General features: G+C 40.9%; 1 protein-coding gene across 5 annotated transcripts; it reads right to left on the bottom strand.

Annotated features, from left to right (window-relative positions):
* Positions 1-11,834: 11,834 nt before the first annotated feature.
* PCDH10 (protocadherin 10) lies at positions 11,835-45,749 on the bottom strand. Of its 5 annotated transcripts, none has more exons than XM_075751159.1 (7): positions 42,082-45,749; positions 40,397-40,455; positions 39,717-39,823; positions 30,963-31,292; positions 17,771-17,860; positions 15,768-15,842; positions 11,835-13,432 (listed from the first exon to the last, which is right to left on the bottom strand). In XM_075751159.1, exons 1-6 carry the CDS (start codon positions 44,683-44,685, stop codon positions 15,808-15,810), a joined length of 3,225 nt encoding a protein of 1,074 aa, XP_075607274.1. In that variant the 5' UTR covers positions 44,686-45,749; the 3' UTR covers positions 11,835-13,432; positions 15,768-15,807. The 5 variants fall into 5 exon arrangements, with proteins under 5 accessions (XP_075607274.1, XP_075607276.1, XP_075607275.1 ...); XM_075751161.1 differs by having other exon boundaries at positions 30,963-31,268; XM_075751160.1 differs by lacking the exon at positions 15,768-15,842.
* Between the last annotated feature and the right edge of the window lie 26,194 nt (positions 45,750-71,943).

The raw sequence follows: 71,943 nt of genomic DNA, 5'->3' as shown, positions 1-71,943 counted from the left end.
TCTGAAGAGGACTCTCTGCCTTGGGACTTAAGAAGATGGAGCTCCTAAGATTCAGTTTATTGTATTGAAGTTTGGACCCTTAAATGAAGCGTCAAAATTTGGAGTGTAGTCATCTTCAGCTCCCTCTTGGCCAGGGGAGCAGCACCAGCAGTTGTTTCAGTGCTGCTTCAATTTCAACTTCCCCTGATACTCTTCTCTCTTTCACCTTACTGCTATATCCTAATGAGGTCACCTAATGTCAATGTCTAAACTTGGACAGAATGGATCTGGGCTATGACATGCAACCACAGTTCAAACTTGTCCATTTCCAAAAGGTTATCCACACCTTAACTTCAGCATTTTGTCTTCATTAGCTCTGAAGGCTGTGAGTCTCCAGACAGATCTTTGGTCTTACACAAGTACTGAAAATCCAGGATAATATTTCTGTGGAGAAAAGCTCTAATCTTCAATATTTCTCACCTCTGCTCATGCTCTGCCAGCAGGCCATCTTTCCTACACATCTTTTGTGAAGTGCCACTGAATTTCAGTACTGTGTAGATTAGGTTCCCACTTCTCTTTGTTGGGTATATTTTCCCTAGTGGTCCTCTGTTTGTTTGTCTAAATCCTGGTGTAGACTTTAATAATAATAATAATAATCTGTAAGATCCCTGTGGTGAGGGCAACTTTTATTAGTGTGTTTGTGCATTCACTAGTGCAAGCAGCTCCACCTACGAATGGGTCTCCTATGTGCTATTGTTTTACCAATACGATAAATAAACATCTGATGTTCGCACCCAGGTATGAGTAAGAAGGTATTTTGTCCGTGTACCGATACATCGCATGCATTTCAGTAATCAGCAAATCACATACAATACGAAGCAGATTTTTTATGATACATACGAGTAACTTTTTTAGACATAATACAGAATGTCAAGTATATTTGCATGGGGGCATTGGATGGTGTCAATTTGTAACACCTGCTAAAACTAAAATGTAAAAATTCAAGACTCTGCTGCAGGTATTTTACATATAATAAAATTCTGGGTCTTAGATTTTTCTTTTACACTGATAGCAGTGGGATATCCGAGCCCTGGGCTTGTCTACGATCAATTCAGTTGTCACAGTGAGTGGTTAAAAAACCAGCGCCAAAGAGTGCAAGCCATCTGATGAATAGTTACTGAGCTGGGAGAAGAACAAAGATTTTTTAAAAAGTAAAAACTTTAGTTTTCTGAGAGTGAGGTAAACACATTTGCTGACAAGTTTATGCAAAACACGTAGAAGGAGCAAAATAATTTCTAGAGATGTTACAAAATCTAAAGAATAGATGAAAGCATTTTGTCGATGATGTGTTTATTAAAGATTGTGAATTCTGGAGAAGTGATCCATCTAACAAAGAGAAAGCAGTGCTGTGCAGAGATTAGGAACAAAAGGGAAGGATCTTTCCTGAAGAGTGACAGGCCATCAAGGAAAGACACTTTCCAGTGAAGTGCTAACAGATGTAGCAGGTGAGACTCAATCAGTTGAAAGGTACCCAATCTACAAACAAGAGGAATTCAACACTGTTTCATGCATAAGTTCCTAACTGCAAAACAGTGCTCAGCATGCATTGCATAAATATGCAGCTAGGGGAGGAAGAAAAATTCACAGTACCTTCCCAGCAGACATTTGTAAATGTATCTTGTGTTTGTTGAACAAAGAAAGCTTAACGCTGAAGTAAAGATGATGGAAATGCTGCATCCATAATTGTGGGAGAGAGGAAGGCGGACTCTTTTTTAATGTACTAACTTACTTTTGAAAAACATTGAGTATACCTGGCACCTTTCGACCTAAGAAGCTCTGGTTGCTCAGAAATTTTTAAAATCAGACATGATTTGGAGACACGAAATATTTTTAGATAAAAAATACATTTGACAACTAATTTCGGTTGTGAGGTGTGAAGGAACCTCTCTTCAGCCTGAGTACGGACCAAGTGATGGTCCATGGGAATGGCCTGCTCCCCAGTTCATTCAAAGAAAGGTGACCCAAAAGTGGCTCCATGGTGGCATTCCAGTGAAGTGACCTCACCGATGGTGTTATCCCCCAAATATGAGAGTTAGCAGTAACCTTCTGAAACTCCAAACTTTTACCTATTGTAGTAACTATTGTACGACATAAGCACAGGTAAACAATCCTAACAAAAATGCCAGACATTTAAAAGCATTCTCCACTCACTGTTTGAGAGGCAACGCACAACAGAAATTCAGAGAGAAGTACTGAGATATGTAAATGATACTTAGAAAGCACTTGCCCCGTATTTCTTTTACAACACTGAGTTACTCATTCACCGCCTGTATTGTCTACACCACTCCATTTCTATTTCGTTTTCCCTTCTTCCCTGAAGGAATCAAGCCCTCGTTTTTGCTTGTGTATGTTTATCCCCTCCAACACTGACTCCCGCTCTTTCTGACCGTGACAGCTGCTGGTGATTTAATGTACAAATGGCAGCCAGAAATCAGCAGGCCACGGAGTGTCATTTGTTATGCCGTTTTGTCTTTGACTCCGCACACTCTAAGGGCAATAAAGAGAAGGATGGTACTGATATAATTCAAGGTGATGAACAGATTCTTCTAACTTGAATGGGCTTCTTGTGATCTTCCATATTATTTAAGGGTTCAAAGCCTTCTGAGATTTTGATCTTTTAAGCAAGCCATTTTCTCCCAATTTAGCTTCTGTATGTTGAGTAAAAGTGCAGGGGGGATACAATGGGATGTTAAAATACAAGATCAATCCAGAGAGGTGTTCTCACCAGCAGCAAGACAGAGCAGTCTCTGTTGCCCTCTTCTTTCTTCTTCAAAAGCCCTAGGGGAACACAAATCCTGGGAATAGGATGGGAGCAGGGAGAGATCTTCACTTCTAGCAATATAGTCTGGATGGCTGCTGAAAAAATGACAGGCTTATGGTATAATCAGCTTATATCAAGAGTGCGGAGTGATTAATTCAGATACCCTTTTATATTCTCTCATTTTTTCTTCTCTAAGTTGTGAGTTCTGTGCTGTGACTTTGAGAGGGACAACCCCACATCTCACTTTTTAATTCAGTTTGCATTTATTGATTATTTATGTATATTCACTCAGCTATAAAATTGTAGTGCTACATAGGTGTTTGGTATTTTGATTAATGGGTCAGGTTGCCTTCTTCGCAATGGACCCGGCAGGGCAACGTGTTCACCTGTAGCAGACTGGAATTACAGAAGTGCACACTAGGCTAAGAACCTACCTTTATTCTCCTTGGTTTATTTAGACTAGACTGGAATTGAAGTAGGATTTTACCTGCGCACCATCAAGTGTACAAAATTCTTCAAATTAATTTATTTTCATATGTCTCCTACAGTTTCTCTAATTATCTTACTTGTTCAAAATCCTGTCGGGCCAATTTAAGTGTCTTGGAGGGGGAGGGCATTGGGGAAAGAGGGAGAGACAGAAGTGTTAGAGGTGCAAGGTTTTTCTTTGTAATAGCGAACCAAGACCAAGAAGGTAACACATGGACCTTGAGTAACATTAGTGACAACATATGCACAGGAAATGTTTTTGTTTGATTTATTTGAAACAGCTATTATTCTGCAATCTAAATACTCTAGCATTTTACAATTACATAATAGCAAGGCAATAAAATTATCAAAACAAAACTCCATCTCAAAATGAAATATTCATTTCTCCATGCTCTTTGGAATCTCTCTTTTACAACAGAGGCATGTTGTGCCTGGCATTAGTACAGTCTGTAGGAAGTCACAGGTTAGGCAGACGTGTATTGGTAACGGCATTCAAAGTGCTGATCCTGCAGCAAGGCAGGAGAATCGGGAACGATGACCTCCCTGTGTCGGGGTGCTGAGGGGCTCCCTCGGGACTGGGGGCCCGTCCCACCAGCCCAACCAGGAGCAGAGCAGGCTGAGAGCGGCCAGGAACAGCCCCAGCCCTGGGCATCGAGCACCTCCCTGGGGACAGGGCTGGAACACTGGCCCACGGCAGAGGTCAGAATCAGGCCTGGTGAGGGGAACCAGGGGGAGACGCAGCCCCAGGATGTCTGAGGCCATTGAAGTAGTCCAAGGGAGCCAGAGGGGTAGGCAAATCCTTTTTTTATACCAGCAATTCTGTAAGCCACATTCTTTTTTTTTTTTTTCTGTGTCTTTCCAGTTTATAATACCAGTGTTTCCCAACTTAACTGGTACAGTAATTCTGTTGTCATCAATAGGATAACTTAGGAAAGACTTACCTTCTGGAAATTTATCCAATTGTCTAGAATCTCTGAACTTTTGAACATCTGCCAGGTAAATACCAGGTAAATCCTTCCCAGCAATGCATTCTGTTAGTGTCAGATCTTTAGACTGCCCTTGCCACCGTTATGTCCAAGTATTTTCTGATAATACATTCATCTATGTGACTAAGGTGTCAGGTGTGGTTTGCTCTCTCGATCTCTCTTTGGCAAGAGGACAAGCTCTCTAATGGTTCTGTAATACGCCCAGTGTCACTCTGTGTGTCATCTATAAAAACCCACTGAGCAAAAATTTTTTATACAATAGTGACTACTCACTGGAGAGCAAGCAAATGAGGCTAGATTTAAGCAGTGATTCACTGTGAAGGTGGCACATGTGTCTAGTTCCTGCACCAAGAGATGTTTAAGTGCTTTTGTAGACTGGAACAGCAAAACAGGAGATAATCCTCCAACTTGCTGTTCAGAAACTCTTCTAAGCTGGATACGGATGCAGAAAATATCTGAGGTGGAGAGAACTGAATACAGATTTCTCACATCCTGAAAAAATATTCCAGAAGTCATACCATCTGCTCTGGAAATCTTAGGTACGTAGTCTTTAACATTTTCACAAACATCTTAACAAAACAGGATCCTATTTTTAGGTGTTCTAGGAAGACATGTATTGAAGAAAACTACCAGAGAAAGAAATGCCGATAGAGGCCCTTGGTATACCAGGCTGATCATAGCATTTGCTCATGACGTCGGCTGCTGAGAACAAATGCTTCTTTTATATGATGGGATCTAGACCCAATTTTCTTTTCCCAACACTCCCTAATCATCAAATCCAAAAGGATTTAGGCTCTGAGTAGAAAGATGAAGAGCTCTTCATTTTTCTCTTTGAAGCTGTCCCATTTTACAAAGAATAATTATATATCCTTTTGACAGAGAGACCGAGGGCACCAAATTACGTATTGCTCTCTAGACTACTTGTTAGCTCATTAACCTGCATGTGGGGAGATCTCAGTATTGTAGCACCCATGTGGTTTTACATTATTTTATATTATAATCACTGTTGTTGTGGCTTTTTTCTTATTATTTTGATTTAGGAACTAGGTTTTATTCCCACCTCTGCAATAAACTGCATTATGAAATTTCTCAATTACGCTTCACTAAAATAAGCATAGTGATACAGGCATCTGTCGTAACACTGGAGTGTATTTTGCCTGCTAATAAAGGATCTAAAGTGCACAGAACAGCAGTCAATAGAAATCTAACTTTGAAATAAATGTTTTTTCAGTTTCCAGCTATGCATAGATTTTTTTCCAGTGCTCAAGGTTATTTTTTGGATGAGAACAGTAAGACAGATTTTTGGTTTTGTTTTTTCCTGAAGCTTAGATCTGTGAATATTAGCAGCGTGTTCAGTGAAAGTTGTAGTTTTCACTCTGCAAATGAAGAATTAAACACCTGACAAGTTTGCATGCAAATGGTGGTTTCCAGTTTACTCCAGATAGAGTGGAAACAGCAAAAAATTTTCCCCAGTCCAGCAAAACACTGTGCAGACTTCAACTGTTTTCTGTTACTGCATTTCATGTCCTTATTCCTGAACAGTGGAGGTCTAGAAATGATTTATATAAAAAAGAAAAAAGGATAAACTACCTACAGTTGCCTGGAATTTTTTCTGGATACGTGGTACTTCTTGGATCAGATTTACTAAATAAACCAAAATTTTATTTCATTAGTAATAAAATGAAAATAATTCCTCTGTTGTCACACAGGAAGTGACAACAGGAATTAAAGTAGCAAAATTAAACCTTAATATTAGTTTCTACGTGATAAGGGCTACTTGAACTCCACCTGTAATTATAAAGGTGTAATTTGAAGGTTAGGCTGGTAGGTCTATTACTTAAGTATACATAATGCCAGGAACCCCCCAAAACCAGCTGACATAAATGGTGAAAAGCACAATGAAGTAAGATCCATTAAAAAGCAGTATTTGAAGCAGATTATAATAATATATCTGGGAAGGAAGTTTGTAAATTGTTTCCACAATAAGGTGAGGAGCACTCCTGGGGGTTTGACTTTGCAGGCTCGGGGCTGGCTCAGCACCAGCGCAGCCAATGCTGGCCCCATCCTCCCCAGCCAGGCTGTGGGGAGAAGGTCCCCGAGATGCCGTGGGGTGGCCACGGCCGGGGCCCACCCCAGCCCAGCTGTCCCAAGGCCGTGTCTGACCCAGGGTCCCGGCACTGGCCCTGATCCTCACCCCCACCCGTGGGCCAGCAGCCCATTCCTGTCCCCAGGGAGGTGCTGGATGCCGGGGCCGTCCGCCACTGTCCCTTGGAAATAGGTGTAAGAAAGAATAGGATACTTCACATGCCATTATTCGTCAACTCCGCTGTAAGTGATCTAATTTAAATGTGTACTTGGAGTGTCAAGGAGCAGATTTATTTTTTATTTTGGGGGGTTTGTTTGTTTAATTTTTAACATCGTTTCCAGAAGCTCAGTGAGATTTAATGATATCATTACAAGGTATATTGCATTTTCTCCCTAGATTATATTCATTAACTATCTTTTACTTCCCCCACTCTGTCTCTCTCCTCTTTCTTTGTTGACAGTCAGACTATAAATCGAACCAAGCCTCTTACAAAAACTGAACGGCCGTGAGCTCCAAGGGCACCATTTAGCCTCATCTGCAGGGGGTTGAGCAGAAGAATGTTTGCTTGCAGTCACCATTTTTTTTTTGCAGATAGCATAAGCCACAACAAATATATTGGTCTCGTGGTGAAATCTTTCTCTTTCGTGATTCTTATGTTCGTGAACAAAGCACTATTTAAGTACCAGTTAATGTCATTTGTGAGACTAGGAAAAGCAGAGAACGTTCTCTTTCTTTCTCTCTCCTCTCTCTTTTCTTCTTCACAGAGGAACGGTGCCGCACCACTGCTCTTCTGTCAGCATCCCATAAAGTCTCTGCCCTAAATTATTCTGATACCTGTCTAGAAAAGCTGTAGTGATGGGGATGGAATTACTCGGTAATTTTGACATCAGACTTCATCTAGGTCTTTTTTCTGGTTTATTCTCATCAACTGGGAATACCTCCCCCACACTGAGGTGAACATGCAAACCCTTCAGAGGACTGCTTTCATACTCCAAGCAGAAGTTAGACCAGAAAAGATGATAGGAAACATCTTTCAGCCTAGGTCTGAAAGGAGATAATGTGCTTAGGATCAGTTTGTTACCTTCCAAAGCAAAACTTTCCAAAACATTCATTGCTGAGGTTGGTATTTTCTTTGCTTGCTTTGCTCACATTTTCAATCAACAGCTATGGCAGTGTGCGAATACTCTGCTCCAATGAATTTTTAATCCTCTGCCCTTCTGCATAGCAAAAACATGAATCTGTCTTTTCAGGACTGCATTTCTGGTTTTGTTGTCTTAGAAATTCTCAACAGTGCTATCATTTAACTTGCTGTGTTATTTTTGCTTTGAGATAAAATTATTAGAAACACGTTTTAAACTGACATGTAGCCACGTCCAAATTTCCAAACTTGACTGCGCAGCTTGTTAAAAGCAGAGCTGGTGAAGTTTCCCTTTTTCTGGTGTCAAATAATGTTACTGTAGGCTGCTCTCACTTAAAAATGCATGTGCATAAAGAAAGAAATGAAAACTTCCTTTTGCTCTCCTTCAAATCACTGTGGCTTGGGCCATTGCCTTTAATGGAATTAGGCTCTGATGCATATAAAATACAGTTCAGTTTTGCAACCTGAATGTTTGGATCCCAGACTTCTAAAGCTTAAGGTTGGTTTGGTTACATTCCCTTTATCATGTTGTCGTAAGGCTTTGTTAGGCAATACATTGCTCTTCACTGTTAGTGCAATTCAAAGACCCAAAATATGCTTTTCAGTTGAGCATCAGATGAACTTTAATCTTTGAAGTGCGTGTATTTGGAAGCATACTGTTTCATTAATTGTTTGGCTTAACTGAATTTTCCATATTGTATAACATACATACATATTTTAGTATGATTCACCTATTGTCTTTGACTCTCTTCAGAAAGAATGGTAAATTTTCTGAATCCTGTTTGCCATTTTCGATATCTTCAGATTGGCTGAAGTGGTCACCATCCAGAGGACACTAACCAGTGCTGACACAGTGAACCAGAAAGCTTTAGCACAGTATGTTTCATCTTGACTCAGCAAGTTTTCCAGCACTCACATTTATACATTTTTGACAGGGTGCTTCCTAAATGAAGCATTTGCCTTCTGGAGAACTACACCCACATAGATTTCATTTTTCCTGATGTCTGTCAATATCATGAACTTTATTAACAAATTCAAATTCAAAAACAATTTCAATTCAAGAAAGCTGTCCAAGTTAGTTCTTGCTCATTTCTTACATATGAGGATATCTACAAAAACACAGATGCTCAACAATGGGGTTTAAGGGATGTGTGTATTTGTTTATATATATGTATCCATTTCATACCAAGACAGATTAGCAGATTAGAGACAAAATAAAATGAAGGACCTCTTTAAGAGGAATTTGAGCTCTGATTGTAGGGATCAGTGCAATGGATTTAACTCACAGTTTCAGAATTTCTCATAGCATATTAGAATAAAATCTTACTGGCTGGCTTTTACATTACTGCAAATAGAATAAACAACTTCTTATTCTTTATAGACATCTGATGCCAATGTTTTGCAGTCAAATTGCAATAACTAAATGTATATCACAGATGCTTATTTTGGCCCCTACACCTTTGTATAGATTTTAATTCACATAGTCCCAATGCCATAGAACTCGAGACTTGAACATGGAACAACGGCAGGATATGATCAGCTTTCTCCATACAAGACATACAAATATTTAACAGCCTTGCAAAATTGCAACGACAATTTATCAGCCTAGGAAGACTATCTATTTATCCACCCTTTACCCTGAGGAATGATTGTACTTAAAAAAAAGAAAAGAAAAAAAAAGCCTACTATAAGCAGGGAAAAATTTGAAAGTCAAATACTGAAATGTGTGCTTGGTTGTGGGTATAATGCATGAAGAAGGGGCTGAATTCAAATCTCGAATGCAAAACTCCATTCTACACTAAGGAACAAGTCTAACTTGGTAGTATCATAAATGCATTTCTACCCTTCTGTTTGCATTTACTGATAGGAGCTGTAAGAAGAAAATCCAGTGGCAACTTACCAGATTTTGAACTATAATTATACACACACACACCTATCTCCCCCCACACATATATAGTGACTATAATGCAGGAAGCATCATCTTTACAAATTGTATTTATCTGTGCATTGTCATTCCACTTTGCAACAATACTGATGTAAAATTACTACACCTTGTTCAAATCAGCTTAGAACATATTAATGGAAACACCTCTTTTTTTTTTTCTTTCTCTCAATAGGCAGCTTAGTAAAAACTTGCATTAAATCATTGAAATTTTATTTCAAGTAATGAAATGTTTCAGTATTTCTAAGTTTTGGAAGAATCCATCTGGAAGAAAGTGAAGTCTGGTTTTGAAGAAACTGAACAGGCAAGCTGCTTAGAAATCCATTGTTACCTATCTAAATCAGGAATTGGCGGGGGGGGGGGGAAGATTTACAGATCTCATTCCGTTTTGCTATCTTTTATAAGATCCTGTCTTCTGTGCTGGAACTCTAATTTACTCCAAAGACAGTTCTTGACACAGACAGCTTGTTCTCTTATGCTCATAAATTGTAAATTTAAACATTAAATATTGCTTCTGATACCTAATTGAAAGATAGAACATTCTTATCCCTACAGCTGTGTACAGACCACATCCTCCAAAGCTTAGCATGCCCTACTAGGAACACTACAGAACAACAGGACTGAGAGGCTAGTCCACGCTTTTTCTCTGAGGCAAGTTTAAGTACACTTATATCATCCCTGACAGGTATTTTTTGAACTATTTTTGAAAGCCTTTAAAGAAGGAGATTTCAGAACCTGCCTTATCCCAGCTTTCATGTATAGATACTTCCCCTTAATTTCCAATCTAAACATTTTCTGACTACTTCAGTTTGAGTCCAATATACAAGTCAGAGTCCTTAGACATTTGCATCACATAGGCTTAAAGGAAGAGGCAAATACAAAAGCTAATGTTTCAAGGCATTTACATACCTATCACTGCAGATAGGCACCTAGAAGCGTGATGAAATATATAGGAGATGCTGAACAAGCCAATTTCAACGGGAGTTGGCTGGACGCAACAGGTATCTTCCCCACTAAAACAAAGAAACGGGAGAAATTGAGCCTCTGTACTGCTCAATATCTTTCTCAGCACTTCTCTTGGGACACAGCAGCTATGTACTGGTTCTTAATGTGCCCTAAAGCTTGTGTGGTCGAATGTTACCCTACTGACATTCACAGTGAGCTAGGGAAATCAGCAAAAGCTACGTCTTTAAATTTCTTGGGAGCCCGGGCTGTAGTACCTAAAAACCTTTTCCTCAACAGTTCTGCATCCCATCGTGATTCCCTCTGGGACTCTCCCAATGAACTCAGAAGGTTTTCTTGTGCATACATGGACTGATGTCTACATAATTTAACTTTTTTTTTTTTTTTTTTTTTTTAAAAAAGGGCAGTATATCATATAGACTGTTCACAGAAATGAATGACAGGGTATGATATGGTTTAGTTTTTCAGAAAAAATGGCATGCAAAATTTGGAGGAGTTTCATTAAATAAAAACACTTCAACTGCCCATGAAATAGAAAGGAAAAAGATTTCCTTTTCCTCCCAAAGACTGAAAAACCCCTTAATTTACACTATGTCTAATATTAAAGAGATACTTGGAAATAAAGAAAAACCAGTTCTAAGAAGGGCAAGGATGTTCTTGCTTTAAAAGCGGAAACAAAATTTTACCAAACTCCTTTAGAAGAAATATTTGTCACAAATTTCATTGCTTTTCTTCATCAAATTGACAAAGCCCATAGGTGACTAGAAGTCCTACTACCTGCAGCTAGAGAAACATTTCACTGTTGTGTTTGCTCAAATCGATAGCTATTGGTGCTTTTTTTTTTTGATTGTGTTTTGTATAATATACGCATTTTAAAAAGGATGCCACAAAATGTTTTGCAGTTATACAAATGTGCTAGACGTACACATTAAAAGTGTTTAACAAGCATATTTTTTTTGTTTGGAGTGTTAAATTAACAACTTCAGGGCTCGGTCCAGTAGCTGTTTGTACAAAGAGCTCTTGCAAATTGATCAGGAGTCTTGTTTGGATCCATAGCAGGATGGTTTCCATACAGATGATTTCTATACTTCTATCTAACACAAAGTGTCATTATAAACGAACAAACAACCAAAATAACAAAAGGAAGAAACCCAAACTCTATTACGACTCATCAGTGGCTAAATTCAGCTTCTCACACGTTCATCCTGTGGCAGAGGTGGTAGGAATATCAGAATTTCTATAGAACAGCATGATCCAAATTCCACTGCAATCAATGAGAGGTTTTCTCGTGTCTCACTTAATACTGACTCATCGCTAGGAATTTCTTCAAATTTGGCTAGACATTGGTTGATAACACAGTGTTCTCTCATTTGTTTTCAATATTTGCCATATTAAGATACAGTGGGGAAAAAAACACAATACAAAAAGAAAAAAAAAAGAAAAAAACATTTTACTAGATTTGTACATTTAGTAAACGGTACTTAAACTTGATGGACATGAAAGTAATTTTAACCTTTACCTTTGAAAGTTTACCTTTTTCAATATTTCATAGAAAAGAAACGCTCTAAGATACCGCTTCAGACCACAGAATTATTACAGAACATAAAGATTATATGCAAGGCCTTAATCCTTTTCCTAACAAAGATGGTAGCCAACCCATTTTTAACTCCAGCGGGAGAAGGGTCAGCTGAGAATGTGCCATGTTTCTAATTTCAAATCTCCTTTGTGATAAAAGAGTCAATAGTTTGGCATATACTTTGCCTTGGAAATTTGAATTCTATCAACAACTATTCCTAGCCACAAGAGAAATATTTTTAGGCAATATATTTGTATAGTTTCACAAAACTATGTCAAAGAGAGATGTGTGTGTGTTCGTGTGTGTGTATGTACGTATGCGTACTTATGAGTTTGGGATGATTTTCTTAAAATACTTAACTTCACTTACATTATATCTTACATTGCAAAATGTACAGACACCCAGTGTTCTTTTTAACAACATATACAGGTGAGTTTATAGAGCCTTATAAAAGATTTTGTGATTCCAAATTAAAAACCATAGAAATATAATCAAAATAATGGAGAGTGATTTATACCTCTGATAGTACATAGCGCTCATTCTGGTAATATTGACAGCTGCATCTTTGGCATTGAAGATTCATTACAACTTTTAGACAAAATGTTGTTGCTTACAGCTTTTGTTTTTGTTTTTAAACAAGAAAAACAGGATTGACCAAAATACGAATATTGGGGAAGTACTATTAAAGGTTTATTTTATTTTTGTTTTTAGCAAGGATAGCTTAGGAACCCTGAATTACCTTCTCACTTTAGTGTGTGGTGTAGACTGTATGAATCCATTTAAAAATCAACTAAGTTGTACCACGTTTTTCGGAAAATTATATATAATATAATATATATATATTTTATATTTATTTAGAAGCTTTGAAATAGTACAGTAAACACTTTGCAACACGGTGTATAAACTACAGAATGTCTTTGATAATTTTGTGGGTCTTCAGATTAACAACATTTTTATGACCCACAGGTGAAAAGAACATGATCACAATCTCTCTTGTAAAGTTGGAATAGTTTGGGGAACACTTGATCACACAAAAATAATATAAAACAGTCAAGTTTAAAACAGTGATATTGCATTTATAATGCACATTTCTTTTATCTGTACGATTGGCTTCTTGTGGTGAATATAAACATCTAAAGGGCTCAGTGACATTTTGGAGAGAGAAAGATATATAGTGCTGTAAACAGGCACACACTGATCAGAGAGGCAAGATCAGTTGCCTCTGAAGTTTCTACAGTTCTACACATTTCAACTCATTTCTCAGGCCTGCTGAGAGCAATTAGGTCCTATTGTTGGCCATGATGTCTCCAACAGCACACAAATCCTTCAGTTACACAGAACTGGATGGCCAAGATAATGAAGTTGAAAGTTGATGCTTTTTGTTGGTCGACTTTTGTGCAAATCATGCTGCTTCAGGTAAGTCCTGTAGAAGTGACTAGCATATCCTTTTCCGTGCTGCAGGAGAGAAAGAAAGACACTTCTGAGAGAAAAAAAAAATCAGTCTCCAACAGTTCTTAGGTTTAGTATTTCTTAGAGTGTAGAGAAACAAGCAAAACTTGTCACAAACTGTCGCTTAAAATCCCCATTGTAGCAAACAGTTTAATGTTGATTCACTTTTCAGAGAAAAGTCTTTTTGAGGCTTGATAGCCTGAAAACCAAACTTCACATGCTGTTTTATTATGCTGTCTAACATGTCATGGCAAGTATTCCAATGTGCCTATACAGAATCAGTATAAGAACAAGGTAAACAGTCAGACTTGCAGGTTCGATATTACTGGAATTTCCAAGCCTATTTTTAACTTGTTCATTGTGTAATTTGAAGCAAGCTCTAGAATCCCCCAAAGATTGAGGAGCCGGTTTTCCTTCTCTTTCAAAGTGAACCATTATCCTCATCACCCTTTAGTCTGGTTTGACAGAGACGAAAAAATGGTGCATTAGTGCTACAATTCAAACTTCAGCATTTACTGTCAGGCTGCAAATTAACTCGTGTTACACAGACGAAGAAGGTCAATGCATTAGCAAACCCAAATCCTAATCCACCAGCTGTGGTAGCGGTATTACCTCAGGACACTGGCTGTTTTAACTGTAATTGGGAGCAAAGGTAAAAATGATTTGTACTAGCATTCAGGAAGACCCTGGGTTAAATTCTGATCTCAGTCACACATGAAGTTGAGACAAGGAACTAAATCACTTGCTGAAGTAGTATTATTATTATTATTATTATCATTATCGTCATCAGCGTTGTCCTTATTGTTTAGTAAAGCTTATAATGATAAAATCAGGTTTTACCTTAGCTCCAAATCAACTAAATCCCTACCTGAAATTCAGTGTATTTCTGTGCATGAAGTGTTACAACTAAACCAAAAAGGAATCTTAACTTCAGAATGAATCTTTGAATCAAGCCATCCATATATACATGTTGATGCTTGCATGCTGACACACAAACACATCCAGTCTCCGTTCCATTTAACATAAATATATACATTAGCCATACTTATTCACTATATATATTCACTAATAAACATATGAAATGTATCTACTGTATCGCAGTAGGGAAGTTAGGTTACTTACAGGAAAATGTTAACATGGGCGTTGTATGTTTGTCTAATCTAGCCTGCCTATGCCATAGGATGCACGCGGAAAAATGTGAAAAACATTCATTTATAAGCTATCTGTTCAACATACAGACAATTGCCAGACGTGTTACTAACATTAAAATCAAAACATCTAATATATTATGTTTTGGATGTTTCACTTCTGTAGTAAATTAGTAGCAGAATTAGAGAGGATTTTTAAAAGCATCCACAAGATTTTTTTCTACATTGTAGTCAAGATTAATGAGATCAGAATCTTCATGATGTTTTGAGGCAGTATAGGACCAGACCAATCAAGTTTCTACACATCTTTTAAAATATCTTTTTAAGTGTTACAACAAACAATCATGCCAATAATAGTAATAGCAATAACAAGACTGATATTTGATCTTCAACACTTTTTTCCAAAAGTTCACTAATAATTTTGGTTCTCTTGTAAATACGTCTAGATTGCTGTCTGATTGAGGAACTCGTGCTGCAGTACAGACACAGTAGGACTTTCATGGGAGAAAACTCTACAGCTATGCAGCCGGGGCAGCTGCTGCTTTCCTGCGGCACTCCTGTCCTACTCCTGGCTGACACAGTGCATTGGCTGGTGGTGTTGATGTGACACTTGAGGTGCACAGCAAAATCTGTTCACGATATTCTTTCACATAATACAGAGATTGAGTTAATGGCTGTGTCCAGTTTTTTGCCACATAAATTAGTGCACTTTTTAATTTTTAAACTTCAGTTAATAAGCTTATATTACAAAACAAAGGGGCCATTTTCTAGAAATAACGAAATATTACACATTAGGGTGCAGAACACCTGCATCTCTCCCCACCTACAAAAATCTTTGTCCCAAATCCTAAAATATCCTCTGCCAACACATAAACTGCATTGGGTTTTCAAAGGCAGCTTTTGTCCTCCATGGATTTTTTTTTCTCTATTTGCACAGAAATTTATGTGCGAGCAAATCTCTCTGTATCTATACCAGTTTCCGTCTTTTTACAGATGGGGAATATAAATCAGAGAGGTTAAATGGAAAGGAGGATGGACTTAGCTTAAAACAGAGGGCAATGAAAGTCCTGACATCTGTTTCTGGCTCTGTGTGTGTGCATGCATGTGTGTTCATAAATAAACTTTAAAAAGAAACACTAAGCCTCTCTGTATCACAACTTCTCCATCTGTAAAATGGGAATAATATTGCTTACCTATCTCCTAGAGGTGCAGGAAGGTTTAAATCACTATTCTTTATAATCCACTTTGAGATCCAGAGATGGCAAGTGCTATAGAAATGGAAGTATCAGAGTCAGTGTAAGAGCTGGAACAAGAACACCATAATTTCTGGTGCCTAATATCTCCTCTGAGATCACAGCTCTCTCTTTCATCCCTATTTTATCTCCTGTTCCGAACTCTCAAACTAGTGCATAGGGAAGCTTCAAGTCTGTGTGAGTACAGGTACTAGTTAGAAAGAGTGTTTTAAGAATAAGCAGTTTCATAATCCTCTTAATGTAATTATACTATTTGTACATATATTCTAATAGTGTTTGAGGTGAACAGGATGATTAAAGAATCACAAGTATTCCAATTAAAATTCTTAGGGTACATGATTTATGCTGTATTGACTATCGATCCTTCCCCAAAGACCTTAACAAAGATTTTGAGTGTTACAGAAAGAGCATTTAATGCATAAAATTTATATGGAATTGCAGTAAAAACTGGAAATAAAAACCAGAAAAAATACATTAAGATTCATTTGTTCCTTGGTACACATTAGTAAGCCTCCCATTCACAGTGAGCTAGTTCTGTGTAGACTGACGAGAGAAGGCGTGTAAAGACATCAGTGGGAGATGAACAGAAAAAGAAATGAAAACCACTAACATCAGAAACAGAAAGGAGAAAATAAAGTATGCAATGATTATTCCTAGCTTATGAATCAGAAATGAACAGGAAATACTGTAAAGCCCTAGTCTCTTTAATAAATCTTCCTTTCACCCTGCTGTGAATCATCCTATTGCATCCAAACTTGATGTCACACTACTACTTTACAGCGTGAATACAGTCATATACATCTCCTCTTTTGGCAAACCCTGGAAGGGATTGCCTGTACTTGGAAGACCTTCAAACTCTCTGAATAAAAATTTTCTCCTGCTTAGTACTGCCAGCTAATCTAACCAGGACAGAGAGAAGGGCCACTGCTTCCCTCCACAGCAGCAAAACCCCACATCCTACATCTTTTACTACTACTGTCGCTTTCACTCTAGACTATATTTAAGAGTTCCATCAACTCCCACAGCATTATATTGGCTGTAACAGGGTGACTGCTGAGTTCCCCCAAGTGCCAGCAGTCTAAAGATCCAAATGAACCCCTACATAATAAAATCTCCAAAGAATATCCAATGCCAGGCATGCTGCTGCTGTTACAGAAGTATTGCTGAGACCCCTTCACTCAGGAGAAAGAAGACAGCTGAACTTAAAAAACTCTTTTTAAATCAAAGCAGGAGAACAGGGGGAAAAGCCAGTACGTAAACTGTCATCTTGCTATTTCAGATCCAAATTCTGTAAGTTAGCACAATTTCCAAGTAATATTTGTCTTCATATGGGTTTTCAGATATGGGCTTCTATGCAAGCACTCAATGCATTATGTTTTTTTCTTGTGGGTCCCCTATAAAAAATGTGTGCCTCCCCATGCCACCCAACACTGCAACCGATACAGAGATTACGAGAGGCTGTAATCTCCTGCATTCCACTCAGGAATAGCCCAGCTATTCCGGCGTTACAGTGAATACTTTTTGCTTGTAGTGAACAATAATTTAAAAAGGAATTAATTACCTCATATATGTTATGGCAATGTTGGTTTTAAATTTGCATTATTAATTTTAACTCTCTTTATATTTGTATGGTTTGCTTTATGGTCTATACATTAACTGTAGCAGATTAAATATTGCCCTTCACTAAGTCCCATTAGCTTTGACAGAGCCAGGAATGGATAATTCTAGTGACAACCAACAGACTGCAAATTCAGCATTCTTGTTTTAACTTGGCCCAATTGAATAGAGACCAGGATTTAAGCAGTGGTAGAAGGTATTCTATATGAAATAACCTGGCTGTTTCAGTTCACCTGGAGCTCTAGTTCAGTTATCAGCAACTATATTTTTGGAAAGAGGTCAACAAATGAATGGGAACGCAGAGTAAACTACCATAGCTCCCTCACCCTTTGTAGTGGTGCATCCAGGTAAAGGGTGAGACACACAGCTGGGGCTGGGGGATGTAGGATGGGGATTACTCTGCTGCCACCCATGTTCTGTGGATAAAAAAGTATTCCAGTTATTGCAGGTGTCAAGTCAGTATCTTTTGCAGTCCTTTTTTTTTTTGAGGGGGGAGCTATTACTTAAAGAAGTTTTTTAAAGCATCACTAATAATTTTTTTATGAAAATCCCACTAATGGCATTATAAATAGATTGTTTTATCCAGTCCAATAAACTTTGGTATGCAAATATGAAAATAATATTTTTCTCCTATATCTTTTCCTCATGAATTAGTTTAAAGGGAACTTATTTTCCTTTTCTTTCAAGGCTTTAGTTAAGAAATCTATGTAGAGCACACTTGGACAAAATTGTTTGCATTCCAGATTCCCATGTTACATTTTACAAAATTAATGTGGTTTTGTTAACTCTGTATTAATCAAATGGTTGAAAAAATGAAGATGGAACATACTTACTTTTGTACTTTAAAAAAATTAAAAGGGCAAACTCTCCCCTAACGTCAGCGAGTCAGTTGGCTCTGGTGGCCATTGTTTATGTGCTTATGTGTATGTCTGAAGACTCCTGAAGGCCACCAAGGGAGGTAGGTAAGAATGGGACCACATTCTGCCTGCCCGTTTCTGACACCTGACAAGACAGGGAAGGCAGGAGAAGCTCCTGCATGTGAACATCTAAGTTGCACCAAGGCAGAATTTGTCCCTAATAAAGACGTGGAATTCAGCATGACTGAAATGTTCTTTCTGGGATCTACAAACCCCAAAATATAAATATTGTTTCTAAAATAAACCAACAGCATTTGGACTGATGGGTGCAATTACCCAGATTTCATGTGAAATGAAAAAGAAATTTGAGCATTAGGTCTTCAGGCTGTGAACAAATAAAGTAGGCCAAAATGCAAAAGTTTGCAATTGTTGCACTGAATCTTATGTGGAAATAGACTTGCTTTCAGCTAAATAACACACACACCCCCCACACCACCCCCCCAGACCATTAAAATCTTTCCTTCCTTTGAGAAAACACTTTACTTCTGGAACAAATATGATTATGCCAAAAAGCTATCTTTTGTATAAAACAAACAATGTACCCACATATATTGTTTTTTCCTTTCGTCTTGCGTTAAGTGCATACATTTCCATGTCTATATTCATTTAAATCAATTCAAGAAACAGTGATTCCCAGCCAAGCCAAAATTTGACAAGTGATGGACACTGTACTGACCATAATCTAGTGAACAAGAAAAAAATAGTGTTACCTATTCCATGAAAAGGGGGAAAGAGGTTCGTCCTTTGCGCTTAAGTACAAAAGTGCCACTTTTCAACTTTGAATGTAGTGTTGAATTCGATATCAACAACTTTTAAACAGATTATCATTCTTTTTTGAAATAAGTTTATTGACCAAATTTCTGACTGACACATATCACCACTTCATTTCGAGATTGGAAAATGCATACTTAAAAGAGATTTTTAATGTTTGGAACGTGTCTTGGTAAATATGTTCATATCGCAAGTGGAATATCTGATACAAATGTTGACTCATCATGACAGTCACTGAAATTATGTTTCTCTGGTGCTATTGAGTGCTCTGAGTTTTATATTCTACCTGGACTTAGCTGATCCTTGGGGGGGGGGGGGGGGGGGGGGGGGGGGGGGGGGGGGGGGATTAAAAAAAAATCATTTCAGTTCTTAAGAATAAGTATCCAAGTCCTAGCTCATGTAAGCACCAGATAATTTTTTCTGTGTTTAGGACTATCCGCAAGCATAGGCTTAAGTTTAAGCACTGACCTTAATCAACATGTGCTTTACATTAAATGTATTAAGAAGGATTTTCTTTTGAATCGAGTCCTGGATTTTGTCATAAATGTTCTGTGGCACATAAGACACTTTTATGTGTATTTTATTTTCTGTTCTAAATGCTGACAATTTTTTTTCACTGCCAGCAACAGCCCAGTGGCATAGTACATGTCGGATTTGATTTATCTCTGGTTGCCATTATTTACTGCAGAAACAATGCTTTTTAGTTACTACAGTTCAGCACAGAAAGTGCTAAGCTATATTCTATAATGTACCATAAAAATACCAAAGACCATTTTCCCACAAGATACAGTACGCAGAAGAAAGCATTTTCATCTTTCTGTACTATTATAACCATATTATCTACTTGAAAACACTAAAGATAATACATGGCATCACCATTATATTCAGAGAATCATGGAATATTTAGTTTTGCAAGAGTTCTTATAGTTATGTACTGTATTAAGACCAATTAAGTAACTCCTAAATTATTCCTGATGTATGTCAAACTAAGCACAGAGCACATTCTCTAAGAATATTTCCAAATTCTCCATCAGCACCTTATTGTAATTGCATAAATGATCGAGTAGCAAATTCACATTCTTCCCAATTCACTGTAAGCTAATAATTTTGGTACTATCCTTAGTAATATCAGTATTTCATTCCTTTTTTCATAAAAAAATGCTTATGTATTCATAAGCAACAATAATTTCTTCTCCTCCTTCTTTTCTTCTTCCTCAATATTTTTTTTCCCCAAAATTCACCGTTTTATTGCACCCTTCTGCAATCTACAATATACATCTCTTTAAGCTGACAAGCCTGAAAATGAACATGTCAGTCTGAGAGTTAACCAATGCAGAATACACTAACGGCTGGCTACAATGTGACTTAAAATTTTCAGTGCCCTGGGGAGAAGAGGAGGGATATGAAGCATTCCTCCTAAATTGCTCTTAAGTGCCTAGGTTCCCTAGAGATTCAAGAGAGAAGCAGACATGTATAAGTCACCATTTCGTGGCCTTCAGAGGTGCCTAAATTAATCATGCTGGATTTGGCCTGAAATAATTAATTTCACTTGTTCTTACATGAGGTAACATGCATTACAGTATTACATCAGCATCACACTGTGTAGTCCTATCCAGTTTATCTTTGCCGTGATGTTTTTTCAACCAGTCCTCTCTCCTGGCAGGGATTAGGTGGCATTAGGATCTGGCAGGTATGTCCCCTCTCATATTGTGAGTGTTTTATTTTCCATTTCTAAAGCACTTAACATTGTTTTTCATGAGCAGCGTACACTCAGATTTCAGAGAGTCTGTCCCAGTTTACCAAGACAATGCACTTAAGTGTATCACATAAACTTCTCACATTCCTTTCAAAACTTCTCTTACTCAAAAAGACACACTGGCTCAGTTTCGATCCATGAATAAATTTGCCCATGACCATTCTTTGTCACTTAAGACTAAGAGAATGGAATGATTTATATCCACATTATTAAAATTTCTCAGCCATATCGAGCAATATATGGGGGCCATATAGTGGGCTCTTATTCAATCTGCTTTCAGGAATGGTGCCTGGCCCGTGTTCTGACCCCTGCGCCATGTCCAGGACTTGTTAGGGCAGCAAGCTAGTTGACACAGGCTAAAGGCACGCCAGAGAGTGTGAGAGCACAGACCGTAACATTCCAGTGCTGGGAAGGATACTGTTTAATTAATTAGAAGCAGTGTAGCCATATTGAACATAAAGAATATTGCAAGTACAAAGCACACAGCATTTTATCTCAAGTACAGCACAAAAAAGGTATTACTGCATCTCATTTGTAAGCAAGAACTTTCTTAGATCTCGATTCCTATCAATACCCACGGCTGTGTGCAGCTACATTCCATTGTCATCTAAATTCCAATCAAGAACAGACGAGTGTCAAATTAAAGCACAAATAGGCAACTAAAAAAGTCACAAAGTGACAGAATTTCACTCTGACATAAGATGAATCCACAATATCAGCATCTATAAAATTCCTTATGAATAAAGAAAGGTTGCATTCAAGCAGTTTCATAAAGAATCCTTCTCCAGTGCTGAATGCAGCCATGATGCTGGAGGTGAAAAGATAAAGTCAGAGGACTCAGGTCACTTGCTAAAACAGGAGTCTGTCATCCCCGTAACTTCTTTGGTGAATCTACTCTGCATCCATTTTTTTTCTTTCTAATCCACATTACTCCTGATAACCTGTGGAAATGCCATGTAAAATAACACCATTTACACATATGAAATAGATTCATGTGTATGCAAGAAATGCAGATTTACTCTTGCAACTCATACATGCACATAATTTTCAGGCAAAATTTAGGAAGCAAGTTCTGAAGATTTGCTTCCCCATGTCCACAGTATTTTCTTCAACCAATAAAGACCATTGTCCTACCAAAGAAAGAAATCACATTACCTTAGGAGAGTTTGGAGTTCTAGTGAATCCACATTGACTACTATCATCATGTTTAGTTCTTTCAACAATTTTATTAAATTGAAGTTAAAAATTATATTCTATCTATCTCCTACTTCCTGTCTTACAAGAAGGTGCCAAATACATCGTTTTTCCCTCTTCTGACTTCACCATACTATGTTTCTGAAACAAATTAAATATATTGACAGCTACTTCCCAGCAGCAGTCATCCTACTGCTAGCATGAAACTGTGGAGTCTCGGTGGCTAGTGTACAAATAGAGCTATTTACAGGCTTGCCAGATAAATAGCAACACCGATCCCTATAGTGTGCTTGTCCAAACACGATAAATAGATGCAGCTCCTTCTCTTACTGGCTGTTACATTCTTTAAATGGCTTTCCCTATTTTTCCTCCTTTGGTCAAGAAAAAAAGGAAAAAAAAAAGAAAAAAAAAGAGGAAGGGATGCCCTCAAAAATTAAAGCAGTGGAAATGACAGTGGAAAATCAGAGTTATTGTGTGCAGCAAAAGAGCCAGAAACAAGAACAATTTCCTCTGCTGTGCAGGCCAAGGAGTTCCTCAGGTAGAGGCAAGCAGAGAAGAAAAGACTTTGCTGCGCACAGACCCAAGATTAGGCACACACATTCAATTCTCCAGCTCCTGACTGTCACAGTAAGGAGGTTTGTACATTTAAGAATAGCATTTATTCATAATGAATAGAGTTTGCCTATCAAAAATAAATAACTTTAGTGCCTTTGAAAATTTTAACTGCAAATACCTCACTGCTTTCCAAAGAGACTCATGTCCATAAGTGGCTAAATTACTTTTGGCATAGGATTTAAATTTATAGGACAAGAGGCATTTTGGAATTTTAAACCAACATAACACAGTAATCTCAAAAATTATTCCTAACGTTTCAAGTAATGTTTTGGCTGGGTTCCCCCCCCCCCCCCCCAAATTTCATTGGTAGGAATCCAGAAAATGGCATTTCATTATTAAAAAAAAAAAATCTCCACAAATGGTATACTCACGGCAGACATAAGCCCTCTCACAACTGACATAACTGAATAAATATAGCACCAATCTGAGAGAGTTAGATATACAAGACTTCTATGTGTTCCAGTCAGACCTGGGAAGTACAGACTTTTACAACTATTAGAGGAAAAGAAATAGTTTAAATGATACATTGTTAAGACAAACTAAAACCATAATTTTCTTTCAAATAGAAGTTACTCAAGTTTTTTTAACTTTTTCAATTATTTTCCTGCACTGTAGGGGCAAAGAGCTATAGAGTCATCTAAGATAAAAGATGCTATGTAAATCTAAAAATGACTACATTTTTTATCAGTATTTTGTACAATACAGAGTACCATTAATTCTGTCCAAGATCACAGTTATATAAAGAGATTCAAGCAAAGAGTATTTAAATATAACAGCTAACACCTGTGCTTTAAAATTAAACGAAGGCTTATTTCTTTTTCTTATATTCATTATTGTCATAAAATTTGATTAAAATAATGTAAGTTATAGGTTTCATTGGGCTACAGCCAAGTTATCTTTGCGTATTTATATATTCCTTTCCAATTTTGCTTTCTGAATTATCCATTTCCTTTCTATTATTGCAGTAATACTCTGTAAGTGTTCTTCCCTTTGAGCGATAGCTGCAAGAGGAATATGTTCAGATGAAGAATGCAAACCAGTCATGAATGCGAGATAAAAATACCTGTCAGAAGTTATGCAATAATCATTGAACAGTGAATCATCATAAGTGGTTTATTCGAGATCATAGAGTACCTACAATAATGAGTAAAAATACATCATAGTCTTGCTCTCCCCTTACTATATTTTAATTAGTATTACCTGTTTATTTCAGGTTTGGGGGTTGTTCTGTAAGCTTTATTTACCTAATAGACATAACGTATCTGAAGTGGCAAACTTGAAGTGTAAGTGAATAAATCTCTGTGCTTCAGATGATACCGCAAAAATGGGAATGCTCTATTAGACTTTTTAGAAAAGAAGAAGTATTCCATTAGATTTCTTAGCATTGTTAGATTTTGGCTTTTCAACTCAGTCTCCATTTTTGCTGAGCAATTTTGGATGTACACAGTTATTCTCATTCATGCAGAAATGAGAGCTGTATCCTGTCCCAGAGATAAATTCCTCAATATAAGTGAAGAGTTCCAGTGTCTGTGACAGGATATGCAGGATAGTCAGCTATGTAGATCACATTTAAAGTTGAAAGATACAATTTTAACATTATTTTTTTTTTTTTAATTCAGCATTACAACGTTTTCTTTCTTCTTACCCCAAGAACTGTAATATGTACATGCAACTTATTGGTGCTAATTTATTTGCTTTTACTTCTGTGCATTTTTACTTCAAACGTGTGAAAATCACAAATTGAATTAAAAATGATTAACGAAGGGATCAGGCAGCTCACAAGTTTACCTGATTCGTATTAGAAATCAAGTAGGCTAAATTTAAAAGCAAAAACGTAGACAGGCCTCATTTTAAAAAATTAATTGTCCCATTCAAAATAGCTGTTATTTATCTTTGTGCAAATGTAATGCTATAATGTCCATCATAGCTGTGATAAAACTACACAAATTTCCAGAAATGAGATGTAACTAAAAAAAAACCAAAGAAAATTATTCTTCCATCAAATTAAATGTACAAAATTGTGATTTCCCTTTTTTTTTGGGGGGGGGACACACGACACTTTTCCAAAACAGTAAAGACTTCTTGCTTAAAACATCTTTTTATATATGTATGTTTAACATCAGCAGAAAATGTTGTGTGACATATCCTGCCATACAGAAATAGGCCTTTATGATCCTAACTAGATCAAAATACCCCACAAATATTTACATGCACTTTTTTATTCCTTTGAAAAATAATCAAAGGATTGTGAGACATTTCTTCTCCTGGTATAAAGACATGAACGTTTTTCTCCTCTAGGTCATTTGTTCTAATCTAATTCAGGGAGATGGATAATGATTGCAAGTTAAACCATTCTTTGTGCTAGCTCTGTGGTAGATTATTTCAAATAAATTGATGGTCCAACTCCTAAACATTTAACTGTGCAAAGGCTTTTGAAAGCTTTTTAATGTTATTTGTAAACCAACTTGACTCAGATAGGTCCGGTTGAGCAGGTGACAAATATTTTGTGGAACAAGAACCTGGGACTACATCTATACTTTTACATGAAGGTAGGGACTTGAGCACAGACCCAAGCCCAATCTCCCTGATTGCGTACAGACTTTCATTGTACCTCTACTGCAGAGTCAACGGCTACCCAGGCTAAGAGAGAGGCTCAGAGTGAGGACAAGCTTACCTTTACATTTTTTGGATGATGCAAAGAAGTCTCATGCAAATCATTTGACTCTGCAAGCCCAGACCTATATGCATCTATCAAATGATGTTGAATAAACATGCCACACAAATCAAAACAGCCAAAGAAAGGGATTTTTTTCTCCCTTCCAATAAACTTTGCTTAGGTAACCAGCTCTTTGGGGAAGAGACCAGCTTTTTAGTTCTCTCTCTATGTATATGTCATAGTTAACGTGATAAAATCCCGATTCATACATCATATATTTATGATGTTGGCAATAATTACCATGGTAATGATATAGTTTCATCAATAAAGATGAAGATGCTTGCGTGTATGTAGAAAATATTGCAGAGCTAATTAGGGGGCTACTTTAGAACACTATTATTATTCCAGAATGTCTCCTTGTACAAACACTGTTATTCTGTGCAGCAAATTGTGCCTTTACATAGCTTATTTTAACCTGCTTTCAAAGTAGATTAAGATATGTCAAAGTATTTTTTTAGAGCGAAATAAGCATTTCTACATAGAAAATTAAGGTATTATGGCAATATTTGACTGTTTTCATATTAAAAAAATCTTAAATTCTTAATAGGAAGAAAAAATATTCTATCATCACTAATGTCAGTACGTAATTTTAGGAAAGCTCTAAAGTATTATAAAAGAAATGCACATCTAGAATGACCCACAATTACAGAAAAAAATAAAATTAAAGCTACTTCTTATCACCAATTATAGACCAAAACACTACTGAGATGGATGTAATGGTGCTGTTCCCACTGTTAGCACCTCGGGACCTGGTCTACAGTATTGGAATTAGATCAGAATCAGACTGATAAGGTATTCATTGTGAAGACAGTAGCTGTTAGAGATCCTACAGAATCTAGTACAACAGAATTTGAATCCTGGATTAGGGTTTTTGGTCACTACAGTAAAAATATTTATAAAAATAATGTCTAATATAACATGACTGAATGAAAAGTCAGAAATTATTAGAATCTATTTTAAAAATATAGGAATTGTTCAAAAGCTACATTTTATTTTCCTCACCAGTGTTATTTCACTTATTTTATTTTCTTCAGTCAAGTTCAGAATCTCTCATGTTTTATGAACATTCAAGTCATTATGAAAATTTCTTTACCGTCTGCAGAAAGGCAGTGTTCAAATCACATGGATGAATAAGAATAATAGTTAGAAGAATCCTGGAGTCACTCTATGAGAAAACTGTTTTCAAAAACCCTACAATTTATCGATCCCATCACAATTTTATAACTTGTATTTATACAAAATACTTAAAAACATATGTAAAAATATATTCTTCAAAATATATTATTTGAGTACAGAAAGACCTCCTTTTGGTGTATTCTGCTCAGAATAATATACAGAGTACGTATGTTTATGTGGAAATTGGTGTATGAATAAATCCAATGGCTTAGGCCAGTAAGGTGAAAATTTGATAACGGGACATAAAGAAACCCTTTGAAGTATGAGGATTTTTATCTTTTTCTACATTATAATTTGTAATATAGCTGCTGCTGTTTTCATTTATCCACGCAATGACCTAAACCTCAACCAACAAAGAAGCAAACACCCAAATACCCACTATTTAAGCCTCTGGTTTCAAGCATACCCCATAATCATAAGTTTGACGGATTACTGTATTATTTGTGTCAAACGGGTATCATTTCATCAAATGTGTATGATCTTATCAGTTCATGACCTGGTTGTCCTTCAATTGTTTTGCTGCCTTGCTGCTCTCTTGTGATTGAGAACGGCAAACGAAAGTGCCCAGCTTACCTTCTCTGTTTTCATGCAGTTTCCTGTTTACTTTATGTCCCTATCACGGCTTGTCTAAATTAATTAGCTTTTGCTATGACTTTGCGTAGAAATATTTTCAGTATTTTTGCCGTTACGCTATGTATTTCTATGGAATGAATAGATGGCTAGAGTTTTGTAATACTTTTTTTAGTGTATTTTCAATTCAATTCCTTTTTACAACCTGGCATTTTATTTCCTTCTTGCTGGCTTTGTACATTGGGGGACACTTTTCAGGGAATGATTCCATTGCCTTTTTTCTCAAGAAGAGTTCGAGTTTCTCATGATAGTATACGTTGCCTTCCTTGTTTATCTTTTCTAAGGTTCTACACTGAACACACCCATCGGAACACAGCACAGGAATCACCAAGCAGACACGAACTTGAGCAGATACATGGCACAGAGAAAGCTCCACAAAGAGTTACCAGTTAACATTTGTAGCTACTGCACTAACAGCATAACTTTAGTGAGTAAGTTCGCTCAGCTATTCCACCGTGCTGACGCTGCTCTGCAGCTTTCGATGCCAGAGTGAGCTAGGTCAGAAGCAGACTGAGTTTTCTGGATCACGCTTCACTGCACAACACGGGCATATGTAGTCTATTGGAGACTTGATTGACCTAAACCATTTTCTGTCACCTGCAAATCCTCCCCCTTTTTCTCATTTCCATTTCTAGATAATTCTTTTTTTTAAACTCCATGGATCTCTGCATAGACACTTGGGGAACTCTGCTTCTGCTAAAATGTTCCATTTATCCTTGTGATTTTTTTCTCTTAGACACAGAGTCTGGTAATGCTTTACCTTGTGACAACACTCGCTTACTTTAGTAGCTTTTTCTACTATACAGAAGCTATGCTTTTGGGTTTTGGGGTTTCTTTGACAGTTCAAATACACTGTATTGATTAATTCTCACCCACTCTATCAAAAGTCTAATAGATTGCAACCTTTCTGTGAAATCTTCCTGGACAGATGCCAGCTACCCTGTTCTTAAAACTCCTCCAGTTACAATTTTATGTCCTATGCTAAGGTTTCTCATTCGTCTGTAATTGACAAGATTTTCTAGTACCTTTTTTAATGATAAACAACTTCTGACATTCTTTGGTTACTAGCTTTTGTTAGAAACTGAAAATTAAAGAAACACATAATCCACTGACTTCTTCCTATTTGTTTTAGTCAATTTTTCAACAATATCCTCTTCCATGACTCAGTGTTGTACATTTATTTGAAAGGGTTACCTGGGATGGGTGGCTTCCTAAATATGCCACTCGGTCTTTCTCTGTCCCACCTCTGGTAAATACAAATGCAAAGAAATAGTTTAGAATTGCTGCAACATCCTCGTCCTCACTAAGTGCAGCTCAAGAGACCCACCAATTCTCTCCTGGCTTACTACACTTGACATCTTAAAAATTGTCTACATTTATTTGCATGCCTTTGGCTATTTGCTCTAAGAAGTCCCTCTTATCATCTCCACTAATTACCATCCTAAAGTTTACCTGCTAGAACTTATGCTCTTTTCTGATCATTTTGCTTAAGAAACCCTCTTTTTTTAAGAGACCTTTTTAGTTCAAGTAGTTTTTGTATTCTGCAATATACTTTTTCTTCTTCTATTGGTTTCACGTGGCCATTTTCATACACGCTGTAACTCTTTATACAGTATTTTTGCTGAATATGTGGGTTCTGTTTCATACTTTTTAATCACTTCTTTTTAAAAAATCATTCTACTGACAAACTGATTTTGTTATGATCTTCTTTGTTAAGAAGTTGAATTTAATTTTATTACAATTACCCAGTGGCTCAACTAAAGTTCCTTCCTGAATCAACTTCCTCTTATGCATTCCTCTTGCCTTATTCATTGAATACATTATTAATAATGAATTATTTACTTATTGCTACAACTATTGCGCTTTCTTTTCTTTGCTCCTGTTACTTGCTACACAATTATAATCTAAAATTTTACTAAAGAAAATATTAGATAAGGGAAAATAAAACAGAGAAATATTACTCGTTTTGTAGCAAGTTTAGCTTTGAGATTCAAAGAAAAAAAGAAAAATTAAATCTGGATTCTCAAGTGTGGGTTATGTAATACCACTCATTTATGTTGTTTACTACCAACATTTTACCTCCTTTTTTTTTATGCCTTTATACCAGAAAAGCGTAGAATGTAGACCAATGTCTATATGTAAACACATTGTTCAACAACATTGCTTATGTTAGCTGAACAAACTTTTAAATCCTTAAACTATCAATAAAACAAATATTTCATTGTTATTTGAAATAAAACTCCCAGGTCAAGAACAAAACAGAACAGAACTACCATTGTGGTGGGAGCAGATATAATCATTATTGTAATGCACATACTGCATCGGAACTCTGTTGTGATTAGACCATCAGTGCTACAAAACTCAAATTTTTAACTGAAGTGACAGAGATTAAATTAGTACTGCTAGATTACAGCTTAGTACTAAAGAATGCTTCTTAGAGGTAAATGATGGAAGACCAGTTAGGCAAAGATGAAGTCAAGAGTCGTTAGGTCATAGCTAAGTGAAATTTCACATTGGTCTTCAAAGTATGACCAGATGATTGACACCTGACATTTTAGCCTACACAAAATAAGCTGATTGTCTCAGGAAAGGTTTTTTAGGAATGACTTTCACATATCAGGCTTGGTCTCCAAATTTAGAAGCTTTCAGTAAAGCAAATCTAAAGAGTGAAGTGGTAAAAAGACCTCTCTGAAGGACTGAAATACCTGGACAATTAATTAAGAAGGGAGAACTGAGCTGTCTGTGCTGAGAACGATCTGTAGCAAAGATCTTCACATGCCAAGACTGCTAGTGCAGCACCTTTCAGAACAACTAAATGCTTTATAAAAATAAATAAATTAATACCATTCAGTGAGATTCTTTTTTTTTTTACCCTTGATCTGCTGTCCTAAAAGACTTTTGTTGCTTTAAAAAGGGTCAGTACTGCAATGTTAATGTCTTTGGCTTATTTGGATGAGATAAACATGATAAACTCTTGAAGTCAAGGAGATTACAGTCTCTAATAAAATACAGAAGGCTGCTAAATGGAACGAAAAGACATATTAGATCAAAGTATTACTCAAGGGTTCTACAACTGGCTCAGACTCCAAAACGAGTTATGAAGGTCTTTTTGAGATCTATCACACTCCTTCATGCCACCCAGCCACAGTCAAAAGGTGACTAAAGAAAGAGGCAAGATTGTAGAACAAGACAGAAGGCATGGAGGAGCACTGACAAAAAACTATGCAGGCTAAAAGATGATCTCACCGAAGGCAAAAAGTTTTGCCTCCTTCCTTCCAAAGCCTTAACGTTAACTATGTAAATAGTTACTTCGAAATAATACACATACTGTTTATTCACAGAATATTACTCAATCATAAAAAGAAGCTCCTAGTACAGTTCCCCTGACTCAATTTTATTCTTAAAAAATGTTAGCCTGGCAATGCCAGTGTTTAAACCATCTATCCAAGAAAACTTTGAAAATAATCCAGCAACAGAAAACAAAACTGAGCAACTCCCCCACTAATATCAGCTGATACTTTTGTTGTTGACAATCACATCATACTAAAAACAATCAAAGTTTTGTCTTTTTTTAAAAGCATTGAACAATGCCTTCTTCAGTGGTGCTTGCATCCAAGAGAAGCCATTTTTCCCAACTGCTCCTAAAATTGTGTCTGTATTATTCCTACTATGAATAGCAGAAAGAGCTAATTTTTATTCCCGCAAAGGGAACACTTTCATACAGCTTTTTGAATAGTACTTACTCAAATATGGTGGTTTGTAAGGCGCTCGTGTATTAGACAGCAGTCCGTCCAACTCCTTCCTCTCCAGAGTGTTGTGAAGGGCCTTCTCTTTGCCGAAGGTGGAGAAGGACCTTTCTGCCCCCGGCTGGGCTTCTGGTGTTTCAAACACTTCAGTGTCTGGAACGGAGTCCATGCCAGGTACATGCAGATTGCTGCGGTAATCTGCAGCTTGGCGTCCATCAGATGGAACAAAGGAAGGCATCCAGCACCGATCTGAGTGGCCCAGTGCTTTACATTCCTCTGTGCAATTGGAGAAGAGATCCATGCCTGCAAGCATGAGAGAAAAAGAAACTACAGATATAAGCTTCAGCATCATGAGCAGCTGGTGACAGATAAGAAAGATTATGCCGAGAAAAGAGAGAAGTGGAAAGAGAAATGTCGTAAGAACTTCTTCCACTACCTTCATCTCCTCAACAAAAAAATAAAATCTGATTGTCCAGTCTTCAGAAGTCAAAGGCATCATTTAATAAGCGTTAGTAAACGCCAGAATATTGCACACACGCACACACACAAATATCACAAGAAGAAGGGTAGTGGTGGTTCTATCTCACAAAACCACTTGCAGATCTCACTGTTTAGAACCTGTTCAAACAAAGTTCAATTCTACTCGTAGGTTGATGTCTGTGGTTCACCAGCTGGAAATATTTAAAGAACATGAAGGAGTTGTTTCCACCTAAATGTATCTCTGACCAAAGAAATGAAATGTCCTAATCGAGGAATCACAGATTTCATTTATGAAAATGAAATATTAGTAAGTCCTATAAAGGAACTATCTGTGCATACATGAGTGTACAGACAGAGCCTATTGATGTTAAGAGCAGATGTTACAAAGTAGGAATCCAGCCTTCAAGTGATCAGGATGGCTTATTTAATCAATCGTTACATCATTCTTTCAGAGATAGTTTTCACTGCTACCGCAGCAGTCCTTCCTATCATCAAGTCATCCAAGTAATGGGACAGAATCCTATAATAAATTACTGTAATTAGTGGCACAAAGGTAGCCGTAGTCCGATGTGACATGGCTATGGATACTATTGACAAAATTGTTAATGCTTCCCCTATATAAGCAAACACTTGTCCCTGCCAACACGGAACTGTTTGCTTACAAATCCTTTAATGCTATTAAGATTTCAAATGACAAGCTATGCTTCCATTGACTACCTTCGGATCGGCCTTCCAAAAGAATATTTCCTGACTGTGAGTCACTAAGTTGTTGGATTATACCTGTTTTGAGAGGAATGGTGTGTGAAATCATAGAGTAAAATAAATACCAATGTCTCCAAGTTGATATTCAACATCATACAGAAAAGCAGAACAGTAAAGAAATCTTTTTCTTGTATTTATAAAGGGAACTGAGTGTCTTAGAATAGGTGTATGTCAAAACTGAACTAAATCTGTTATAAACACTGCATTTACAAGCATTGCATTAGAATTACAAAATAATGACACTACTTGCAAGAGAAATACGAAAAACTTTGAACAGCTGTAATAAGATTCATTTAATGTAGCTCATTCACCAACATTGTAAAGAACTGGATTAGCTTGATCTCCAATGTGAGGATTAGTATTAAGAATTCTACCACTGTTTTGAAACATAATTTGACTTATATTAGTAATATTTATGCGATACCTCACCCAACAAAACCCAATTTCTTCAGCAAGCAAGAATCTTTTTGAGCTATCAAGTGCTTGAGTACTAAAGACAGTCACTTAAAAAAAAAAATATGAAGAAAGAAAAAAAAGCTTTTTGTCTCAGATTAATCTCACTTTATAATGACTTTTTAATTTTAAATTAAGTAATATACAGTGTTAGGTCCAGTTTTGATTAGAACCTTGCATTGATAATTGGCATGCAGAAGTCTGAAAATAAATTACTGATCAGTGAACTGTTGAAGAATGCAAACGTGTACTGCAGATATGATTAAGGAATCAGATGAAGATCATCAGGCAAGGCGTACAAATTGTATAGTTCTGAATTCTATAGTGGTAGTAGCTATCAAAGACTGAAAAGAAACATTTAGATGTAGGCTTCCCAGAAATAAATTAATATATAACAATATATTATAAAACTACATGTATATGTATATCTTATGTATTGAAATGTCTGCACAAAAATATCTTATGCAAGAAAAGACATATTTTATGAATCTAATTCTTTCATTCAGAAAGATAAGTGACAACACAAAATGGTCATTTCATTTTTCAGACTTCCTAGCAAAGTTACACGTAAACAACAAATAACCCTACTTTTAATAGGAAAATTATTACAGTTACATTTTGCTAAGTCTATCAGTGACCATATTCATTCAGCATTTCCTGAAATACCGCAGGAGAAAGAAAAACTTGCAGATAAATGTTAAATTATATTCTTTTGTCAGTGAGGAGGGAGATATTCTAATAATACTGCCTTTAAAATATATATTCAAAGACAGACCCTTTTTCTCCCTTCATGGATTTTTATTTCCCCTGGAAAATTACCCTCATTTTACTATTTTGTTTTCACATCAGCTGCTAAACTGCAAAATGTCTCTATCCAAATATTATTTTTTAGTTCCCTTTTGAATACTGCTTGTCTACTGCAGTGCACTGAATAGCATTATATAACTGCTTATTATAAAAGAGATGTTATAGCCACTATAAATCAGGATTTTGAATAAACAAAGTAATGAATGTAGGGGATATAAAATGTAAGCTTGTATGACAAACTTTTCCCCCCTTGAAGATGAGAACTTGTAAAAGAAAAAAAAAATTTATATACATCTGAATTTTAATATACACTTCTGGAACACACAGTTAGAATGTAAATGCTTGTTTAGGATGGGAACAAAACGTTCAGAGAGGCCTGGGTTGGGTATTGCTCCCACTTGAATCTGTCACAACATTCCCCAAGAGTTGTGCAGAACCAAGCCCTCAGTTTCAGTATTTTGACAGAAAATAAATTCAAATTAGCAGTCTGATTTTGAAATCCCTGGGCGCCTAGGTATATTTACACTATGATATGAATTCTGGCTGTTCTTCCTCCACCTTTTTTCTGTGGGTCATGGTATAGAATTCTCTGTTTCTAATTGAAAAACATTAAAAACAGGGTGGGAAAGGCTATTTGCTATTTTCCAAGAAGGAAGGATATGGTAAATGAAGAAAGACATTCAGCACAGAACTCCTTCATACACCAAGAATCATGGTCTTGATTTATAACAAAAAGAAATGTTCAGCAGTATAACACTTCCATCTCATCTCCCTCATAAATCTGGTTATATATATGGTCCTTCAGAACTAAGCTATCCATCATAATTGCAAATCCACATTAAAGAAAAATGCTTTGTATTTTTCATTTAGTTATCATATTAGACCTTGCATGCAGATAAACCAAGATTTTAAAGGTGACTCTGAATTATGAATTTCAAATGTCCTTCACAGATACAAATAGATAGTATAGCGCACTGAAGTGCTGAAAAATTATAAACACTGCACTATTCCAAATACAGTCAACATATAAAAGCTTATGGCAAAGGCCACTAGTTCATTCCTATTTGTTCAAGCCTTATTACTAGATAGGCCAGTGGGCAATTATGAGCTGTCACACAACCTTAACTTTGCAGATTTTGAAGGAAAACAAGCTCCCGCCCCTCCCTCACAGGAAACCAAAAACTAGGAAAGGAGTTAAATATTTAAGTTTGACATCTGCATCTGAATTTCCTGAACTCAGGTGCTTTGAATTAGATACTTGGTAGTGTTGCATTTCTGAAGCATATTCCCAATTTGCTTCCTTTTCGTATTTCAAAAGGAGAAAATCAAAATTTCTATGTGCATGAATTCTAATTGGTTTGAAAGACAGTTTGGATCAAAGCAAAAATGAAGCCTAAAACCATTTTTAAATAATGTATTCTTTCTTAATTTAATTAAGAGAGAAGCCATATACCAAGCCTTTAGAGAAATGAGTGAACATGTTCATATGTATTACTGAGTAAATGATGTAATAAAAAGCAAAAATACAAATTAAATGTTGACAAAGTATTTTGGCAGTATTGTTATTGCGAGGTTTTTCCCCCCACAACACATGTCATTTTTTCATAACTTTGGCTTTGACTTGGAATTAAATGGCACTTTCCATTTCTTCTGTGGTAGCTTTTCTTAAAAATGCTAGCTAAATGTGAGATAGGCATGACATAGGGAATTAGGCCTCCTTTTCAGAGCTCCATTACCAGAACAACCATCCATTTGGTTAGATTATTCTTGAGCAAGCTACTCATTTCCCTATGATGATTCATGTTTTGTGTCGGTAAACAAGAATAATGATGTTAACCTCCTTTGTAGAAGACCTTATCTACTGAAGAAATGGACTTTATGAAACAGAGTTATAATTCATTCTTGCTAAGTAATTGGTGTGTTGCCTTGGATAAAACTGACTTCATCTGCATGAGAACATGAATAAAGACTCAAACATCTTCAATATTCAGCTCTTCCAAATCTCAACTTCAAAGCCCTATCTGGACCATTGAGATGTGAACATTATTAAGCATGCAGCCCAAGAAAAGAAGAAAAAAAAAAAAAAAAAAAAGAAAAACCACCCTCAGCTTGAGTCAAAGCACTTTCCTAAGCCATTTTCATGTTCAGTCTCACTTTATCCGAGATAGACTCTTAGCCCAAGTGATCTTCAAAACAGGATTTAGCTGTCACTCTGCATAGGCTCAGAAGGGATACTGGTTTTCTCTGTCCCTTTATCTTCTTCTGACTTCTCAAATTCTTCTCCTTATGAACACTGAAATAACATAGCTCTTCCGCAATAATGCGTACTAACTCTCTTGGGGTTTACCTAATCTGTACTGAAAAGGTGTGAGGTAATGTTTCGCCCTGTGCTTTTGTATTAGATCCCTATCGTAATTCCCTTCATAAAGTCCACTAGTGGAAGCCTAATTTTGTATCTATCATCTCAGCCAGTCACCGATGCATACTGTCCAGTACTGCCCAGAGGAGATTATCAAAAAAGCTGATGCATTTTATAGTATATACATGACCGTACATTTACTTAGCTTCATGTCTTAGATATTTCTTCCTGAAATGCCTCTGAGAGATCATGCTAATTTAGTGAAAAAGGTGAAACAAGGGTAATATTGTGAAGAACTCTGCGTGTTAGACTTGAGGAAGTTGAGTAGCTAGTGAGCAACCACATGAAATAAGTTCATGGCATGAGTCCAAATCTTACAGGACAGGTGTCTAATCATACAATTTAAACATACACGCAGAGTATTAATTGGCACCCAAGTCGGCAATTTCACAAGGGAGGCCAAGAATTTAATCAACCATGGGAAATAAACGAACCTCGTGCTTAGAAATTACTCCTACAGAACATGATTGAAATCCAGCGTGTTAATAACAGGTAGTAGCGTTGTATTAGTTGCATTTGTTCTACAACAAATGGCAGCTTTTGTCTCAACAATTTTCAGACAAAGAAAAGCATAAGTAATTAGAACACGCACTTGGGGTTTTACAAACCCCTCCTCTGTTTGCCAGAAACTTATTGCGCTCCTTCACCTTTGGAAAGTCATTTTGCGAAAAGCTCAGATTCCTATTCCAATCAATGAAATAACTACTTGATTCATGAAAATCAGGCTCTCAAACACTTGAGTATCCCACTACTTGCCATGCCCTGCTAAATGCAGATGACAGTACTGTTATACTTCACGGACAGTAAGGTAGACAAGAATGTGGATAATTATGGGGCATTCAGGTGGTACTTTAATGGGAATGATACGAACCCCTTACATACATTCCAGCACATTTAAAACCACGATTAAATCACCATCAAGCAAATGTATTTTGTGAAAAGGTGAACTAGAATCTTATTTCAAAACATAATAAAACATTTTATAATACACAGATCAGCTTAGTTCAGAATTTTCACTAAATAATTGTGCATGATAAATCTATGCCACAGTGATAGATTTTCATCCTGCATGTTTTCCTTCCCAAATAATAATTGACCATGACTTTTGACACTCAGCTTGGCTACCAATGGACTACTATAGAATAGCTACTTGTGTGCCACAGGACTGTTCGCTGATGACAGTAACAGAAGTCATATACACGAGAGGAAAAGGATGCTTTGCGAGAAGAACACGCTGCTGATTAAAGCTGGTAGGGAGTGAGTTTTATTTATCAATATGAATTACCTAGTAAATATTTTTGGATGCAAATACAATGCTTTTGAAAACAATTATGATGCTGCATGGTATCATGTAACATCTTGAAAAAAAAACAGCCCAAACTTCTGAAATGTTACCAACCAGTGTGTTTCCCTTCAATAATTTAGAAAGAATTGATTATAGAGCACCAGAATGACTGAAAAACTGAGAAGACATTCCCTCAGATATTTCTTCTAGCCATTCAAGATCAAACCAGATTTATGCTTTTTTTTTTTTTAAAATAAAATTCATCATTAAAAACTAATAGCAAGAGTGAAGTTTTTCTATCAAAATGCCTTGTCATTGCTGAGGTCAAAGGGCATGTTCTTTGCATCACAACAGCAGGATTCAGCCCAAAGCTTACAAGAAAACTCTATTATATGTATGTAGAAGATTAAAGCAGTTTCTATAGAGATTTGTATTTAAATATCTATTTGGAACTAGGATTTAAAAACCTGCATGCAAACTATTCTCAAATCACAGCACCAATATATTAAATTGGAAGGTCTGTGTATTTGAGGTTTCAGTTCAAACTGTTTATTGTGATTAGACCAAACCTAATTGTCAGCTTTCATTACTTTATGTGTAATCACCACTGAAAACACAGAAGTTCATACATCACATCAGATTCTTAAGTGATTTGAAATTATTTTGAAAGTATAGATTGTTTCCCCTAGTTTGATAATATAGAAATGACGAAAATGAAGAATTTACCCAGCTAAGGACTAATGCCAAGTTTGACAGTAGTTCCAGTGTTCATATCTGAGATAGACTACTTTTAAAATGGAGAGAAAGAATAAAGAACAGAGGCACAACAATAACAGCACTGAATGCATCTAAAAGAAAATAGCTTTCAGTTGATGTGCAACTATATGATTATATTCCCACCATCAGTCAAATCCAGCCCCTTCTGCAGATGTTTATTCTTTTCTCTCCTGTTTGGTTATTATGGTTCATTATGTTGAGGGACTAAGCTGATTGAAATGTTCATTGAGATGACTGCTGCAGTAAAATGCGTAAAAGAAAAAAAAATGGAATGCAGGGAGGGCAGAGGGAGAGGGAGCTTTTTATAACTCAGTAGCCCTGATTGCTGCATCAGAAACAGTGCGAAAGAAAGGGTGGGGGGAGGCTAAATACATGGTTTTTTAAAACAACAATAAATCATACGCCATATATAGGCCAAAAATGAAAGAGGCTCTGTGTTCAGATGTAAACTTCTGGCAAGACCTGGTTTGTTGTCAGGTTCCCAGACACAAAATAGACACTCTGTTCACTTAGCATGAAGCCCTGCAAGAAGCAGGGAGCTCCGGAGACTCTTGGCTCTTCTCGAGTCTCATTAGGTCTGCATATTAATGACTTGCAGCAATATAAAGGGGCCCTGTAGCTGCCTGGGTTTCCCATCGTTAAGGGCACAGTGACTATAGCAGCAAGAAAATAGAGGACGTTAACAGAGCCTGCGGGTGAGGCAGCACTGCTATGACAGTACTCAGTCCCTTGCCCTGGTATCTTCTAAGACGAGGGTCAGGGGAAAAATGGACGACCGGAGAGACTCTGGCAGTATTTTGTGTGACACACTTGTAGCAAATCCTTATACATGATGGAGCACAGAGGAAACAAGGGGAAAGAAATCACTGTATTGAATCAAGACATGCCAGACCTTTGGAGACTGTGGTAGGGAAGAAAGCACAAGCATTTGTGGCTAAAATGCAGTGCGAGGGTGAGAATGAATTCTAATGCATAGGCTCTAAACAAACGTCCCTTTCAGAAGAAAACTGACAGTATGAGAGCAAAGACAGCAAGCCGTACACATGGGAATAACACTGCAATGTATATATTTTCTAGGTGACTCAAATCATAGTCTTTTAAAGCATTTCCTTCCTTTGTCAGGACTGAAAGAAAAGTACTTAAGAATACCTTAGCCTTATTAACATGGAGATCACTTATACTATATGGTGCCTCAATTTGAATTAAAAAACAATCCTCAAAAAAATGCTACGGTATTACACATTCAGAGCACCCAATGTGTCTCCACTGATCCCCAGCAAAAATCCGTACAGTCTGGCTGTCATTCAATCACTGGGCTCATTCTTTCCCTTGGGAACTCCCCCTGCACTTCCCACTGCCATGCCAGCTGAAGTGCTTACTAAACAAAATTGCTTAATGCTTTGAAATTCTGCAAATCTGCCATTTAAAAAAAAAAAAAAAAAAGAGCACTATAAAATGTACCAAATGCACTATAAAATGTACCAACAACTTTGTTTTAATGTGCACAAGTTTTGCTACAGCAAATGATGCAGAGTAACGTACCACCCCCCAACCAAGTGAATAAAAGAAACTCTGCCCAGTGAATGAAAGGGGTTCAAAACTGTCTCCTTGCCCAGGGTACTGTAGTACCAAGCTGACTTAAACCCAGCCTCCCATACAATATGCTCACATTATTTATGCCACTCTTGTATTATATTCCTATAAGTAACTGTTCTTTCTAGTCTCCCTACTTAAAGATCTACTATTTCCATTCTCTTATCAGACTTACCAGAGGATTGACCTCGATTAGTGGCATCATGATCACTGTCTCCTTGCTCACTGTCTCCATGACCACTGTCCTTAGAGCTTACTATGTCTGCTTCCTGGAATGCAGAACTAGACACAGAAACATCTTTACATTAGAATAAACATTACAGAGGAACTCATAAAACATTCTTCTGCCATCACATGGCCAAACACGGTGCTGCATTCACCCACTCCTGCCTGCTGCACTGTTTCTGCAGAGGTGCTCTGTCCACCATGAACGAAACTGGCATTTTCAGACCTTGGTAGTCCAGCTGAAATGGACAGTAGGCGTTGTTACTCCGCCTAGTTTTCATGTAATTGGTAGAAATAATTTGGTAGCACTTACTTAAGCCAGACAGCTAAATTTCAAGGCAGAGAGACCAATGTTTTCTGGAAGACCCTACAGACGTGTTCATAAGTAATTAAAGTACGTTTTAGACTAATACAAAATGAGATTTTATTCTCTTTTCAGTTGGTTTTGAAACCAGTTTGGGAAAACCGTAATTCAAACTCATTTAGTCAACATTTTTTGTATTTAATCTGTCTATACATTCAATTTCCCATTGCTTTACTACTACTTTATGTCTGCAGAAAACACATTTCTGCACCCCACTCAGACTTGCTAAAGCATGCATTAGGAAAACAAGGCTAAGGAGCTCATACCTGTTTACCCGTCGGGGTCTGTCAACTAGATAACTGAGCTCAGCACGCTGATGTTTTGTCTAGGAAAAAGAAAATATTAGGAAATATTTTAACTCTCGATATTTCTGTAACCAACATCAGAAAATACACCAGAGCAGCTCACCATATTCACTATAAATGGTAATGTTTAGCTGCAAGTAGACCTACACAATCTGTTTCTAGGATGTAAGGGAAAAAAACTCTGCTCTTATTCGCACAGATGGGAAGGCATGAGGGGATTTTTTTCCTGAGTTCTTTGGGATGAGATTCTGACACTTTTTTTCACAGTGCATGCTGTCAAGCATCACAAGGACTCCCACAAAAATCAACAGAACTATTTCTAGAGTTGTGTACTACTTAGTCTGAGAAAAAAAGTTATTGTAATCTAGTTTTCAGCCTGTTTTTAATTCCAGCGTGTAAAAAGAGGGGCAGACGGTACAGTTATTGCACCCTGAGGAAGAAAATACATTGAGATACCCTCGAGTCCTTAGAAAGACAACAGAAGACAAGAGTTTTATAGACATTTTGAGGAAAGGTCAATCTTACAAGCCAATATTAGGAATTTTACTGCAAAACTTAACACTTTAGAAAATATCATTCAAACCACCTCTGCCAGACTGGACAGTGTTCAGGTTTCAGCGTTCACGTTGAGAGAATGTCTTGTATTCATTAGTACACAGGCAGAGAGGTACCGAGAGGATGCATGAGCTAACCCAGTAGAAAATGATTAACAGGGGAGCATTATGGCACAGCATATGCTTTGATAGAAATTCTCTACACACTGGATAACACAATATAGGCAACATGTTTAACAGGAGGGGATGCTAAGTCTCTGCATATAATTTCACGGAAACTCTTGATGCTTTCCTTCGCGAGCTCAGCTTTGGGTTATAAAGAGCTGTTCAGGCTGAATAAAGAAAAGTCAATTAATAAACCCTAATTCACAAATTAATTAAAGTTCCTGCTAACTGTAGAGATTGTCACAGTCCCAGAGGGGGGTTGCCCCAAAGCCTTACTTGCACATGCAAAGATTTCAGGGAGAAAAAAGACACAGTTTAAAAATGTTGCTTCAGAAAACCCTGTGATTACACCTCACGTCATTTCATTACTGTCAGCTGCAGAGACTCTGCGAAAAGCAGTAACACCACCCCACACACACCCCCCGCCCCAAACCCCCAGGCGATCCGCTCGCAGCTAACGGCTCGGGAGGATCTCCGCGCCCCGATGCTGCCCGGCCCGGGCACCGGAGAAGGAGACGGGGGGTGGGACGGGGACGGGACGCGCTTGGCTGCAAGTTTTTGAGCCCGGGTGAGAGGGAGCCAGCGGCTGGCCGAGGCGGGCGGCGGGCCGCCCCACACTCACCTCTCCCTGCCCGGCCACTGAAGCCTCCCAAATATTACAGGCCAACGAGGAGGCGGGCGGCGGACGAGCGGATTAAAGGGAAAAGAAGGACGAACGGGGGAAGCAAAGTGCCTTCCCCGCCGGGAGAGCAAGGGCGGGAGCTTCGGGAGACGACGGGAAAGCGAAGCGGGGCTTGGGGCAAGCCCGCAGCGCAGCGGCGGGGCACGGCCGGCCCGCAACGGCCGCCCAACGGTCCCTCAACGGCCCGGCGCGCGGAGCTGGGCGGGGTGGCGGTGGCGGGGGGGTGCCGCGCGCCAGGGCCTTACCTCGCTGGACAAAATGCTGCCGTTGGAGATGATGTCGGGCTGCTGGTCGGCGTAGCCGGTGACGATGGCCCCGCAGGGGTTGTGCTCGGCGTCGGTGCTGCGGGAGGGGCTGCAGGGCTTGAGGAACATCAGGTCGGTCTTGGCGGACTCGGGGGTGAGGCAGACCTGGTAGCAGTAGTTCTGGTTGTGGTGGTGGGAGCCGAAGCTGCCCGACTCCTCCACCGGCACCTGCGCCGGGTTGCTGGGCACGTTGGAGCTCTGCACCAGCATGATGTCCGACTTGCTGAGCTTCTTCTTGCGGGCCCGCGCCTGGCGGCTGCAGCAGGGGCAGCAGCAGCAGCAGCCCAGGCAGCAGTCGCTGGCCAGGCAGGTGTAGATGTTGAGCTTCTTCTCCTTCTGGCAGCGCACGGCCAGGACGATCATGGCCAGCAGGAAGATGAAGGAGACGGAGCCCAGGGCGATGATGAGGATGAGGGTGAGGTCGAGCGAGGTGTCCCCCCCGGAGCGGCTGGGGCGATGCTCGCCGGAGCCGCCGCCGCCGCCGCCCCCCGCTCCCGCCCCCGCGCCCAGGCCGCCACCGCCGCCGCCGGGCCGCTCGGCCGCGCCGTCCACCAGCACCACCTGGATGGCGGCGGTGGAGGAGAGCGGCGGCTGCCCGTGGTCGCGCACCTCGATGACCAGCTCGTAGGGGCGCTGGGGGTCGCGCTTGGCCGGCACCCTGCGGGCCGTCCGCAGCTCCCCGGTGCGCCAGTCCATGCGGAAGAGGCTGGCCTCGTTGCCCCGCACGATGCTGTAGGTGAGGCGGGCGTTCTCCCCGTCGTCGGCGTCCACCGCCGCCACCCGGCTCACCAGGTAGCCCGGCTCGGCGCCGCGGGGCAGCGCCTCCCTCGCCGGGGTGCCGTTGCGGCCGGGCAGGGGGCTGACGATAGCGGGGGCGTTGTCGTTCTGGTCCACCACGACGATGTTGACGGTGGCGTTGCCGGCCAGCGGCTGCGGCTCCTCGCCGGCGTCGCGGGCCTCCACCTGGAAGCTGAACTCCTTGAGCTGCTCGTAGTCGAAGGAGCGGAGGGCGTAGAGGAAGCCGTTCTCGGAGTTGATGGAGACGTAGGTGAAGACGGACATGCCCTGGATCTGGCTCTCCAGGATGGAGTAGGCGAGCTGGGCGTTGGCGCCCTGGTCCCGGTCGGTGGCGCTGACGGCGTAGATGTAGGCGCCGGGCACGTTGTTCTCGCTCACGTAGACCTGGTAGACGGGCTGGCTGAAGCGCGGCGCGTTGTCGTTCACGTCGCTCACCCGCACCTGGATGGACTTGCTGGTGCTCAGCGGCGGCTCGCCGCGGTCCCGGGCCACCACGGTGAGGGTGTAGGCGTCGCCGCCCGGCTGCTCGCGGTCCAGCGGCCCCTCGGTGACGATGGTGTAGTAGTTTTTGAAGGAGCTCTTGAGGCGGAAGGGCGCGTCGCCCTGCAGCAGCTCGCACTGCACCTGCCCGTTCTCCTCCGAGTCGCGGTCCGAGACGCTGAAGAGGGCCACCACGGTGCCCGGCGCCGCCGCCTCGCTCACCGCCTCCTTGACGGTGGAGAAGCTGATCTCGGGCGCGTTGTCGTTGGCGTCCAGCACCCGCACCAGCACCTTGCAGTGCGCCGGCACGGCGTTGGGCCCCAGGTCCTTGGCTTGCACGTACACCTGGTACACGCTGCTCTCCTCGTAGTCCAGCTCGCCGCTCACCTCTAGCCGCCCGGTGCGCGGCGCGATGCCGAAGAGCTCCCGGGCGCGGGCCGAGATGTGGCTGCTGAAGGAGTAGATCACCTCGCCGTTTTGGCCCTCGTCGGGGTCGGTGGCGTTGAGCTGCAGCACCAGGGTGCCCGGCGGCGAGTTCTCCGGCAGCGACACGGTGTAGACGGGCTGCTCGAAGGCGGGGACGTTGTCGTTGGAGTCCAGCACCCTGATGGTGAGCAGGGCGGTGCCGGTGCGCTGCTGGGGCTGCCCGCCGTCCACCGCGGTCAGCACGTAGCGGTGCACCGCTTGCTGCTCCCGGTCCAGAGGCTTGTCCAGCACCAGCTCGGCGAAGCGGTTGCCGTCGCCCTGCGTCTGCACGTCGAGGGAGAAGTAGCTGTTGGGGGTGATCTCGTAGGTGCGCAGCGAGTTGGTGCCCACGTCGGGGTCGAAGGCGCTCTCCAGGGGGAAGCGGGTGCCCGGCGTGGCGCTCTCCGAGATCTCCACGGTGAGGTCGGGCTCCGGGAAGGAGGGCGGGTTGTCGTTGATGTCCAGCACCTCGATTTCCACCCGGAACAGCTCGAGGGGGTTCTCCAGGAAGACCTCCAGGTGCAGCAGGCAGGAGGGGCTCTGCTTGCAGATCTGCTCCCGGTCGATCTTCTCATTCACGTAGAGCACCCCGGTCTCCAGGTTGAGCTCCAGGTAAGGGCTGCGGGAGTTAGGCGCCGTCTGGAAGCGGCGAGCCGAAAGTTTTGTAATGTCCAAGCCCAGGTCCTCGGCGATATTCCCCACGAACGTGCCATGCTCCTGCTCTTCCTGCACCGTGTAATGGAGCTGGCAAAGGGCCCCCTCCACCATCCAGAGCAAGGCAAAGAGGAATAGCACAACCATCTCCAAATGGGGAAAGAGATCCCCCCTCCCCAACACCACCTCTTCCTCCTCTTCCAACAGCCGCCACCACCACCTCCTCCTCCGAAAATACACAGTACAGTGTGTGTGCCCGTGCCTGTCTGTCTGTGTGTGTGTGTGTGTCTGTCAGTGTGTGTGCGCGCGTGTGTGTGTCCGCGCCTGCGAGCGTGTGGAGGGAGAGGGATCGGGGAGGGGGAAGGAAAGGGGAAGGGGGGGGGGGAATGAGGTTGATTTAGGGGGGGGAGTGCTAGGTATTATTTCTTCTGATTCATGTTAGGATTTTTTTCTCCCCCATCTCCCTCCTTTTTGTTACGAGTATTATTGTTTCACACGCTGACCAAATGAAGAAGACAGGCGTCCCCACTTCATCTGTGATCTTCGAAATAAATGGCCAACTAATAATAGCTATTAGCTGGATGTATCTAGAGATACACAGTAGCCCGCTTTTATTTATTCCGAGAGTCTTGGCACTGCACCGCGGCAGCAGCAGTGGCGGCGGAGGCAGCAGCAGCAGCAAATCCCAAGGAGGAAATTTTTATATTTCAAGATTGTCCTCGGTTTGTCTTCCTGGTGGGAGCTGGAGGGGTAGATGCTGCTGGAAGAGCCGGTGGACATGCCCTCTTTAGATGCAAGAAAAAGGCAGAAACCCGCGGGGGGAAAAAAAAACAACAAACAAAAAACCCAAAAACCTACAACCCGCAAAAAGATTTCATATAAAAAAGGCAGAGAACAGCTTTGCTACCCAAAACTTTCATTCCCTGATTTCTCTGGGATTTCCTCTTTTTTTATTTAAAGATTTTAGATTTTTCTCTCTTCTGTTAATAGTCTTTCATTTTCTTCTTTTATTGCTATTAGTATGTTCATCATCATCATCATTCTGCTTTTTATGGATGTGCTGATCAGTTTTTTTCCTCTCTTGCTGCTTTTGCGTCTAGCCCCTCTCTCTCTGTGTCTGTCTCTGCTCGCTGCTGCTGCCGCCGCCGCTCGCCTCCCGTCCCGGCTCCAGCTCCGGCTCCTCTGATCTCTGCCGGCAGTTTCTGAGCCGGCAGCGCTCGGCTTTTCTGTTTTTGCGCAGCGCTCGGCTCCTGCCAACCAATTAGCCGGCAGTAACGCCCCCAGGGGCGGCACCCCATTGGCCGCGGCGCACGTCAAGTAGGTTGCGTCACACATGGGGGGGCAGGCGAGCAGGCAGAGCTGAGCTGAGCTGAGCTTAGCTTAGGCAGCGCGAGACTCAGCCTGCAGTTGGGGGCCCCCTGCCTGCCCCCCTGCCTGCCCCCGAGACTGTCTGTTCCCCCGCCGCAGTCGCTGGGCAGGGAGATCACCGCTCGTCATCAGCGCGCACACACGGGTAATCGTAAACAACCCTCTCCTTGGAGAGGGAGTTTCCACCAGCTACTAAGTTTCCTACCCAAGGCTGGGCGCAGTACCATTTTTAGACACAGCGTAAACAAGAGGAAACTTGAGATTATTATTTCCCCCCATCTCATGGGCTACCTTAGCTAATCAGTTTGACGGTGGAGAAAGTGCAACTTTCCATCATACGTCTGTACCGTCTTTCCAGCTCCAGCCAATTTAAAGTATCATGAGCCTGCGCCAATTTTTCCCGATTTACACTTTGGATTTTCCACTAACGTACCAGAAGAGTCGGGTGGGAGGGAAGAGGGAAACCGGGCATGTGTTCTGTCACTGGCTGCTCGGGGGGGGGGGGGCGGAAGGGCATCACCGGGGTGGGGGACAGGGAGGCAGAATCAGAGCCTCACAGCCGCTGATTTATTTTGAGGTGAAACGCTCCGATCCCGGGTGTCGGTGCTGCCTCTACCCGCGCTTCCCACGCTGCCAGCGCCGGTAACGGCGCTGGAGGCGCAGAGGCTGCTCGGTGCTGGGAGCCGGCGCTGGCAGCCGCCGCCGCCGAGGCTCGGGCTTGCGACTTCTCGTAGGTTTTAGTAACTCTCGGCGGGTATCCCTGTGCCTCACACAGCAACAGGACGTCTTCCTTCCCCTTTGCCTCCGACAGTGAGAAGACGGCTCTGTGCTAAATAAAGTCGATTCTACCAATAGTGTCTATAGCACGTCAAGTGCTCGACTGACACGCGTTTGAGCGATGCGTTTGGCTGCGAAGCTTCGCGGGCACCCAGCAGAGCCGAGGGGCGAACTGCGAGACGGGGGCTCACAGATCTAACCCCGCTGGGTAGTGTCCCGTACTGCCCACGGGCTTCTTACGATCCACCTCCTAACTTTACAAAATGAAGAAAAGTACGAGTAAGAACCATAAATATTTTTAATTCTTGCCTTCCCCCCCCCCCAAATTATTGTTTCTAAAAAGCAACACAAAGGTACGAGCAGCTTCTGTTTTGACCCCATCTTTAATCGGTCAGTAAGCGGCGGCTGCCTTCCATACATTTCAATAAACTACACGCTCAGATGCGTTTTCCCTCGCGGAAACGCGGGACTTCACACTTCCAAACTTGTTCGCCCACCAAACCCACCTTCGCCTTCCTGCGCGCTCCCACCCGCCCGCCCCCGCCCTCGGCCTCCCCGGGGAGGGGCTCACGGGTGCCGGGGCCACCGGTCGCGGTGAGCAGAGACAGGGGCACAGCCAAGCTCACGCCGCCGCTGCCAAACCGATCTGGGCGTCACGCCGGGCGCCGGTGCCCGGGCGGCAGTTCGTGAAAGGGCCTCCGCGCCGGCCCGTGACAGGCGGGTTACGGCGCACCCGTCTGCGGGCGCCGCCGGCGGATCGATGCGCGGCGCCACCACACCACCCCCCCCCCCTTCCCCGCGTCCCCCGGGGTCTCGCGGGGCGCAGCCGCGCTGCCCCACGCCGCGCTGCGGACCTTCGGGCGCCGGACTCGGCGTCCAGCGCGGCGGCCGCTCCGCACCCCGGGCTGCCGGGCCTCGCGCAGGCGGCGGCGCCCTCGGGAGCCCGCGGCGGCCCCGCCCCGCCCCCCGCCCCGCCAGCGGCCGCAATCGCGGGCGGCGGGCGCCCCCTAGCGGCGACAGCGGCGCACTGCGCCCCGGCGGCGGCAACGCCTCCGCTCCGCGGGGAGACCGGGGTTTTCGTCTCCGGTGCGGCCCCCCCCCCCCGGCCCTGAGCCCCCTTGTCCTGCCTCCTCTCACCCACACCCCCCTTTCGCCCCCGCGGGCCGAGTGCGCCGCCCGCAGCTCTCCCGTTACCGCGCTCACGTCCGCAAAGCGGCTGCGGCGGCTTTGAAGTCCGGTTTAGCGGCACACCGTGCTGCCTCGCCGCGGGAGGGGGAGAGGCAGGAAAGCAGCAACCGTGCGTGTACGTGTGTATGTGTGTGCGGGAGAGCCGCCGGTGCCGCCCGCCGGCGCGGCAGGCAGGGAAATGCCACCCCAAATAACACCTTGTCCTCCCCGGCCCCCCCCCGCCCACCTCTCGACGCTTATAGCGGATCTAAGCAGGGCCGGTGGGGCGATTTCGGTGGGTGTTTTCCAATAAAATGGATTTCGTCAGAAAAAGCCTGGCTGCGGCTGTCTGTCGGATGCGGACGGGCAGCTCGCTGCGACCGTTCGTCTTCCCGCGCGCTGCCGCCAACTTCCAACACAGGTAACAGAGTTCGTGCCCTTCTGGCACCCCGGCGCACGGGGCCGGCGCGTTAACCTGCCGTCAGGGAAACGGCCGCTTCCAGGGATTTAACGCGACCCGAGGCGGCCCGTCTCTAAACCCTCCCCGCCGCCGGAGCCCCGGGAACGGCGATAACTCTTTGCCTTCGAGGAAAGCGGGCGGCCTGGGCGCCACAGGCGAAACCCGGGGGAAGCTCGGAAACGGAGGGGCGCCTGCCCGCCCGCAGCCCTGACCGAAGCCGCCCGCGGCGGCCGGAGGTAAGGGGGGAGGCGGGGGACCGGGCTGCCGGCGCGGCACATCCCCGCCTCACCGCGAAGGCGGTGTCGGGGCGCTCCCCACGCGCGCTCGAGGCGCGACACCCCCCCCCCCCCCCCCCGCAACGCTGTGGTAAAGACGGCCTGATTGAGGGGGCAGTAACCACGCGGGAATATACATGTATTCCTATACACACACACATATATATATTCACATACACGTATAGGCGCGGGCGGGGGGGCGCCTGCCTGCCTGCCTCCCGCGGCGCCCAGCGGGGCGATCCCCCCTCCGCCCCGCTGCCCGCGTTTCCAAGCGCACCCGGGTCTCCATTTTGTGTGAGGCTGGCGCAGCCGGCGCTGGTTCCTCCGCAGGCTGCGCGTCGCGTTAAACCCCAAGCAGTGAATTAAAAGCGCCGCTGATCTGAGGCAGCCCTCTAATGCAAAATGACAAATTGCACTTAGGCAATACACGAACGAGAAAATGATTTATGGATTTTTCACGACGGCCTGAACAAATGAAGGCGACATGAATTATACATCCTAATGTGCAGTATATCATTTTCTAATAACACTGTTTTAGTTCTAGTGCTGTATGCCGCTCCCTTCGATAGGGATATTGATTAAATAAAAAGTCCGAGGGCTGTCTTTAAACTGGACACATACCTTCTGCGGGCACCAGCTGAGGTTTATGTATTTACCTCCTGCTAAAGCAGAGGGCTATCATCAGACCCCTGACACCGTGGCATTTAGTTTTTTCATCTGTCATCATTTAATTTGGCAGTTACTTTGCCGAATGAAGACTAATCTTTTGTATTGCTGCATTTCACTCCATGCTGCGATTTAGAAATGTAAATATATGACATCAGGTTTGTAAATCCACTATGCTGACAGGGATAGCACCTGGGTAAGTCAAACCTTTCCTCCCTGCCAAAATCTTCACATGCCTCTTTGGCACCCCAAGTACAAAGGGGCATTTTCTAGCAAGGAGAACATATGATAAATAATACTCCTGCTCAACCAGAACATCCCTAGCACTTCCATTTACCAGATCTCACAGATTGTCTTAAAGATAAAAAAACCCCTTTGCATTTAACTCACATGCTAGGAGAGTGAATCAACATGAAAAACTGAGTGCATGTGCATAAGGGGAGGAAGAGCTGTCAGACAGGGAAGGGGCTTACCCCCAGATTCAGCCTGCACAAGTGCCCCAAGGCCAGGGCTTCCCCTCTCTCACAACCAAGTTCTTCTGCCCTTCATCACAGAATAGCAATGAAGTCATACTGACATAAGCTATGAATATTCCCAATTGTTTCAATGGTTCCTAGACTAAAATATCAGTCAACATTAAGAAGGATAAGCAAGACCTGGCCTTTCATGATACTATAAAATAGAAATGGGGAAGATGGAGATAAAGGATTAATACATTCATTTTGGGGAGTAAAAATCAGTGATTATTGGGGAAGAGCTGAATAAATGCTTCATTTCTTATTATCCAAGTGAAGTATTTCCATTGATCAGACAAAAGGAGTCACAAGCAAGGAAATGCCCAAATGCTGTGTTTTGAATTAAACAATCACTTTCCTAACCTGGACAATCATAGCTTTGGGTATAGAAAGCTAATCCCCATTTTTTAGTTGAGTCAAAATGATCTTCTGGTTCTATTTTAGGTGTCAGTCTTAGTTTCAGGCTGAGGAACATTGGGGCCTCTTTACTGTCTGGATGTTAAAAACACATTGAGAATTCGACTTCCTCCTGCCCCCCCCCCCCCCCCCCCATCTCCAAGATGGTCGTTACTTGGCTTAATTTTAATTATCTAGGCTTAAAAAACCCAACAAAACCCACCCAGCTTCTCCTTTGAGAGAATTAATAATAGCTCTTAGTGCAGGAAAGATTACTGGAATCAATGATGTGATTAGGATTGTAAATAAGTGGTAAAAGATGTCACCAGTAGAAAAAGCCTGCTTTGCTAACAGGAAGATGTGTATGTTTTACTGATAGGGCCATAGGATGAAAATCCTGCTTCAAACAGGGGTCGATACAGAACAATTTCAGAAATTAACTAAGAGGCCTGATTAAGGTTATTTGTGTCAGAGGGAAAGGTTCACTGCTACCACTCTCTCAATGGATTTCTCTTAATTGCCAATGAGGAGACAAAACAGGAAGGCCAGACCATTTGGCTAATCAATAAAAAAGCCTGTCCTCATGTTTGCCTGAGGAACACTCCTTGGGTCAGATCGATGTAGCAGCCACCAAAGTTCTTGCAGAGGTTACCAGCGATCAAGACATTTTCTGATGGCTTTTAAACAACACTGGAGCCAAGCATCTGCCGCAAGGTTGCAAATGTAAGCAGAACTGGAGATACGATGTTAATCATCCTCCTCATGCTTATGGGAGGACTCCTGGTGATAAAAACAACTTGTATTTATGACCTTAGACAGCTGTTTTAATAAATGAAGATAAAGTATTACTTCATTACAGGCTCTGTACTGCACTAGTGATCAGATATGATGGAGCCTCTCCAGAAGGTGCTGAGAGTCTTTCTGAATAAGAATTGCAGTGGATGCTCCACAGTCCAGAACAGAATTACCATGGATGCATCCTGTAGAGGTTTAAGGCCAGCTTCTGCCTCCTTTTCCTTGCCCCCAAGCACCCACAGATTTCAGGGAGACCACTCAAGCAGCAAGAGGCTGTTCAGTGTGAACCAGCAGATTGGTGCAGTCCATTGCTATTACCCCACCTTCTCCAGCTTTCAGGGTCTATCATAATGTTTATTGCAAAAAACCTCCAGCCTGTTTTAATGACTTCTGGCTTTAGCTGATTTGGGTGTGCATTGAAATAAATAAGAACACTCTACTTTTTCAGTTAAGCTCTCTACATTTTCTAGCAAGCAGCCCTTTTTACAGTATCCAGATAGGACCAGCCAATGTCCTGGTCATTTCCGTATCCATTGCTTTATACTAACCAACATACATGGGCCCCAATTCCTATGGTCTTACCTCATGTCCCATTATTTTTAATCTATTAGTTAGTGGCAAATCTGACACTCTGGAATTTAACACTTATTGTAGTGCTGCAGATACATTATAAACCAATGAAAGTTACTTTATACAAGGTGATAAAAAATACATATTCCTTTTAATTTATTTGTTTACTTGCAGACAAGAGCAGACATCTATATCCAGGTTAGCTCACAGAAAATACTTCTTGACAAAATAATTTTGAGTAAATCAAATTACTTATTATGCAACTAGAATTTTCAGAAAGATAGTTTATAGATAGAAATCTGATATTACATCAGCTGAAAAGCAAAATATTATCACATTTATCAAGATAGGCATCATCAAGCTACTATTCTCTGTATATTTTTTTATGATATAGCTCAATCAGCTGCACCCATTTCTTCAAACTTCATCGAAATACAGTTGACCTGTATCTGAATTTAACCAATGCTGCTAAGCTTGAATGATTACTAGAGCAAATGAGGACAAAACTGCAGTGGAAAACTCCAGTTGCTTGAGACTGTTAAGCTTCTTATTATACACTCAAAGCCATAGGTAGATATAGTTACTCATGATAAAAAAAATTGCTCTGTTGATTTTCTTTTCAGCAGCAAGTTCAAGCCTTGAACTAAAGCATAGCTTGTTTTGAGGTTCAGCTTGAAAGCAGTAGTTTAAGAGTATAAAACTTTTATTCTTATCCTTATAATACTGTATGTGTAGTGCTTGGCAGAATAAATACAAAAAAGCCCCCTAAATTGTTTGCCCAGAAGAATTTGCATTCTTGGGCCTCGGTGTTCCATGTATATATAATCTCCAGCATAATTCTGTCATCTGAGTCATCATACCAACTACACAGCAGATAATAGCACCAACTGGGAAGGAGAAAAATGGGAAAAACAATGTTGTAATTATGTAGTCACCTAGGAAGAGACCTCACAGCTGTATTTTTAGAGCTATCCTAGGTGGAGCTACTTCCACCACCAATAGTTAAGACTGCATTTTTGTATTTGAGTCTTCACATGATAAGACCCTATACTCAGATGCTTGCTTTTTCTCCTCAAATTGCATCCAGCTAGTGTCAGCTTTTCCATAGTGTTACCCAACTTAATTTGGGTATTGAAGAAGTTCTAGTTGGAAAGCAGATTAGTCATTTATGAGGCAATAATCAAGGAAAACACATTATTTTGTCTATACTAAAAATATCACAGCATTGAATTCAGAAATTTTACCACCTCCACATTTTGGAAGAGTGACTTTAACAGATGGAGGTCTCAAGAGTGCTTTTTGCCATTCTCAGGAAGATACACCAAAGTGATAAGTCCTTGAAAAACCTCAGCTTACACACTCTCAGAAATTTATAAGTTGGTCCTTGAAAAATCTGTACTAGGCATCTCCCCTCACAACTCCTGCTTAGTGGCTGGACTGCATGACAGAGACTGTGCAAGTTCATATGTTCCACACAATTGCTGTGGAGGATGAACTCCATTTTTCTCAGAATAATTATTTCCAGGGTTCTGCAGGCTCCACTGTAGAGCCAGATATAGATTCAAAGCATGTTTACATTTATCATCCATGCACTCACTACTCCCACTGGTGGCAGGGAAGCAGGGGAAAGTAGGAGATATGCATACAGAACACAACATAGAATAGCAGAAAATGGAGGTCACAAGTACTAGAATATAGAGAAATGACTATAAAAGTACAGCAAAACAAATAGTAAAAGAGAAAATTTAAAAAAAACCCAACATTTAGACTTAAAAGCAATCAGACTATAACCACAAAGCTAAATAACCTACCAGACTTCTCAGCAGTTTCCTAAGCTCCTGCAGCCTACCACCACCAAAAAAGCTGTTAAGAGTTCCCCTTCCCCTTTTATCAGCAGGCTTTATATACACATATGGAAAAGCTTACAAGTGCTAGCTATTACTTAATTAGGTGAAGTAGGAGTAGTCTGTGCTATGGATCTCAATGGTCCACACTCTATTTGTTATGCAAGTTGGGGCCTGGCATTGCTACAATTACAGTTTTTCAATTAAGAAATCAAACCAAAAGATTGCCTCTCTCCACAGAAGTCAGTGCTAAACCCGGGAGGTCTGGGGGCTGTGCCGGCCCCGCAGCCGCTGCCTCACGCAGCTGCACGCTTGCTCCGCTCAGCAGGATCTTGCAGCTATCGGGGACAGGGATGATACGCCTCACTCAGCAAAACTTTGGGAAAATTATTAACAAAGTGTGCGAGTTGTATAATCAGACTTAAGATATGTTTGATTTCAAAGTTACTTAAGATGTTGCTTTCTAATGAAGCTGTACGTTGTGGTGATCTGTTACTAAAAGATCTCTCCCTGCTGCCCATCAGTACCACAGGTTGTTCATTGGAAGGAGGGACTCAAACGGTACCAGCTTTTTGTTCTGGGACAAGGTCTTTTCCAAGAAAGCCTTTGTTGTCTGATCAGTGTACACAGTGCTGCTGATGTTGGATCAGAGCTAGTTACTACCCGCAGGACTTCAGCTTCTGTTACAGTATATGATGCACGAGGAAGGAAAAGAAAGATCTCGTAGTCAAATCTGTTGAATACCACATGCTATTGTGTGTTACCATATGTTACATATGTCCCGGTTCCTTCGCTTTAAGAAGGGCGATAACAGTATTGCTGAATGTATTTTGACATGACTGGATGAATACTCGCGAAGCACTTGGATAGGACGAGAAGAGCTCCGGAGGTGATTACAATTTTATAGGAAGTGGAGGGTTGGCACAATACGCCCCAGAGAAGTCTGCAGCCACATGTGACTGTCTCCTGACGTGCCCACAACAAGCTGCTGAATCACACCTGCTTCCTTAATAATTCCTTTAAAAATGATGTTTTCTCATTTTGCAGGCTTTACTATGCAAATCTTTTTGAAGTAATGTATGCATATGCAATCATATACAGATGCTTATATGTAATTACATGAACCTTGATGTTGAGCTTGGAAAGAAATTACAGTGCTGCAAGATGTGCGTGTGGGGGGGGAGAGGGGAACGCAGCTGCAATCGAGTCCAGCAGGAGCAACGGCCAATACAAAACCGATCCTGCCTCTGGCGAGAGGCAACGTCTTTCGATTCAACACCCTTCCAAGCTCTCAGGAGAGGCTGATCATCGCTGCCGCTCAAGTACAGAAAACGTTACCACCGTGACTGGCAGGGTCACCCCACTGTGGCGGAGCTCAGCACGGCAGCTGGATGGCCTCGCTGGCTGCTCCTCCAGGCTACCGAGTACCAGCGCAGGGCCCCGCTCCCGCCGGGAGGGAGAGCATCCTTTCCCCAGCAGCAGCCTTTCTGCATCCCTGCTGCGCTCGGCGCTCCCAGAGAGCCGTGAGCTGCAGCAGCTGCTGCTTCCAAGGGATGGTCCGGCAAATCCTGCAGCTGTGGGAGGCGGCAGCTGGATTGCAAAAAAAAAGCAATGTAATGCCCACGCAACGAGAGGAACTATGCTTATTACAAAGAAACGTAGCGATGCGGTGTACTGTTGCGTAGTGATCTGCACTGCTCTGTGGTCACAAGAAGAGTGTCCCCAGAAAGCAGAGAGCAGACTTAAAGAAGTAATCAATTTAGTAGAGAAAAATGTAACACAAATGCTGTGATAATTCTACGTGAGCCAAGCATGAAAGTAGAGAGATTTACAGGAAAAGGAGGGAAAAGGAAGAAAAGACAGGAAGGACTTAAGTTGTGGGAAGTGTAAAATGGAAGGATGAGTCATGTAAATGTGATTTAGCGTAGAGTGGGAAGAAGATAGAAATCTAGTAGGAAGGCTTGGATTTTCTTAGCTTTGAAAAACATTTGAGAGTTTGCTGGCTTGCAGTGATTCTCATAAATTTCCCTGTAATTAGGGGAAACTTGGTGAAAAGACGTTTCTTCCCGTAAAAGGCAGCGTTAATAGCAGAGTGGGAATATTTTGGATCAACTTCTCACTATTACTGGTTGTAGCCTACTGTTGGCTTTAATTAGGAAAGCCTCTTCTGGAAGAACATGTTAGAAAGTTGTCTGCCGCTCTCCCGTGCTGCCGTAATGTTGGGCAGTAGGGGTCTGGGGTGCAATTGTGTCCCCCAGCTTCCACCATGCTATAGTTTCTAAGAATCTGGAGGTGACCAGGAAACTAATTTATAACGTTCAATTTGCTGGAAAGAAAGGATATATACTTTCGACCCTTTGCCATGTTTTGCTCAGCACAGAAAGGAACAAAACTACAATTAGGAAGGAAGAAATAGCCTTTATGGCATTACCAAAGTGCCAATAAATAGCTTCAGAAATGCGGTTCTTATTGCAAGCAAAGATAGAAAAGCCAAATAATAGTTGTATACATTGATTTTGCAATGTAACTATAGGCTTACAGGGCAATATTGAAGAATATTAACTGAAAATCCTTGACCAGAATTCAGAAAATTATAGCATCATCAGAAGTCCTTTATCTACAGAACCATATGTATAAAACTGTAAATTTTAATGCCCCTTTTTAGAATTTTCAATAGGTAATAAATAACCAGCTTGTGTTGTGGTCTCTGTTGGAAGAGGGAGGATAATACCTGATCAGTATTCTAATCTGAGAAATCACAAAAAAGTGGGGCTAGAAAAAATATATGTATCTAACCGTGTTCTTTTCCTGCCAAAATGAGCTTTCTGGGTAATAATTGGAAAATTTCTAGAGGTTATTACTGTAATAAAACTGTTTCCAGAGCTTATGAGCTTTTAGGGAATGGCAAAAATTGCCATTTGATGTAGTACCAAAGTTAGAAGACAGGCTTGTACTCTTGCTTTGCTAGTGGTGGTGATTTGGAAGAACTGCTTTACCTTTCCGTGCCTCAGTCTTTATATATGTATAGTGGGCATAATATTATTTCTTCCTGATGAAAAAAACTGAATTAGGTCCATGAATAAGGAGGTCCTATACAGGAGTTGAACTTCTTTACTGTGTATGAGTCTAATGCAAGCAGGGGTTTCTGTAAGCCTGCCTACTGAAATGAAACAGAAGTGGAAATGTCTGCTTTGGGCATCCTAACAGCAGAAGTTTGGCAACTTTTTTGTAGGAACTTGGTCTAGTTTGGCAGTACGAAAAATGCAGCGTTAGAGCTTCCAGTGCTGCATCAAAGATGCTGTGGCCATGGCCAAATTACAGCCTGATATAAACACCTTTGGCTTATTCAAATGTCGTCAGAATATGTAGATAAGCTAATTTTGTAGTGGCAAGGTTTACTGCTTGTCACCTGTATGCTGTAACATCATAGGTAACATCTGTATTGACTGGGAAGAAGTCCATAGATGCTCCATATTGCTTGATTTGTCTAATTTTCTGGGATTGTGATGGGATGATTAACTTGAACCTGATCCATCTTGGTTTTGCTGGATGATCAGATAGCATATATATGATCTATCTACTCATGTATAGGAGATGGTAATCATATATTAGTGATCTGAAAAGCCTAACATAAATTTATTAAAATACCTGCAAACTTAGAGTAGAGTTTTCCTCAGTACCATTTGGTTGCCAAATGTGGCATTAGGCAATAATAGCTTTCAGTCTGTGAGAGTGGTAGAAAAAAAATTTACAAAATGGTTTAACCTTTCTGGCTATAAGAGCATCGTAACTTTGGCATCTGTCCTAGTCTCACTTAAATCACTGGAGTTTTTGAAACTGTTTTTTACTTGGGGTAAGATGAGATACTGCTTGTAGACATGGCTTCATTTGTCCTGCAAATCTGTGTGAGCCAGTGGACAACTGTTCTTTGGTCATGGTTTTTTGGTTTTTGTTTTGTTTTCTTTTTTTCTTTTACAGGAACAATAGAAACATATTTTCTCTGGCATTCGCTGCAAAAAGTAGAAGCCTTCCCTGATATTAGGAGTGGTTGGTATCCAACCAGCATAAGTTTTAGTTAAGATGTTTTGGAATTGTGTTCTTTGTTTTTATCATTTGATGCTATGTGCATTTTTGGCCTTGCTCTACAATGTATGTACTTGCACACACGTGCAAACATACAACTGTCAGTTACAGAAGTCTGAGCTTCTGTTTATTGAACACGTGAAACTGTGATGAAAAGCCCGTAGGTAATCGGGACACAGAAGAAACGCAGACCCAGGACCCTCGAACCAGCGATACACAGAGCATTTTCTAGAAAGAGAAAGTATGTCCCACTGTCCCTGCAATTTTTGGCAAATAATTTCTGGTTCAGCATCAAAATGAGCAATAAAATAGTAGTTATTTTCACTGTGAATAATGATACAACTCAGAATTGGGAACCAAACTTCTATGCCTTGTTGTATTTTCCTTTCACTTCCTCAACCAAATGAACTGGATTATATTGTGGAGCAAAATGCTGGAAGTTTCCATTTTAAAAACTATGGAAAATAAAGTAAATAGAAAGAAAACATGTGTTCCTTTTTATTGTATTTTTATGGAGGTTATAACCAGAGTTGTTTTCTTACAGCTTTAAGCTGAGTTGTTATGAGCAGTTATTCTTACGGAATCAGAATGGACCACATCCAAAATTGTTCAAGCAAATAGCGAGATTTCCAGCGATTTCAGTGTTCTTTTGATCAGGCCCTTAATCTTCTAGAAAATGGTGAGCTTAATAGGACTATTGTGTACACGATGCTGACGGGGTATGGAGTTTGCTTTTGTGCCTAAAGGAGAAGAAGATGGAGATTTACTAACTGGTTGTCTGTAAGTATTGTTTGACTTCATTGTCATTCTATTCCCTTTCCAGCTGTTTTTATATATAAAAAGTTCAAGTAAATCCCATTTAAAAGGTCTGCTTTTGTGTTAAGGTACTTAAAGTTTAATGTCTTTGTGTCAAAGAGCTTTTATGAAAGAAGATTTGTCCAGGCATATCCTGTAATAAACATCTGGAAACTGCAGGGGTTGGCTAATGGTGGATATGTAGCAAGAATACCGCTTAACTAGCTGACTTTACATCAGGATTAATTTTCTCCCTTGTTGTTGTGTTTTGTTTTGGTTTTTTTAATCTTCTCAATTCACTTATTTATTTTGTAATCTGAATATTTATGTCCTATTGTGGTTAAATGGTCTTAAATAGTCTTCTGGCTCGTGGGTAGTACAACACGCCTCATCCTGGATTGATGCAGGGAGGGCTGTATGAAAGCAGATTACATCTCTGTGTGGTATTCACTGATTAAGTGTTTGAAGGGCAAAGTTGCTCATCTTTAAAGACAGCTTCCTTTAGTACAAAATATATAGGAAAATGAGTATTTCTAGATTAGTCAAAAGTCAAAGCTGCCACAGAGGTAATAGGCATCACTTGTATGTGGGCCAGGAGTTTAATTAGGATTAAGCAAACCAGAAAACTAGAGCTTTAATTTATCTGATATAAACCAGAAGTGAAAGCCCTTAAATAATTTGGGATGGGGAGGGAATTTAAGGTTTTTACATGATGGAAAGACAATGAATAGCTTCAGTAGTAATAATGGAGATGAGGAGGAATTGCAGAAAATGCCATAAAAGAATAAGGAAATATTTGTTTGCAAAGGTCCCAGAGGGAAAATTAGGTAAGGAAAGTTCTAGCAACTAAGAAGTAGAATATGAAGTGGTAATCCCTCCACTACATTTATAGCCCTGTGAATGAACAAGCAAAACCATAATCCTTATTTTGGATGTGATGCTGCTGAAGGGTAATGAGCTGTAATGACACGAATCACTGTCAAAGTTCTCTGATGACAATAGGAGGTTTTAGAAAACAATTTTAAGTGTATGACTTAATTGGTAATTCTTGGAGAATTATTATCGCTGACAGTCCAGGAACAGATTAATTGAGTGGATGTGCAGAAATGAAGTTATCGTCTCCCGAATTTAGCTGCACTTACCTAAAGTACAGCCTGACTTACAGACGAAACGAGGCTAAGTCAGTCAGGGTGGAACTCAGTTGAGTGAGTCAGCCCTTGGGCAGAGGCGCCAACCTAGATGCAGTCCACCGAGCCATGGAAACGGCATTTCCACGCACCGCTGGGGCAACACCAAGAAAGGTCTGCCTGGAGTGCTCCGCTGCCAGTAGTGCAGTGGAGATGGTGCTGACTGAGGACCCGGAGGAAGCTGGCTCACTTCGGGACCTCGTAGTCTCTCAGAACAAGTCCCGTGTGATGATTGCCCACGGGCCTTCCAGAAGAAGGAAGATTTTAATTACTTTGAGGAAGAAGGAGAAAAATAAAGATGTAAATGAGAAATTCATGTGGCTACAGATGCTTGCAGGTGTTCGCTGTCAATCCCTTTGTTCGAAAAGTCCTCAGCCCTGTTTGATTCTGAAGGAGGAAGAAATTTGCTTCTCAGATACTTAAAGCTAATTTTGTTCTCATCTATGTGGGAAGATCAATTGTGATACTTATGAAACAATTTCATTGTAATTGTGTATTTTAAAAGATGTTTAGTATTCAAGGATGGTCTAGATTTAGTCCTAGAAAGTTTATCTTATTGCTCTGTGTATTTCACCTGTGGATCCAATCTTGAAAAAATCAGATTACGAAGCTGCAAGCAAAGTCTCATTGTATTTCTCTGCTGCATTACCTCATTTTTTTTTCTGAAGAGGCCTGCCTTAAGAGGCCACATTTTCTAAGCCCATAGACTATCTTGTATCTCAAACCGGTAATAAATGCCAACTAGTATTAATTACGGTGTTGGTGTGTGGTTCACATTAAGAACAGCAGGATTACTTTTAAAACTGGAATGGCTGCAGTCTGTCACAGCGGTATGAGCGGGTTATGGGTCTTCCCAAGTAGGGGTCAGCCATAAATAAACTTTCTTAGACCGGAACTGTGCAGACTTGCGCATTTTGAGGTTAATAAGCACTTCTTCTATCATCATGCTTTTAACAGAGAAGAGCACAGGGAAGGGCCATGCAGAAGCATCATCTAAGCTTGGGTTGCGTCTACCCTGTGTGACCTGTGGGTTCGTGCTTTTATCTGCATCCTGAGTCGGTAGTGAGAGAAGGCTGAGGGAGAAGTTAGCTCTGCTCTTCTCCCTTTCACCCAGTATAATTCAGGTGGGATTATTGGCGTGCTTGAGTGAGTTCATTGCCCTGAGCAGATGAGGAGCTGGGATCCCTTATGTCCTCTCCTTCTTCTGTTTTATTTCCATATACTTGACTCCCTCCTAACAAAACAGACATTTTCTCTTTTTCCTTCCTTCCTTCCCTCCCGCTAACTGTGATTCTGCCATTATTTTATCATGTGTGGAGGAGACTCCGACACAAGTGGTTTGGGTTTGTCTCTCTTTGCTGGCTTGACAGGTTGTATGGAGCCTACTTGTCCACACAAACACTTAAAATAAGTGCCCAGGGTTAGCCAGTGGGAACTATGTCTTGAAGTCTCTACCACAGACTTCCACATGCTGGACCAGACATAGTATGTGCCTCAGATTTGATAACTGTAAGTATTTTAATTACATGGATGCACTTTGCTTATGGAGGAATGTAGTAAAATTTAATTTTACTATTATAGTATGTAGCATGGATTCAGATTTTAAGTTGAAATGGTCATATGTAGGATCAAATTCTTCAGAGAATTCCGTATTTAAAATCCATTGATTCAGACAGTTTTTTGTCATTAATGAAAAAAAAATCTAATATACTTGTTTGAAACTCGCTGAAACAAAGTTTACTTCTGGTTTTCACAGTTTCTGCAATTACACGAAATAGTAGAGTTCAGTTTAATTGACCACGTACAATGTGTTTGCGTGTTACTAATTTAAAAATCCAAGGCTTAATGTTAAAGCTAGAATTTGAATGAGATAAGTAGACAAATACAAATTTTTTATATACACTAAGCTTTTCACTCACTATGATGCTGATGCTTAGATACCCTATTTAATGATAGTTAATACAGTGATACTGATTTTGTCCCTGCTGTGTTCATTATTAACCCCAGAAGGTAATGGAAATCTTATTAGACTCAGTACTGGATATTAATACTGTGCCTGACTATGCTATGAAAAAAATGAAGAAAGAGCCTGCAAACATTTGTAAGTTAATTGCCTGACTTGGAAACCACTAATGTACATGAGTAACATTTACTCACACAGATTGTCTCAGTGAATTCAAATCCCTCCGATGGGTGGTTGCAGAGTAAGGCCATAAATCACACCTCTATGGAAAGTCTAAGAAATGTTAATGGGAAGGCACCCACTTAATATGTTTTCATGAACAGTCTTTTAAAGGCATATATAATTAACTAAAGGTACTGGTCAATGTTTAAAAATAAAGAAGAACCAGCAGCTGAGCTTAGGTGGCCTATATATATATTAAAAAAATTAAAATCTGGAGCAGTCATCAGTTCACAGTAGCTATTTCTGTTGTACGTGATAACCACAGCCACCACGTCTGTGTTCCTTCACACCTGATACACCAAACTCAGTGCCCAAGTTACATGTGCTTCCACATAGGTTTCTCATTTACTTTTATGGCTGGCCAGCGTTGTAGTAGCATCAATGGTTGGGCAGGTACCTGAGCCGCGGAGGAGCCTGGCACCCTGCTTTCACGTGGGAAGCGATGCCAGGACAAACGCCGATGGCACCTGTCTTAGGGCTACGTGAGAATGCTGTGCCTCATGTATGAGAACAGTGCAGCAATACCTAATGGTGACAGTGATGAACTTGTGGCCAAACACAATTCCTGTCTCGAGCAAGGTGACATTTTTCACCACCTGACTGCAGGTAAGGGGTTATCGCTCCCCTTCTGGGCTAGTTTATTTAGGTGCCTGTAGCCAGGTGCAAGGATGCTCTGCAAGTGGGGTAGGCACAGCTTGAAAGTATGAAGCAATTATTTATTGATCAGCACACGTGAAATGTAGCTAGGATTTAACGAGCTGCTGGGGCACTACCTCTGATAAGGCAGCCGGGGGGGGGGGGACTTTGTTGTCTATGCAGGCATCAGTAGGGAGGGCTCTTGTCACTATGGCTCCCTGAAACAGGTCCCTGATGTTGCTGTCTTTTGTCAGCTCCTTCAGTACTGGTCATCTCATCTGGTGAATCTTGCTGGCCTGGCTGGATTTCCTGGTATGTTTGATTCATGTGTGATTGTTGGTTTGGTTTTTTGTTTGTAGGGTTTTTTTTTTTTCTTCCACAATTGTATATGTTTCTATGTTGGTGTTTTAGTTTCTGGGTGTCTGGTTGGTGAGATGGACTAACAGCACCCTAGGCAGTGCCCCTCCCCACCAGCCTGCTGCTTGCTGGTGTCCTGTCCTGCGTGTGGTGGCCTGGGCCTGATGTCAGCTGGAGGGTTACCAGCCCCTGTTAGATATAGAGACTCTTTGAGGCTAGGCCCAGTAACTGGCTTGGGTTGCTTGTTCTCAGCCAAAATGGTCCTTGCCATGGGAGTTGAGCAGAAGGTAGAGGAGGAGAAAATGGGCCTTTCCAAGGGTGAGTCCCAGGGCTGTCTTCAGATGCTCGCTAAACCTGCAGGGCTATTGTGCGAAAAAGTGAATTTTGTTACATTGAGTCTTTTAATGTGTTTCCTTCTCCCTGTGCCGGCAGGATCCCCTGTAGGCTGGGGTGAGGTGAGGTCCCTCCGTGGTGCAGGTCTGTTTGCCCCTGCTGCAGCAGGGTGCTGGTGGCCACAGGCAAGACCTCTGTGGGTGCATGGCCACTGCAACAGGCCCTGCTGTCTGTGAGCACGAGGCTGTGGGGTGCAGGAAGGCAGGACCTGTCTCCTTCATAGTGCTTGGGGAGCTCTCACATTCAGTGGGGTTCAGAGAGCTTGGAAATGAGGGTCTGGATCCATGTATCTCCTCTAGTTGATGGTTTAGTTTGATCCATGTGTTTTCTGGTCGTGCAGGTGAGCGAGCATCAGGACCTGTGGCCAAATTGGCATACGGATACTTGTGGTGGGTGATGAGGACTGCATTTTTGTGGCAAACTTAGCTGATGAATTGGTTGTGTGTGTTGGTGTTTTTTATTTAATTACATAGGTAACTTTTGGTCTAGAAGCTTGGTTGGAGTAGGTACTGAGTTTTGCTTGGAGTGAAAGCCTCATTTTACAAGGGCATTTTAAGTACATATCTCAGCTTATTTTGAAAGCTGGCATCCAAGCAGTTATTTTTTAGTTACCCATCTCTTTGGGTTTTTGCTGGAGCCTCAACAACTGGAATACTGGGCCCAGATAGAGATTATCTGTTCAGAGTTTGGGGTCTTGTTTCTGTGTCTTTATTAGAATTTGGGTGTTTTCCCAGACAAACCCAACAAGGTTCAGTACTTGAAGCTTGAAAATTTTGTTGGCAGGCCACAAGGAAACTGGTTTAATGGCAACAAAAGTGTATGTAGCAATAAACTAAATGCATGCTTTCTATGCTATCCAGATAACAAGTATGTTGTTTCATTTCCTTGCAAAGAATCAATTTTACTTATTCTATTTTAAACAAAGTTATCTGAACTCCATGCCTGTATTGTGGGGGGGTGTGGGAATACAGAGACCAGGTGGTAAGAGGCAAGGAGGGGGGTCGGACTTTGGGGGGGGGGGTGGAGTTTGGCCCCTTTGGGAGACTGGTTGACAGAGTCCCTTGGGAGGCAGTCCTGATGGGCAAAGAAGTCTAGGAAGGCTGGACACCCTTCAAGAAGGAAGTCTCTGAGGTGCAGGAGCAGGCTGTCCCCATGTGCTGAAAGACAGGCTGGTGGGGAAGAAGACTGGTCTGGCTGAACAGAGAGCTTTGGCTGGAACTTGGGGAGGGGAAAAAGGTGGTGGCTCACCTATGGCTCTGCTTTCAAATAGTTAATGTATAACTGGGATGCTTATGTTAATGGCTGTTATCTTTTCATGCCAAGTGACTGAATTATTGGCCAGGGATGTTATGTGCTCACATAGAGGGAAGCTTTGTGCAATGAAAATGCAGGCGTCCTTTATCTCCTTTAAAGATGTGATTGCATTTAAAAAAAAAAAACAACCCTTCTGTTACAAATAGAATATGGAGCAGTAACCCTTGCTCCTAAATGTAGGCAGTAATCTAATTTGAGCTGTAGAAACTGACTTCTTGAGCATTTGGTGAAACTTCTAATCCTTCTGGAGAAATAATTGTGTGTTAATTAAGAGCCAGAATTCCACGAGGCTTATTAGCTGTCTAGCTGGATCTGAGAAGCAGAAGGTTGAACAGAGTTTAACTAAAATTTAGAACTGTTAATTAGTCTCCCTTCTTCCTACTCTCCTTTCTATTTTCTTGTTTTTGGTTTGTGTAGCACACTTTGAATGACCCGTGAGAAACTACTGTGCTTCTGACATGATAGCTCCCAATTGTAAATGCTGCACTTTACTAGCTGTGAAAGAATAAAGCTTTAAAAGAGCTTGGCTTCCCTTAGCTACAAGCTAGCTTGTTATGGAAGAAGAAATGACAGAAAGTGGAAAAAGCAGGCTGGCTAATCTTGTTAAATTGGCTGAATAATGTTGCATTCAAGATTCGTGAACTCCATGCTGGAACACACAGATGCTTTAATAAACTTTAGGTGACCTGTCTTAGTTTAGTGCTTCTTACAGGGTTCAGAAAATGTTTGATAGGCGTATGGAAACATAAACGTGAAGCCATCTTCCTTACAGACCTCCATTTTGGTAGTTACGAGCATGGGAATTTGTGAATGTGTGAAGGTCGCGCTTCACTGATGCGTGCCTGGGCAAGAATGGGGAGGGGAAAGGAGACCCTGAAACACATTTAAATAGCTTTGAAAGTTTATTAAGCAGCACGCATAGAGATGTGAACTGTTTCCTGAGTTTTTTTTCACCCGGACATCATGATTAAGTTAATCTTTTGGAGGGGAGGGGCATGTTAGCATGCGATACAAAACTCCCTGGGATTTTGGTATGACGCGAGGCGAGCTGAGCAAGACGGCAGCTATTTCAGCTCAACAGCCCCTGTACCCCCCAGTAAAATCAGTTTGGGCCTGCTGAGTAGGAACAGTTTAAACCTCTATTGTAAAAGACACAAGAATTCTATTCATTCATTAGACTTGTCAGAGTCTGCTTTGTATTTCCAGCAACAAATACCATTTCATTTCAGGGGTGTAGTTAAGCCCTTAAGCTAATTTGACTTCTGGCCCTGGTCCTATTATACTTACTGCCTCACCTCTAGATGTTTTGTTGTACTAATCACCGAAATGTTTATATTTTCCTTTCAGTTTATAGTATGTCTTAATTAAGACATTTGCATTAATATAAATGCATTTGCCTAATACAGATGCACTGGAAAACAGAATATGCATCAGAATGACTAACCCTGGTAGTGGCACTGGTTTCACACAGACGTGGGGCCCCTGCAGTTTAGTTCACAGCTTGGGCAGAGGGGGAGGAGAGGGCCAAGTGGGAAGTGTGCTAGAGTGTAGTGTAGGTAGCCCTTGAATTATAAATGGAAAACCTGCTTGGATGTGTAAAAATGTCCTAATCGTGTGGATTAGTAGTTGTGGAGTATGAGTATCATGCGTCTACAGTCCTATTGTTCCAAGCGTTTGGGGGTGATGGATTTTTCCTTCTGTATATGTAGTTATTTTCCCACTCTTTTTTTTTAAATTACAGATTTACTTTTTTATTAGGGGTAGCCTAGGTATAACTTAAAGCTAAATTTGAGGAGTGCCTGAGCATAATTGAGAGTCTAGGTATGCATGAATAAATCTCCCAAAAGCTCTGTTACAGGGTGCAATTATTGTGTGATTCTTTTGGCAGTGCTTAAATTATTCCAGTATTAAATCTCAGGTTGGTTTCTTGTTACTACATTAGGTTTTCTGTCAAGCATACTGCACAGCATTCTGATCTGACAGCCACTTGGCAAGAGTTGCTTGCTTGGAACTATGCTAAATACTGCTAATTTCATTTTGAAGTTGAAGGGTTGTTCTCAGCCATACAGAGATAAGGCTTTCAACTGCGTGGTTTTGGACAATTAAATCCTCTGATAGGGGAAGAAAACTAACTTTTAAAAATATTAGTGGATTTATAATTCCAGTTGTCTTTAAGTAACTGTTTGGAGAACACAGTATCTGGATGGGATGCACTCAGATCTGAAGGCAGCTCTCCTAACCCTGCCTGCTTAAGAAATGTCTCTGCCTGTGTGCCCTGTTACTTTGTAGGATCTTTTTTACTAACTTTCTGTTCTGATTTACCCTCTGAGACACTGACCTTGCTGACACTTACTATTTTTTGATCTGTAGAGTCTCTGAGTTATTGGAATGTCGTGGGCATAATTTATTGCTGTTTCCCAGTTACAAGCTCGTTATACAAAATGTAACTGGAAGCTGAGGTACTGCATCAGTTCAAGACAACACATGTGTGGAGGCTGTGTAGACTGACAAAAGTAGTTTTAAGATTATAGCAGTGTCAACAAATAAAGCTGTGCTGATTTTTTTTTATGTTTTGAAGAAATACCTTTATAGTAGTACCAGTTGAGATGTAAACTAGATCCTGTCAGGAAGCAGCTGGTTACTTTAAAAGATGACAATGAAAAGATTAATTCAACACTGAAGAGGGGGGAAAAAAATCTTCTTTTTGAGAAATATACTAATAACATGAATAATGGTATCATAGGGCACCATTTAGCATATTTAGTTACTTACTAGAACATAACAGAAAAGATATGCCTGCCTACTAGGAGACATACAAATACAAACCTAAATTACATGGAGCTATATTGTAAAATCTCTGTGATAATGTGGAGAGGGACCAAGTAGATAAGTGTTCCTTTGTTCTTCTGTTATTTTATAGCCCTCTGTGTTGCAGGATGAGCTTGGCAGTGCTCCTTGGTGATAGATGGTGGACTTAGCAGAGAGCTGTAGAAAGCCACGGACATCTACATAGAGCTACTGCTTCTGTAATCAACTCTGTATCTCAGGTTCGGCTTCCTTCAATGGTCTGGAAGGAACTATATGAAAAGCACACTATAAAACCAAACTCTGATCAATCCTCTAACTTACAGTTGATAGAGGAACATGAAGCTTGTTCTCCATACCTGGCACATCCACTTTTTCTACTGCAGTTAATTAAAAGTCTGCCTTCAAAGAAGGTATTAACACAAGAATCTAGACCAACTGTGACTGTCCTATTCAAAACCATACCAAAGACACTGTGACCTTATTTTCCTAGTCTTGGTGTGTTATTAATTTGCTTGGGGTTGTACCCTGTAATTCTCTGTGCTGAAGCAAGCTGAATTTCTGAATCTTTCCTGCAAATCGAAGGTGCCCTTTTAGGATGTAGGGTAAGGACTGAATCTGTCTGCTTTTCAGGCAGAAAAGAGGAATAGTTGACATTCTAGGAGGTAGCTTTTAAGTTTGGATTGCAGTGGTACCCAGATAAGAAACCCTTATACATCTGAAGTGATGGCATCGGCTTTCTCGGTGTGGGACAAAATGATGGTGGGCCCCTCTCTGTCACCCAGAGAGTATCTCAAAGGTGAAATCTCTGTGCCAAAAGAGGGGGATTAGCACACAGGAGGACACCTTTGTGTATAGCTCTGTGGGGTATAATCCAGATTGTAAATCTTCCTCCTGAAAAGCAAGCAGACAAATCATTACAGGTTTGTGGTATTCAGAATAAATGAACCTGTATGACCTAACCCTTTTTTTAACTCTTGCAAGCTGAAGTCAAATGAACTGTAAAACTGGAAATCCTGTTAAGCTATTTGCTTTCTAATGGTTAAATGGCTTAAAGGCTTTAGAAAAATCAGGAATTTGCAAAGTATAAGTCACTAGTGTTTTATACTGTAGTTGAAAAATGCTATATCTACATCCTGGTTCAGATCAGATCTGACAGATATGTTTAGCCTTTGTGCCTTAATGCTACTGCATATGTATGTGTATATAATATTCAAAATATGTATTCAATGGAAATTGAATTTCAGTTAATATCTGCATTAAAATCAGGGATTCATGAGTGATAAATTGTTCACCTTTCTTTCCTGACCTAGGAGATGAACAGAAGAAAGCTGGTGATGATATGTTGTCAAGGTAAAATGACACTGTTTAGAAGAGGGGATATTTGGAGTTCCTGTTTCAATGAATAATATTGCTGGAATGTTCACCCCATCAGGCAGCTCTGGAAAACAAGCTTTCAGAAGGTCACCAGCTCGAGCTTGTAACCTTGCTGCCATTTGTCTGGTAGGATCTCTCTTCATCGTAAACCTGAATGCATTTATTAGGGTTGCAATGAAGAGAGCGTCTGAAGAGAATATTAAAATAGTTGCTATTGTGCCAGGAAGAAAATGTTTGTTTCTGCAAGTAGTGGAGCCCACAGAGCTGTTGAAATAAAAGGTCATTTTCAGACTGTGGAACTAAATAGGGTATTCTTGTGAAGGGGAAAAATGAACATTGTTTCTGTTACTCCCACAAAGAATCAAAATAAAATGTTTAGATGTTTGCTTTTTAAAAGGTTTATTCTGATTTTTAAACCTATAATGACTAAATACTATGTTCAAATGATCCTTCAGCAGACTAAGTTGCTATTTTTAGCTGCAGTTAGGTTGGAGGAAGAGGCAGGATAAATATAAATACTCTTGTTTTATCTATCAAGCTGATATGGAGTTCACTAAGGCTATTTTTGAATGAGGGACTTTTTGAATTGGGGAAGATAAGACACCCTACTTGCACTCTGTTTTAGGGCTGGAACTTAAAATTGCAGTGGAGAAAACCGGGTATAACTGTTGTGCCCAATTTACTTTAATAGGACTCCGAAGTTGCAGAAATCTGGTCTTACGCTGTCAGTGGCAGGAAAAGTCTCATTCTTTTGAAAATATGAAGTTGCCAAGGAGGAAATAAAGGTTGTGTTCTTCTTAATTTACTTATCTGTTCCTACCTGTTTATATATTATTTCTAAGAGTGCAGAAAATGAAGTTCTTCAGCTAAGAGCTGTGGATTATAAATTGACGCCTTTAGAGTAAAAGGAGGAAAAACAAATGGGTGCCCTCCTTTATTCCCATATAGAGGTATGGCTGTGCATTGTCTGACAGGAGCAACTCTGCTTCTAAAGAGAATGTCTTGCTTGTTAATTCTCCTAGAAAACCTTTAAGACTGAACTTCGTATGATCTGCTTTTAAGCAGTGAGCAAGGGACAGGAAACTAAACCAAAGCAAACTTTTTTCTCAAATATGTGCTGAACTGGATCCCAATTTAAAGTTCAACAAGAAGAGTGACCAAATGCTGTTCTTCTGTATATATCACTCCTTTTTCTTCAGACAACAACAACTTGGGCCAATTAGACAAGTTTTCTGTTCTTAAGCATGTTTTTTTCTCTTCTCCTGCCTCAGTTGTTCAGGTAGTGCCAAATTTCACTTAGGCACTCAGATCTTCCTCGGAGACATTTAGTGCTACACAGCATTAGGGGCCATGTTGATGTCTGCTACTGTAAATATAATCAAATTCAAAAGAACATGACAAACATCAACAGTTAGACTGTTGGTTTCATTGCATTAATAGCACCTGCAGGGAAAAAAAAATTGGTGAAGGCAAGGTGTATACTAGCTGCATCACTTCTTCATTTCTTCATCTGCAGGTGAGCAACCTGCTATTGCTTTGTATGTATTTCACTAGGTGTATTGATACTCATAGAAAGTGGTATACCAAGGGCCTTGTTGTCTTGAAACAGTTCACCTTTGTGCTTGAGTCAAGTGTTATATTGGTAAATATAATTGGGTGAGAGACAACGCTCAAGTTGTGGGAATGGTGCTGGGAAGGATGGGCTCTGGAGGTGCTTCCTCTGCTTCTGTGGATACGGGGCATGCCAAATTGGGCAGTCTCACCCATGCTCTGTGGAGGAACATCAGCAAGCTTCAGTTTTTGCTTTGAAATGTAAATGATCAGTGGCTCAACCACTTCAATACTAAACCCAGCAGATCAGAGCTGGTGTGATGTTGGGTTCTCTTTAACCTGTCTTCTGATGAGTGTTGCTTTGTTTTATTTTTCTATGGCGTACTACTCTGTTTTCTGCTGTATCTTGATTTATCCTTTCTAAACTTGTGTTGGTGAAACCTGACAGCCCTGAAAAAGCTTTTATTTGTTAGTAGTTTTTTTGTGGGCACATCATACATAAAGGTCACTCAAACACGGATTTGCTGTTCTGCATTTGAGCTTGATGCTGTGTTGGTTCCAGATTTTTATGTAAATGGTGTTAGGATAGTATATTTATTACCAGTGAAAAGACAGCGCAATCAATTTAAAAAAGCAAACGGTGCTGCACTAGATCACACACTTTCTTGGCTAAAAATAGCAAGTCAAATGCTGGGAGTTGCTGAATGCTTTCAATTCTCACTGTAAGGTAGAATTTCAAATTAGGAGTATTTCCTGATATTAGGTCCCTGATTTAACAAACTTTTTATATGTATCTTTCTGGGCTTAAGTCTGTTGTTGCAAGGTAAAACAGTTAAACTGCAACCCTCTGTGGAAAAAATGGCTGAATATTTCTGAAATTGGTGATGTATTTTAGAAAAGAATTCTAAGGTAAGATGACAGGAGCTCTTTTTTTTCTTTTCCCCAGAACTGTGTGTTTGCAACACCTGCTGAGAGAAATGGGATCTGTAGGTCCATAATAGCCTTTAAACTCTAATCTTGTGGTATGTAAGAGAACCAGCTGGCTAATCTACAGACATTCTAGAAAAAATAATGGTTTTTTTCCCCCTGTGTATTAGCAGTGACCTTTATAGAAGTTGCACACATACTTTCTCTTAAAGGTTATTGTGCTGATTTAATTTTTAAATTATTTTCCTCATATTATAAACATACATAATAATCCCATTTGTTTTCTTTCTTCTGAAAATACTGAAATACTAACAATAGTATAGAAGTGGAAAATATATTTCCATCAGCTTCATTTGGTGTGCTAAGTCAAATGGTACTGAGGATGGATTTAAGTTACCTATGCCAGCTTTTCTTGGCCCTGTACTAATAGGAGAAGACAGTGGAAGCAGGCCTGGTATTGCCTTGGAAGTAAAAGGACTGTAGGTGCTTGGGAGAAAGAGAGATTGCTTAGACTGATCTTTTTTTTTTCCTTTAAATTAAGGCTATTTTCCTTTTTTCAGGCCTTCCTTTTTAGAATGGGCTGTGTTATCAGTAACAGGAATCTTAATTGAGTATTCTTTTTTCTGCCTGGATAATTTTTTAGCATGCCATAATGTTGGCTATACTGTTCTGGAGGCTGGTCTGACCTGAAGTCTTAAGTAAAATAATAGCCTTATATAAGGCAAAATATCCTTCATATGCACCACAGTTGTCCTTGGGTTTCTATATACCTTACAACTCTTGCTAGTGTAGTGTTTTCTTTCCTTCTGTTATTTTCACGGGGTTATGGGAAGTTGCAACATACAAAGTGACTTTATTTTTTTTAAAAAAAGTAAGTGTATGAAAGCAAGCTCATGAAATGAGTGCACAGGTCTGGACAGATAGGTTTTTCTTGTTTGGCCACCATGGGCTCTGTCCTGGGT

Source organism: Balearica regulorum, chromosome 4, assembly GCF_011004875.1.
Source record: "Balearica regulorum gibbericeps isolate bBalReg1 chromosome 4, bBalReg1.pri, whole genome shotgun sequence".
NCBI classification, from domain to species: Eukaryota; Metazoa; Chordata; class Aves; order Gruiformes; family Gruidae; genus Balearica; species Balearica regulorum.
This window is presented reverse-complemented; position numbering and strand designations above follow the sequence as displayed.

Excerpts from the sequence above, each read along its gene's own strand:
- PCDH10 (XM_075751159.1), bottom strand. The coding sequence starts at position 44,685 with ATGGTTGTGCTATTCCTCTTTGCCTTGCTCTGGATGGTGGAGGGGGCC. Across the intron at positions 31,293-39,716 it reads TAATCGAGGTCAATCCTCTG|TTTCTTTTTCTCTCATGCTT; the intron begins GTAAGTCTGATA and ends TTATATCTGTAG. Across the intron at positions 17,861-30,962 it reads TTACAAACCACCATATTTGA|AACATGGGTGGCAGCAGAGT; the intron begins GTAAGTACTATT and ends TTTTATCCACAG.